Source organism: Monomorium pharaonis, chromosome 5 (genome assembly GCF_013373865.1).
Source record: "Monomorium pharaonis isolate MP-MQ-018 chromosome 5, ASM1337386v2, whole genome shotgun sequence".
Taxonomy (NCBI): domain Eukaryota; kingdom Metazoa; phylum Arthropoda; class Insecta; order Hymenoptera; family Formicidae; genus Monomorium; species Monomorium pharaonis.
In genome coordinates this window covers 18,165,216-18,237,304 of record NC_050471.1, presented here as the reverse complement: position 1 = coordinate 18,237,304, position 72,089 = coordinate 18,165,216, and the positions used below count along the sequence as shown (strand labels likewise).

The 72,089-nt window shown below is 40.8% G+C and overlaps 5 protein-coding genes and 1 pseudogene across 7 annotated transcripts; 2 read left to right on the top strand and 4 right to left on the bottom strand.

The window, feature by feature from the left end:
* Positions 1-34,551: 34,551 nt before the first annotated feature.
* LOC118645780 lies at positions 34,552-35,256 on the top strand. Its single transcript, XM_036287487.1, has one exon. The coding sequence runs from the start codon at positions 34,552-34,554 to the stop codon at positions 35,254-35,256; it is 705 nt and encodes a 234-aa protein (XP_036143380.1).
* A 4,858-nt stretch (positions 35,257-40,114) lies between these two features.
* Positions 40,115-54,354, top strand: LOC114254334. 3 transcript variants are annotated; one of them, XM_036287054.1, is made up of 4 exons: positions 40,115-40,686; positions 43,390-43,590; positions 52,793-52,957; positions 53,232-54,354. In XM_036287054.1, exons 1-3 carry the CDS (start codon positions 40,672-40,674, stop codon positions 52,880-52,882), a joined length of 306 nt encoding a protein of 101 aa, XP_036142947.1. In that variant the 5' UTR covers positions 40,115-40,671; the 3' UTR covers positions 52,883-52,957; positions 53,232-54,354. The 3 variants fall into 3 exon arrangements, with proteins under 3 accessions (XP_036142947.1, XP_036142946.1, XP_036142948.1); XM_036287053.1 differs by lacking the exons at positions 52,793-52,957; positions 53,232-54,354 and adding exons at positions 45,998-46,162; positions 46,437-47,559; XM_036287055.1 differs by lacking the exons at positions 52,793-52,957; positions 53,232-54,354 and adding an exon at positions 43,951-44,283 and having other exon boundaries at positions 40,116-40,686.
* On the bottom strand, positions 54,179-55,091 carry LOC118645779 (protein ALP1-like; the record flags this gene model as incomplete). The annotated part of the gene is made up of 1 exon (XM_036287486.1): positions 54,179-55,091. A coding segment is annotated over one exon (828 nt), but the record flags the coding sequence as incomplete, so codon positions are not given.
* On the bottom strand, positions 55,061-55,951 carry LOC118645621. The gene is made up of 2 exons (XM_036287052.1): positions 55,376-55,951; positions 55,061-55,242 (listed from the first exon to the last, which is right to left on the bottom strand). Exons 1-2 carry the CDS (start codon positions 55,702-55,704, stop codon positions 55,095-55,097), a joined length of 477 nt encoding a protein of 158 aa, XP_036142945.1. The 5' UTR covers positions 55,705-55,951; the 3' UTR covers positions 55,061-55,094.
* Positions 55,952-59,441: 3,490 nt separating this feature from the next.
* Positions 59,442-61,184, bottom strand: LOC118645620 (zinc finger BED domain-containing protein 4-like). The gene is made up of 2 exons (XM_036287051.1): positions 61,100-61,184; positions 59,442-61,016 (listed from the first exon to the last, which is right to left on the bottom strand). Exons 1-2 carry the CDS (start codon positions 61,110-61,112, stop codon positions 59,470-59,472), a joined length of 1,560 nt encoding a protein of 519 aa, XP_036142944.1. The 5' UTR covers positions 61,113-61,184; the 3' UTR covers positions 59,442-59,469.
* Positions 61,185-61,322: 138 nt separating this feature from the next.
* LOC118645622 lies at positions 61,323-66,148 on the bottom strand (annotated as a pseudogene).
* Positions 66,149-72,089: the final 5,941 nt, after the last annotated feature.

Sequence of the window (72,089 nt, the reverse complement as noted above, 5' to 3'; positions counted from 1 at the left end):
GTTTATTACTGGGGAGTAATCGTATTATAAAACTTTGCTTTAGAGATGTGATTGGATCTTTCTTCACAACAGTAAAACTAAATGAAAACCGTAAAATATGCGATTTTTTATGTAATTTTTGAACGCGATTTGTTGTTAGAAAAAGTAACTCCGTGAAAAAATTGATAACAGCATTCAAAAGTGCAAACTTTCAGCTTTCCAACGCTTTTTTGCTGAGCGCTGTACGTTGATTTGTTCATGAGTAACAAGCGATGAAAGTCAAAATTTTTTATTAAAATCTCAATAATTCGGTCAAAAAAAAAACGTATAGCAATGAACAACCACTCAAATTAAAGGAGAAAGTTCCCGCTCTAAGATGCAAGTAACAAAAATGCTCTGATTTTTTTTACGCGAGAGGCAGCGCAGCAAATTCGCATAAAAAATTTTCATTTTAACGGGTCAAGCTTCATCATTGTGCCACGTTAGTAAAAAAAAAGATAATTAAAATCACCAAAAAGCATTTGAAAGAAGAAGTTTCAAGCTTTAAAACGCGTTTTGGATTTTGTTTCTGCGATGATTTTTCGCTGAGTTGCAGCAGTTTGAAAATAGCCTAAATTTTCGCTATACAAAAAGTGTTCCCTATTTTTTTTTAGTAGTGTATGTACAATATTATCATATATGCATAAACATGTTATACAATATCCTTGATATTCCCCCTAAACGACCTAGCTATTGGGCCGCCTTACATCTCACACCATCCTCCCCTCTTCGCCCTTCTATCATCACTCACCTTATTTCTCCTCTCACCATACACTTGTAACCGTGAATTTTTAATTATGATGGGCTACGGATAGCCGCGGGCAATTCAGGGTTCGGGCGGCGGGCTGGTTGAATGAATAACGGAGGCAAGCGGTATATATTTACAACTATGAATTATTCTAATATATGCCTATCTAATATATACAGGTTCCCTACTCTAATGACTTACAACTAAGATCTCGCTATGCGAGTCGCGGGCGATTGGTTATGGCGACGTGTGTCGCGTAGCGCATGTGCGCGTTGGGTATTCGGTGCCGGATTGGCTGCGGCGGGCGTACGGCCCGTGTATCGGTCGGTGCGTCGATCGGCGGTAGCGGTCGGTCTTACAGACTACAATGCTCGTGGCGGTGTAATCGCGGCGGTGTAATGTGTGGCGGCGTTCGTGTCGGTCGCGGCGGTAGTCGGATTGGCTGCGGTGTTACGGTCGCGGCTGCGCGGTACGGTGCGGCGTTCGCATTCGCCGAGTCGGTCGGTGCGGCGTTATGACTGGTCGCGGCGGTGCGCGACTGCGCGGTGCGGCGCGGAGCTCGGCTCGACAGCCACGGTGATCAGCTGTTCGACGATCAGCTGTTGTTATCGTCGAGGATCATCCCGCGTGGATGATCCTCCGCGTCGGCGGTTTCCCCTCAGTGCGGGGTCTCCGTGTGCGGTCGGGATCGGTAGCTCAATACGCGTACCAGGATCCGGATGACGAGTGTGACGGTGGTATGCCACTCACTGCGTGGCACGAGGAAGCGCTCAGTGCGCGCTGACAAGGAGAACCGGGTTTGCGGTTAAGTTCGGCACTCAGTGCGTGCTCTGGATGCTCAGCTCAGTTCGCTGAGAGGATCGGTCGGCTCAGTTCGCTAGACCGGGGAGATCTGATTCCTTATCACCAGCGGAGGGCTTTTATAGCCCCCGTTTGGTGACAAGAGGAGCGGAGATGTGCGGAGAGACCGAGATAAGCGGAGGGGACTACACGAGGTAGGAAGGTAACGGCCTCGTATCTATATGCCTTAACGTGGCGGAGGAACGGCTCGTTACACACTATCCCTTCTCGCTCCCCTTTCCACTCTCCTCCTTCCTCCCCATTCCACCTCCCATATATACCCCTGATCCTCCCTCTCTCCCCAATTCCCCCAGCCCTCCATTCAAAGCTCCCTGTTAAAAACCACTACCCTCTTCCTTTTTATCCTCTCCGTTCCAGCCCTCTTCATCATTTCCCACCTAAACCTTCTTTCCGCCATGCACAAATCATTGTCTACCCAAACTCCTCATGCTATCCCCATTTCCCTCTTCCTCCAAAATATCTCCTTAGCCGTTATGTCTTCTATTTCCGTAATTATCACGCATCTTCCTGCCTCTCCCCGCCTCTCTTCAATCCCCTTTATTCTTTCCCCTCTTGATCTTGCTCTCCACTCTCATCTCCTTTCTTTCATGTCATCCCCTTCCATGCCTCCATACCAGCCTCCTCTCCCTTTTTTTCCTTTCCTCCTCCAGTCTCTTTGCTCTCTCCTCTGCTTCCGCCTTTCTCTTTCCTTCTCTTCCCTTCTCATCTCTTCCTTCTCTAATCTTCTGGATTTTTCCTCTATCTCCTTCTGCCCTCGTGTTGCCCCCCTCTTCTTCTCCTGCTGTCCACATTTTTCTCTCTCTGGCAAATACCACCATTCTTCTCTCTTCTTTTTCTCCTCTTCTTTCTTCTTTTCCGGTACTTTCTCTGCTTGCCTCTTCCTCTCGTTCTCTTCCTCCATCCACCCCTCTTGTCTCGCCTCCCTCTCCATTTTCCCGCTTCGCTGGCACCCGTCATCTTTGTTCCCCCTTTTTCTGTTTTTTCTTTGTCTCTTCTTTCCTCCTCCTCTCTCCCCCTCATCACTCCCCACTCTCCGCTCCTTTTGGGATATCCTTCTGCCTTTTGATTCTCCCTTCCTTTCGCTCACTTTCGCCCGCTCCACTGCCAACTCTCGTCGATGCTTCGGGAGTGGTTCACTTGGACACAGTACAATTGGACACGGTGCAAATAGACACAAAATAATGTACACTTTTCAAATGTACACGGTTCATTTTGACACAGGAATTTTGGATACAGTAATTTTGTACACAGGAAAAATAAATTCTGGACAAATTACAATTTGGACACGATAAAAATGTACACTGTGCAATTGGACACGTAAAATTTGTACACCGCAAAGTTGTACATCGCAAACTTGTACATCGCAAACTTTTACACCGCAAACTTGTACACCGCAAACTTGTACACCGCAAACTTGTACACCGCAAACTTGTACACCGCAAAGTTGTACACCGTGCATATTGTATTGGAAATCCGCTAATACATATAAACTTTACTTTGTTTGCAATGTACAACATGGGTTAGCGACTTCGGGGTGGGTGCGGGGAGGGGCAAAGCCGCCCTCCCCTTTTGCACCTCCCCTGTGTGTGTGTGTGTGTGTGTGTGTGTGTGTGTGTGTGTGTGTGTGTGTGTGGGTGGGTGGGTGTGTGTGTGTGGGTGGGTGGGTGGGTGTGTGTGTGTGGGTGCGCGCGCGCGCGCAAAGCATTCTCTTGCACCACATTGGTTTGCAACTTTCCATGAAAAATAAGAAAAAAATCATTCCAAACATGGCCGTTTCGAACGTCGCCATTCCGAACGTGGCCATTTCAGACGTGGCCGTTTCGGACGTGGTCGTTTCGAAAGTGGGCAAATTGAACTCCGTGCAATATTTCCTGTGGCCATTCCGAATGTGGCCATTTCGAACGTGGCCGTTTCGGACGTGGCCGTTTCGAACGTGGACAAATTGAACTCCGTGCAATATTTCCCGTGGCCATTCCAAACGTGGTCATTTCAAACGTGGTCAAATTTACGTGTGACCATTTCGAACGTGGGCAAGTTATGTCCACTCCGGTGTAATTAATATTGATTCACATTTTGCCGCAGTATCTTCAATTTTTTTACCCACCTAAAAACTGTTTTGTAAATACGTGCGAAAATGGCCAACGTCCGCGCCGACCCACGTACGAACTACGGGCGTTGTGCGCTCGATGCAGTTGCTTGCGATGACGTCACCCATGACCTTTGTAACACGACCATAGCGACCGTGGTCATTATGTGGAACGAGTTTGTGGACGTTGCGCAAGATTTTTAAATCTATACAGGTTGCCTCATGGAAGATCTTTTATAGCGTTTTCGATTTGCTGTATCGACCCGACTCCGAGTCAATGGTTTGTTTTTTTCCATTGTAAAAAAAGTGTGACCTGTGCAAGAAATAAAGATAAAAAGAACAGACCATTGACCCGGAGTCGGGTCGAGTCAACAAATCGAAAACGCTATTAGACGCGGGTCTCGTAGCAAGAAGGGATATTGTGACGTCATTGGAGGTCAATTGTCTCACTTACATTTAGAAAGTGTAAGTTTTTCTTTCTTTTCAAATGATTCCAGGTGTAGCTAATACAAGTGCAGCTACATAAGTGTAGTTGAGCAGAGTTTTACACACAAAGTGACACAAAGGGAGACAGCAGTTGTGTGTTATAAAATAGAAAAGTTATAATATTTTAAAATAAATTTAATTTTACCATTAAGAAAAGTACGTTTCATTATGTTCTATTGCTTACAATTTATAATATGATTATTTGCTTTTTTTTGCAGAAGTCTTAGATTAAGTTTTTAAGATTTGTTTGGATTAAAAAAAATTTTTATTATAATCATTTTATTTCGTAAAATTAGTTGTAAAACAATAAACAAATAAACTTCTTTACTTATACAAAAATTTAAAATAATTTAGCTGTTTCCAAATCCAAAATACATTGTAAAATTAATGTAAATCTTTAACATTAATTAACCCTAAGAGCACAGTTGACGGAAAGTCAGCAGAAAGTCGACTTTTAGAAGTCAACTTTCAGTCGACTTTTAAAAATGACGAAAAGTCAACGAAAAGTCGACTTTTATAAGTCAATTTTACCACTTTCAATCAATCATTCAATAATGTACTATCCAGTGCTATTGCTCTATCTGCGTCATTCATTAGACGTAAAAGATTTCGTGTTTGGGCCGACAAGAAAAAGAGGATCGACATCGTTACTAATCCATTGGAAAACGAAACGTGTGCCAAATTATAATATTTATTGAGTTATCGTAAATCGCAGATAATTTAGGAAAAAGAATATTACCACTATAATAATTTGTTTGAAACAGGAGGTTCAGAATCGCGATGATAAAGCAACAAAGTACGTCTATTTCTCTGATCAAAAAGTTTCGATAATTCCCGAAAACTTTTCCTCATATTTGACAAAACGAGATAAACATCTACTCATAACCTTAAAAATATACTTCCATCCAAAATTTCTGCGTTTTTGATCTGGGGCTCTATTCTGTACCGGCTACCGACAACGGGAGCGTCCCAGATGCGCACAGTAATAAACGGACACAGCAAGCTGAGTGAAACGGACACAGTAACAAACGGACACATACCAAACGGACACAGTAATAAACGGACACAGTAACAAACGGACACAGTAACAAACGGACACAGACCAAATGCGCACAGAGCGAAACGGACACGGACCAAATGCGCACGGACCAAATGCACACGGACCAAATGCGCACACTGCACATGCGCATACTGCACGTGCGCACGGACCAAATGCAATCCATGTACATTGCAAGCAGAGTAAAGTCCACTGTAACGTCCTGGACGACGGACCTTCCTTTATTCCACTTACCTCGGCAGTAGATAAAGGGGCGCTCTCTCTCTTTTTGGGCTACCTGCTGGGCCGGCAATACCCTGGGATATGAGAGCTAGGGTTGATTCAATTATTAGCTGTTGTAAGACATTTGGACAAAATAACTGAGTTTACTCCTCTATGCGGAGTTCTTATTCAAAGGTCTTGGGTAAGCTTACTCTATAGTAGCAAGAGTGACAATGACTTACGAGTAACAAGAGTGGTAATAAGGGCGATAAAATCAGAATAGTAGTAAGGTAGTAGCAACTATGGATAATTCTGGCAACAATATGATAACCCTTTAATAAAGATTATAAAATAGTCATGACAATAAACTGATGATTGAGTAATAATAATAATAATAATAATAATAATAATAATAATAATTTAGCAATTACAAGGTCTTAGTGAAATTATAAATGATAATATCAATAGGATAACTGTTTAATAGTTGAATAATAATAATGATAATTGAAAATTGGCAACTCCAACGGTATGGGTTATAAGGCAATAATAGTAATAAGATAACAGTTGAATAACGATAATAATAATAATAAAATAGGTGAAGTTGGCAATGACGAGAGCTCAATAAAATTGTAACTAGTAATGACGACGAGATAAATTGATTGGTGGTTGGATAATAATAAAGATAGTCGCAACGAAATTATCAGTTACAAGAGTTTAGTAAAGTTGCACACATAATAATGACAATTGAATAATTAGTTGATAGTTGAATAATAATCGTAATAATAGTTGAAAGTTGATAACTTAAATAATATGGATAGTAAATCAATGGTAATAATAAGATGATAATTAAATAATAATAATGATCGCGACAAAATTAGCGACCACAAGAGTTCCATAAAATCATAAATAATAGTGGCAGTAAAATAGCTGGTTGGTAGTCGAACAATAATGGTTGTAACTAAAAGTCGACAACTATAGTAATAAAGATTATAAATCAACAATAGTAATAAGATAATAATCAAATAGCAATAATAATAATAATAACTGAAAATTGGTAACTTCAATAATAATAACTCAATAATAATAATGTAAATCAATAATAATAATAATAATATTGCAATTAAATGGTAATGATAATACTTGCAACAGAACTAGCAATAATATAGTGGTAAAGATTATAAATCAACAATAGTAAGGAGATAATAATCAAATAGCAATGATAGTAATAATTACTGAAGGTTGGTAACTTCAATAATAGTAATTTAATAATAATAATGTAAATCAATAATAATAATAATATTGCAATTACATGGTAATGATAATACTTGCAACAGAACTAGCGATAATAATGTCAATAAGATAACTGTTTGATAATATAATAATAATAATGGTAACCGCAAGTTAGTATTTATAATGAAAAAATTGTAAATCTATAATAATAATAAGATAATAATTGAACAGCAGTAATGATAATAGTAACGAAGTTAGCAATAGCAAGAACTTAGAAAAATAGTAAATAGTGATGATGACAAGAGAGTTCATTAGGAAAAAGAAACAATAATAGTAATAATAATAATGACAATCGTAACAAAATCAGCAATTATGGTGGCTTTAGTAGAGAATCATAGATACCAATAATTAGGAGGTAACGATTGGATAACAATAATTATAACAGAAGATTGACAATTATGTAACTCTAATAAGGCCAGATTATGAATTGATAATATGGGTTTTAATATAATAGCGGTGCTAGGAGTTGCAACAGAAAATGACGAATAACGATTATCTGAATATAAATTTTCCTGGAGGAGGCGCGTTCTTCAAGATGTTCTCCACTTCTTCGTCGAGCAGTTGTTCCTCGATGTACTCATCTATTTCCTCCAAGGTAAAAATTTGCGGATTGAAGGGATACGTTAGTGTTCGGGGTTTGGTAGGGTTAGCTGGAAGTGAATCGTCTAATGGTCGGGAATGATTGTCTATAGGGGATATCAAAAAGTTTATAGGAATGGTCGGATCTTCTATATCAGGGATTTCATCTAAATTTGGGAAAAAACTGTCTTCAAAACTGTAAATGTCCGTGGGTATGAATTCGGGCGTGTTAGCAAGTTTCAATCGTTTAGTAGGAGGGGGCGGGGTGTGGGATTCTTCCACCTCTTCGTTTGGCGGAGGAAGCAATTCCAAATTAAGGAACTCTTGGATTTCGCGGTCGAAATCTTTAAGCTCCTCCTTTGTTAAGGACCTTGACGATACGCGGTTTGCTGCGCGCCTACTGAGGGGAATGAATTTCATCAACCCTTTTTGTTGAAGGAGGAAAGAAAATATTTGGATGTTCTCGGAACTTAATTAATTAAGTCCTTACTTGGCGACGCTTCGCGTCAATGGCCCGGACGAATTAAAGGATGTTGTAGCCATTCGATCTACATTGATAAGGAAAAGAGGGAAACAATTATGAGTATTGGCTCAAAAATTAAATCTGGGGGAAACGGTGTTTGCAACTATCTTATTTTATTTTTATTTATTTGGGCAAAGAGGAGATAAAGACAGAAGGAAGCGGGAGAAAGAAAGTTATGACCTTAGGATCAATATTGAGCGGCTTGACTGGTAATTTCTTAAAGTTAATGTGGAACAACGACATTCATGCTTGGTAGAACCTCGCAGTTGGTAAACGAACGTTTGCTCATTTACTATCGCACCAAAGATAGGATATGAAATCTTAAAATAATTCTTAAAACGAGAAAGGAAGCGGCGATATGCGGGCGCGGCTGAGCCTTGCCGTCGGCAGATGAGCGCTTGCTCACCCACTATCGCACCAGAAAGAGAAAATGAAACCTTAAAATAATTCTTAAAATAAAAAGGAAGCGGCGATATACATGCGTGGCAGGGCCTCGCAATTGGCAGATGAACGCTTGCTCACCTACACTATCGCACCAGAAAGAGAAAATGAAATCTTAAAGATAATCCTTAAAATTAGAAAGGAAGCGGCGATATTCGGGCGCGGCTGAGCCTCGCCGTCGGCAGATGAGCGCTTGCTCACCCACTATCGCACCAGAAAGAGAAAATGAATCCTTAAAATAATTCTTAAAATAAAAAGGAAGTGGCGATATACATGCGTGGCAGAGCCTCGCAATTGGCAGATGAACGCTTGCTCACCTACACTATCGCGCCAGAGATAGAGTATAAAATCTTAAAATAATCCTTAAAATTAGAAAGGAAGCGGCGATATTCGGGCGCGGCTGAGCCTCGCCGTCGGCAGATGAGCGCTTGCTCACCCACTATCGCACCAGAAAGAGAAAATGAAACCTTAAAATAATTCTTAAAATTAAAAAGGAAGCGGCGATATACATTGTCACGACTTTTCCTGACCGGGAAAGCCGCGAGCAAAAAGCAGCGAGACCGATAGGGTAACCGGTACCCTCGATGCCGTGTTTGTCGCGCTCGAATCTCGGCCACGCGTTATCACGAAAATTGTTGGGCGCCAGACGCGCTCGACGACGCGTCAATTCGCGAAAATCGTTACGCCAAGGTGTCCTCGATCCTCGCGCGACAATCTCGACCAGCTCTGCCTAACGGTAGAGGGGCGGGGTGAATCGTGAGGGAGCAGGCGAATGCGGTAACACGAAGTGGCGGACGACACACCAAAAAATTAGGCTCGGAATTTAACAGATAACGATCTTTATTAAAAATTAATGATCAGGCGAAACAATAATATCGCGGGACGCGGCATGCGGCGTTCCGACAATGCGGCGCCCCGGCGCGAGGCAAACCAAACAGAAACGCGAACGATACGCGGGAAGCTCCCGCGGTAGGCACGCGGCCGACAAGGACAGACGATGGAATCTTCCGCGCACATGAATTCCGGACGTTCGAACGTGCCGACACTCCCGGCAACTAGAGAACGCGACCACGTGTTTCGCGGAGGTCACACAATAATCGCCGGCCGCTGCCGCACTGCACACCGTCGCGAAACCGGAAGTCCCGTCCACCCGCTACTCGCGACGCGATACTCGCTCGCGCGAGGGCTTTGCGGCGCGCACAGTCGAGGGGAATCTCCGACGGAACCCACGCGTCTTCACGATCGTCCTCCCCGTGGCTCGGCGCTTCGGCGTCCCGCCCGCTTGCATCCGATATTTTCCCAATTAATGACACGAACGTATGACCGCCCTGCGGTCCACGCGAGTCACGCACCAACACAAAAGCGGATGCAGAACGGGCCCGGGAACACCTCGCCGGCCGGCAACCGCTCACAGTAACTTATCTGGACAGGCCACCTCACCGATAATGTCCTGGCGACGTCCTCCCTCGTCTCCAGGCTCGTCCCTTTTCCCGGATTGAGGCCTCGCACCAGCCACACCGATAATTTGGTTAAGGGACACGACACGCGACTTTACGGTAGGGCCGCTCGCACGCAAAAGCGGGGTGGATCGCGGTCGATCCCGGATCGACGCCGCGACCCCCCGTCCAGTCATGCGCATTGTTTCCGCGCCGCGACCCAATTGCTGCAAAGCACGCAGTCCTGCGTACGCAGGGACGTGCGCGCCGTAATCCTTCCGGGGGCCTCGCAGGCCCCCGCAAAATATTCTTTCTCCCGCTGGGCCATTTCCCGAGCCGGGGCAGCGCACGCGGAGACCTCCGTTCCTCGTGAGAGGACTCGACGCCTCCCTCGACGCGTTCGGTCCCATCCGGGCTCCTCCACAGCCCTCCGGGACGTTCCGTTGTGGTGTCGGCGGGCACCGCCGCTTTAGGCTCCGGCCGTGGCCCTCCCAGGGCCACGCCGAATCCCCGTGCGGGCCGCGTGCTCATCTCTCCCGGGCACCGGTGGCGTCCTTCCTCCTTCCCCGCATCGTCGTCGCTCTCTCTCCTCCTCTCTCTCTCTCTCTCTCGTCGCATTCCATCGGAAGACGGCCGCCGCGCAAAGAAATCAAAAATATAAGAAATTAATGCTACGCTCGCTAGGTCTGTCGCGGTTCCCCATGGAGATCCCCTCTCGCCTCTCGCCTATTTTCCCCGTACGGCGCGAAATCGCAGCCTGTGACGGGGGAGGAACGCTGCTACTCGTGGCAGCTGAGCTACCACGTCACAACTCCCCCACGCCAAGAGGATCCCTACCAGCTCGGCGGCCCGCCCTGCGGCCACCGGCCAGCGCGAGCGCATCCGAGATCTCCACGGGTCACCCGACAGTCGAGGTCACGCCAAGGACGAAACACCAAAAAAAAACTTTAATTCACCTTGCGGCAACTTGAATCCTGTTGCCAATCAAACAACCAAAACAAAAGAAAAATAACCACAATCCGCAATTTAACTCTCGCGATTCCGTCGACATTCCCCACACGCACGGCTTGATCCCGGGGCGCGCCGCGGCGCTACCCCGTTCCCGCCCCTCTCGCGGCCGCACGACAGGCTACGACTGCCCGGGTGAGGGCACGGGGAAATCAGGAGGGTCTCGCCAAAAAAAAAAGTCATAGGCTTATTGTCGTATCCCATCCTCTTTATTTGGTGTCCCCTCTGAGGACCTACAAAGGCTTTACCAGTCCGACACCGATATTAGGCCCCTGGCCCAGACCGAGAAAAAAAAATGATGAGAGTGAGGGAAAACAAAAAGAAAAGCCAACAAAAACAAAAAAATGGATACCATAAAACAAAACAAAAAAAAATTAAATAAAACGAAAAGAAGAAAAACACGACAACACAAAAAAAAAACGATAAGAGAAAAACAACACAAACAAACAAACAAAAAAAACAAAAAAAAACGGGGCCCCCCACCAGGGCGGGGTCCTATTTCTTCGGAGGGGCTCCGCCCTCCGCGGGTCGTCCCTCTGTCTTGCTCCCCCCGCGTCCTCTTCCGATACTCTCGGGGGGGTCTCGGAGGCTCCCCGGTGGTCCTCCTCTCCGCCGTTCGGGCTCCGGGCCCTCCCGTCCTCGTCCCGGGAGGTACGGCCCCTGGGCTTCGTACCCTTCCCGGCAATCCGGGCATGCACCCACCGTGGTACCCCGCCGCCCGCACCGATAACAATGGTCCTCCTTGCGCGGGCGGGGGCACCGCTTGGTGAAATGGTAGAGGGACCCGCAGTTCCAACAGCGCTCCCTCTCCACTGCCTTGCGTGGCTCTTCTCCACCCGGTGCGGGGCGCGGAGGTTCCCTCGTCGCGGCTGCCTCTTTCCTTTCCCCTTGGCCAACGGGATATCGGGGCTCTTCTCTCCCCTGCGCGGGTGCCGGGCCCTCCCGCGGGCTCCCGCTGGACGAGCCCCGGTCCTCGGTCTCTGCCCTCGGCCGCTCCTCCGGAGGCCACGGGAGACTATCCAGGAGCCGCGCGATCGCGCCCAGTCCTGTCCGGGCAAACATGCGCGGATCCTCCACCGTCATCCAGGTCTGCGTTCCCTGGTCCTTTCTCTCGGTCTCCTCCCTGTCCGTCTGAGTCCCGACCGTCCTTTGTGTGGGGCTGGCTTGCGTCCCCACGGAGCAAGTCGCCCCCGACATCGGCTCGGTTTGGGTCGCCACGGTGCGGGACAGCGGCACCTCCAACACGACGGCCCCCTGCGTCGTCCTTCTCCGCCGCCTCTCGTCCTCCCGGGTTTGGGTCAAGTCTACCCAAAACCCCGGGTACTCCGCGTCGACCCTCCGGAACAGGGCCGCCCACCGGGCCATAAAATTATCCATGGGCCCTCTGTTCCCCTGGTTCGTGGACCCACTCTTCCTCTTGTCAGACACCACCACGGTCCGGTCTTCGCGGACCCCGATAAATTCCTGTAGGACGACGTTAACAATATAGCTACCATCACCAGACAAAACAATACATAGAAATCAAGGCGCCGGGCACTCATTTTTTTCTCTTCCCGTCGCGCCCCAACGTAACGGTCAGTCCCGGGAGGGATTCTACACATCCAGGGGTTCCTGGTAGGGCTTCAGGTCCTTTATGTGGACTTTCCCAATACTTCCCCCCGTCAAATCGGCGAGCTCGTAGACCACCGGCGACAGAATCCTTCTTATTACGAAAGGGCCGTGAAACTTTCGCGCCAACTTTGCCGAAAAGTGCCGCGCTCCCGACGATAATACGTGGTGCCTCTTTAGCACCTGTTCGCCCACCTCAAATTGGCGGTCGCGATGTCGGCGATTATAATATTTCGCCTGTTTCTCCTGGGCCGCCTCGAGGTTCTCAACCACCCACTCCTGCAGCGCCTCGAGGCGCTCCATACGTTCTCGCCACTCAGCCGGTTCGGTTCGCTCGACCTCGACGGCCGCTTCGTCCCGATACAGTCCCACCGGCGGTGGCTCCCGTCCCAAATTCAGAAAGGCCGGTGTCGCCTAACACAAACCTTGTAAAGACGTATGGTGTGCCGAATTATACGCGAATCGAAATTCATGCACGTGCACGTCCCACTCACGGTGATCCCTATCCACGAACGCGGTGATCATCGTCTTTAATACGCGGTTCACGCGCTCGACCGGGTTGGCCTGCGGGTGGTAGGGCGGAACCGTCGCGTGGTGAATACCGCACCTCCGCGTCAAAGCCTGTATGTCTCTGTTAACGAACTCCGTTCCGTTATCGGTTAGAAGCACGCGCGGCGTACCCCACCGATAAATGACCAATTCTTCTATCGCTTCGCGGATTCTCTTTCCGGTAGCTTTTCGAAGTGGGCAGCACTCCACCCACTTTGTGAAGAGATCCTGAAGGACGAGTAAATACGAATGTCCCGCTTTACTGGTTGGGAGAGGACCCATTATATCTGCTGCGACTACCGTCCACGGTGACTCTATCACTCTTTGTCCCATCAAACCGGCTGGAGCGTCCTGCTCCACCTTTGTTCTCTGACACGTGTCACACCGACGCACGTACTCCGCCACGTCCCGATACATGCGCGGCCAGTGATACCGCAAAGCAATTCGCTGGTACGTCTTATCGACCCCCAAATGTCCGGCGTGAGGAGGATCGTGGTTCTCGCGGATCACTTCCCGTCGCGTCTCCCTTGGTACTACCCTTTTCCATTGGTCCCTGTCGCCGACAACCCTCGCGATGCCGCGCGTCTTTCTCACATATAGCTCGTCGCCCTCCAATTTCCAGTCAGGGTACCGCCGCGGATTTCTCGTTATTTCTTCCGCTCGCCCGACGTACCACTGGTCGTCCGTCGGGATCGCGGCGCAGAGTTCCTCGCCCCCTTCGTACATTCGCGAGAGGGCGTCAGGTACGTGATGCATGGCCCCCTTCCGATATTCGATTACGTAATCGTATTCCAGGAGCTCCAGCGCCCACCTCGCTAGCCGGCCCGTAGGGTTTCTTAAATTGTGCAGCCACCGCAGGCTGTTGTGGTCTGTTACCACCGTGAAACGATAGCCCTCGAGGTAGGGCCTAAATTTCCGAATTGCCCAAACAACCGCTAAACACTCCTGTTCCGTCGTGGAGTATTTCTTTTCCGCATCCGTTAACGAGCGACTCGCGTACGCGATGACGTGTTCGGCTCCCCCGATCTCCTGCGATAGTACCGCGCCTAAGCCCACCGAACTAGCGTCTGTCTGCACTACAAACGGCTTCTCAAAGTCCGGACACGATAATGTGGGAGAATTCACGAGACACGATTTTATCACCTCAAAAGCTTGCTTTTGAGTGTCCCCCCACTCCCAAGAGCGGTTCTTCCTTAAAAGGCTCGTCAATGGCTCCAATCGGGCCGCACACTGTGGTATAAAACGTCGATACCACGACGCCATACCGATAAAACGACGCAATTGACGAATGTTACGCGGCGGCGGGTACTCTAGAATAGCGACCGTCTTCTCCGGGTCTACCGTTAGCCCTTCGTGTTGCACCAAAAATCCGAGATATTTAACTTGCGAGCGACAGAACTTGCTCTTGTCCGGGTTAATAGTGAGGCCCGCTTCTCCGATACGATTGAACACGCGCCCGAGCCAGTGGAGGTGTTCCTTGAAAGTTCTTGTTACGATAACGATATCGTCAAGATAAGCGAACGCGTGCGGTTCCATCTCGGGCCCTATCAATCTATCTAACAGTCTCTGAAACGTTGCGGGGGCTCCCGTGAGCCCATACGGCATGCGTGTAAATTGAAAGAGCCCCTTCCCTGGGACTGTAAAGGCGGTATATTCCTTACTATTCTTTTCCAGAGGGATTTGGAAGTAGGCCTGGCTCAAGTCTATCGTCGATATGTATCGCGCCGCTCGCAGCTTGTCTAATATCGAGTTCATGTACGGCAGTGGGTACGCGTCCTTTTTCGATACGTCATTTAACTTCCGGAAGTCCAGGCAAAACCGATACGTGCCGTTCGGCTTCTTTATCATTACTATTGGCGTGGACCACTCGCTATTCGAGGGTTCTATAATGCCGGCCTCCAACATTTTATCTACCTCCTCGTAGATAGCCTGTTGTATTTTCGGCGACACGGGGTAGTACCGCTGCTTTATCGGCGCGTGCCCCCCGACGTCGATACGATGTTCCGTTAGGGTGGTCGTTCCTGGTCTCTTAGGGTCACCGATAACCTCAGTTCTCAGAAATTCAGCTAATTCGCGATTTTCCGCGGCCGATAGCTCGCTCAATCCCCCTTGTGAGGTGTCGGGCGTTAGACTCGCGTTCGCCTCCTCGCGTTGTACCGCCCCTTCTCCCCGCGTCTCTCTAGAATCGTTTTCGCTGTCCGTCCGCTGACCGCCGGTCGCCCCCCCCGTTAACGCGGCCGATAACGACCGGGTGGTCTCGGTCTCCAGAGAGAACTGCCTCGTCGGGTCGTCCCCGAAAGCCCATGTCTTCGCCGAAAAATTCACGACTATCCCGAAAGCCGACAAAAAATCCATACCCAGAATGCACGATAAGCCGACCGTAGGTAGTGCGTACGCCCTCACCGTTCGTTTCCGATTACCCAGCTCGAACGGGATCTCTACCTCCCCCCTCACTCTTGTCGTTTGTCCGGTCGCGGTGGTCACTCGCCGATCCGCGGCCGGACCGAACCGAAAACCTAAACGTTTCACTAAATCAATCGTCTCCGCCCCCAGTATTGTGCGGCTCGATCCGGAATCCAACAGCGCGCGAACGCTATGGCCCGATATCTCGACGTTAAGAAAGGAGAGATAGGAGTCCCTCAACCCAAACGAATTGCAGACATAGTCGGTCTGAATCGTCGCAACCGCACCCTCGGGTCCGATAGGTGCAGGAGTCGGACCGCCCCCGGGTCGCGACCCCCCTACGCGTTTCCCGAACACGTGGGACAAGAGCGCGTCGTGACCCCGGCCCTCCCGCACCGATAGCAGTGCATCCGCGGGGCCTCCTTACAATCGCGCGCGTAATGTCCCGTTCCCTCGCAATTCCAGCACTTTCCAGTAAGTGCCCGTGCCCCGCTCGGGCCTGGCGTCGCCGTAGACGTACTCGGGGCGGCCGGCGTGGCTTGCGCGCTCGCATCGCCACCCGCGGCCGGTCTCTTTTCCTTCTTGTTTTTCGCCATTCCGCTCCCCCCCCCGGGGGTCGACACTCCCAACGCGGCAATCGTATCCGTCGTCCGTCCGTGACGGTTCCCTTCTCTCGGCGGCCGATACGCGAGATCCGGAAATAATGACCTCTCCGGGGGTGGTGGGGCCCGGTAACTTTGCGCGGCGCGGTGACAGCTCTCCGCGCGCGCCGCCAGCAATTCTAAGGCGTCTAAATCCGTCACCGCTTCCCGCGGCACCATCGCTTGCAGGCGCGGTAGCATGTGGCGGTGCGCGTACCCGATCTTCTCTGCTTCGCCCCACGGCGGCGTTAAACGGTCAAACATTGTGCCCAAACACGTCAAATAGTCGACGACGGACTCCCGCTCCCCCTGGGTACGGTGCATTATCTCGTCCCGTAGCGCGAATTGGAAGTCCGGGTCTCCAAAGCGCACCCGCCACGCGGCCTTAAACGCCGCCCAGGTCGTCAAGCGCGCCTTCTTACCCCGGAACCAGTGCAGCGCGATCCCCGACAAAAAGAACGGCAGACAACGCAAAATATCCGCATCGTCCAACGGAATAAACTCGCGGCCCTCCTCGATCCGTATCAAGAACGTCTCGGCGTCCTCTCCGCGCGTTCCCGAAAACTTCAAGTTCCATTTTCGCATAATATTGTATGCGTTGCCCATGGAGCCGCCCCCCCACTCCCGGGGGTAGTGACCCCCGCTTTCTCTCGACGGCCTCGCGTGAACGTGGCCGATCGGCCCCCTCGCAACTTCATATGGGCTATCCGGTCGGTCCCCCTCCCCCTCGGGTAGGGCTAGATGGTCCGAGTCCGACATCTTACGGCTCTCGGCCCCTTCCGCAGACTCGCACGTGAACGCGGCCCGTCCTCGGCGCAGTAATCGAAGCGCTAATACGGAGTCCGATCCGTCCGTAGATAACCGGCGCCGCTCTAATTCCGCGATCAGCTGTTCGCGGTCGGCGGTGAAGATCCACGAGTCGTCCCCCTCCCGCCGGTTCATGCGGTCTCCCCGGGGACGCTGCCCGCGTCCCTATTATTTCGGGCCGCCCCGCGATGCCCGGTGTCTGCACAACCCGACACCGGTCTCGAACGCGAAGGTACACTCGTCGTGGATTGCGCGAGAAGGACCAAATCGCCAGTGGTAAACGCGACTCTCGCACGAAAGTATCCCGTCGAATTATTACACTAACTCATACACAAAAAGGAAACAGAGCACAATACCAAAAACATTGGAAGTCAATAGCAAAGATTAGTTATAAAGACGATGTTTCCACCAGCACAAAAAAAAAGTGTAGGTACGCGTGTGCAAATATTCGCCCCGTTCACGAAATTAATTGATCGGCCTGCGAAACAACACTACGTCACACGATAGAGATCCAAAGTTATTCCGAGAGAAAAAGAAAAAAAATTTTCAGATGCCCCGCTCTGAAAGATTAGTAGCAAAACAGCCTCTCCTCCCGAGGAGCGACCGACAATAATAACAGGACGACCAAAAAAAAATAATTCCTCTAGAGCTAGGCTCCCGCGGAGGTAATGTTTGTACACAAAATCGAGTATTAATTCATCGATCCGTCAATTACCGGTTAACACCGAATTGCTGGTGGAATGCCACGAAAAAAGAAATTAGTAAGGCTTCACACGATCGAAAGAAAAAAAATAAGTAATGAGAGAAAAAAAACAGAAACGAGAAAAAAAACATTAATTAATCGTAAAGCACTCCGACCGGTCTCGCAAAGCGGTAAATCACGAAAAAGAAAAAAAAGAAATTGATAAGTCAAATCTCTCACCGAAATGGCATAAGTCACATAAAGATAATAAGGCACACAATTCAAATATTCAGCAATTAAATCATCGAATTCAATAACTCAAATAAATCATATACAGCAGCGCACACCGAGGGACGAGAAATAAGTTCGAACAATATTTCGTATTTATGGCGATTTCCTTTCAATTCTCTGCGTGCTCGCAACAACGCTCTTTTCGTAAATCATAACATCTCCGTCCTTGGTAATTTAACTCTAAGCTCAACGTTACGGCCTCTCTTCCCAAAGTTTTACTAGCGGCCTTTCGGCCGGGAAGTATTTACGTACGAGCAACCCCGTAATAGCAAAAAGAAATTAATAATTAGGAGCACGACGTGATCTACTCGTGATATTGTTATCGTTTGCTCTTTACTTTGGCCGTTGGCAATGGGCCTTTCGATACTCGAGTTCTCTCTCCGGTATTTAATTCGTCGTGGAAAGAAGTCCCACGGCTCGTATCCGGTGCTCCCTTCAAAGACTCGATAATACTATGAGAGAAAGAAATGGAAAACTTTCGGACGTTTCTCACTACTCTACTTGCACGCTCTTTCGCCACTTATTTTCTCCTCCTCCCTCGGTACCAGCCGACAAACACAAGAAATAGCAATATATCACACAATAAAATAAAATATCAATATCAAAACACAATATAGTAAATAACAGTAGTCAAAAAAAATATCACATCATATGTCAATCGCAAATAATATTCACAATATCATTGGAGCGTACGCCGCGAGACGAGAAATAAGTGCGAACAATACTTCGTGTTTACAGCGATCTCGGGGCATTCCTTCCGTTTCTTTCCTTCTTCAACACAATAGACTTGACGATAGCTATCTTACTCGCTCGTCAACAAGATCTCAAGATCACCAAAATCTTCCTTGAGCCATTCAACAACACAGCGAACGGTACGAACTCGAGCGCGCTTCGGAATTCCAATCGTTGTTTTCGTCCTCTCGCAAAGTCTTGCGCGCCTCGAAATTTACTTGTACTTTCGTATTCTAGCTCACAAAAAAAAACTTCGCTCGTACCGACAAAAAAAAATCTACAGAGCCTCTCCTGGCTCGTTTAATTTTCTTAGGGAATTGCCCTCGCCACTTATTCCTCTCTCGTCTCCCGACGTAAACCCGACAATCAACATAAACTTTCAATAATATTAATTCAATATAATTCACAAAATATCAAACACAATATATGCAAAATATCACCAAAAGAAAAGTTCGCCTGTGTAAGCGGGAAAAGGGGAGACCAAAAAAAATGTAACTTGGAGCCCCCCTCCTTCTCCCCGCGCCAGCCGCTCGACCCGATAGTGCGCGATAACCGCTTTGCCCCCCCTCAACTTGAGGGCCCCACGTTGGGCGCCAAATTTTTGTCACGACTTTTCCTGACCGGGAAAGCCGCGAGCAAAAAGCAGCGAGACCGATAGGGTAACCGGTACCCTCGATGCCGTGTTTGTCGCGCTCGAATCTCGGCCACGCGTTATCACGAAAATTGTTGGGCGCCAGACGCGCTCGACGACGCGTCAATTCGCGAAAATCGTTACGCCAAGGTGTCCTCGATCCTCGCGCGACAATCTCGACCAGCTCTGCCTAACGGTAGAGGGGCGGGGTGAATCGTGAGGGAGCAGGCGAATGCGGTAACACGAAGTGGCGGACGACACACCAAAAAATTAGGCTCGGAATTTAACAGATAACGATCTTTATTAAAAATTAATGATCAGGCGAAACAATAATATCGCGGGACGCGGCATGCGGCGTTCCGACAATGCGGCGCCCCGGCGCGAGGCAAACCAAACAGAAACGCGAACGATACGCGGGAAGCTCCCGCGGTAGGCACGCGGCCGACAAGGACAGACGATGGAATCTTCCGCGCACATGAATTCCGGACGTTCGAACGTGCCGACACTCCCGGCAACTAGAGAACGCGACCACGTGTTTCGCGGAGGTCACACAATAATCGCCGGCCGCTGCCGCACTGCACACCGTCGCGAAACCGGAAGTCCCGTCCACCCGCTACTCGCGACGCGATACTCGCTCGCGCGAGGGCTTTGCGGCGCGCACAGTCGAGGGGAATCTCCGACGGAACCCACGCGTCTTCACGATCGTCCTCCCCGTGGCTCGGCGCTTCGGCGTCCCGCCCGCTTGCATCCGATATTTTCCCAATTAATGACACGAACGTATGACCGCCCTGCGGTCCACGCGAGTCACGCACCAACACAAAAGCGGATGCAGAACGGGCCCGGGAACACCTCGCCGGCCGGCAACCGCTCACAGTAACTTATCTGGACAGGCCACCTCACCGATAATGTCCTGGCGACGTCCTCCCTCGTCTCCAGGCTCGTCCCTTTTCCCGGATTGAGGCCTCGCACCAGCCACACCGATAATTTGGTTAAGGGACACGACACGCGACTTTACGGTAGGGCCGCTCGCACGCAAAAGCGGGGTGGATCGCGGTCGATCCCGGATCGACGCCGCGACCCCCCGTCCAGTCATGCGCATTGTTTCCGCGCCGCGACCCAATTGCTGCAAAGCACGCAGTCCTGCGTACGCAGGGACGTGCGCGCCGTAATCCTTCCGGGGGCCTCGCAGGCCCCCGCAAAATATTCTTTCTCCCGCTGGGCCATTTCCCGAGCCGGGGCAGCGCACGCGGAGACCTCCGTTCCTCGTGAGAGGACTCGACGCCTCCCTCGACGCGTTCGGTCCCATCCGGGCTCCTCCACAGCCCTCCGGGACGTTCCGTTGTGGTGTCGGCGGGCACCGCCGCTTTAGGCTCCGGCCGTGGCCCTCCCAGGGCCACGCCGAATCCCCGTGCGGGCCGCGTGCTCATCTCTCCCGGGCACCGGTGGCGTCCTTCCTCCTTCCCCGCATCGTCGTCGCTCTCTCTCCTCCTCTCTCTCTCTCTCTCTCGTCGCATTCCATCGGAAGACGGCCGCCGCGCAAAGAAATCAAAAATATAAGAAATTAATGCTACGCTCGCTAGGTCTGTCGCGGTTCCCCATGGAGATCCCCTCTCGCCTCTCGCCTATTTTCCCCGTACGGCGCGAAATCGCAGCCTGTGACGGGGGAGGAACGCTGCTACTCGTGGCAGCTGAGCTACCACGTCACAACATGCGTGGCAGGGCCTCGCAATTGGCAGATGAACGCTTGCTCACCTACACTATCGCACCAGAAAGAGAAAATGAAATCTTAAAGATAATTCTTAAAATTAAGGATTTAAATGCAAGAATGTCGATAGTGAGCTTTAAAAAAGGGGAGAGGGAAAGGGAGACAGAGAAAGGGAGAGATCTATTGGCCTAGTGAAAGAGGGTTCGACAGAAAAACCTGGCTGAGTTGCAAACACGCGGAATTATGATGGTAACTCAAAAGGACTACTTTATAGTTTGACTCTGCGCGTCGCTTAGTATACGGTTTAGGGACACTGTGTAGGCTTCTCGGAACAATAAATAATTATCATTAATTATAGGTTCAAGATTTATTTATTGTATTAATAATTATACTTTTATATGTATAAAATAGGGTTATAGGGTATTATAATAAGGCTACTTGAACAAAAGCAGAAGAGAGGTGTAGTACAATAATTCGGTGTTAACGGACTTACCAAGATAGCAGTGAGGAACAGGGGTGGTTCAAGATCGAAGTTGTTCTTTCAGGTTCGCTCTAAGACTCTGTTCTGCAAGACGACTATGCACACGAAGTACACGCACGAATCAAAACGGCATAAAAGCGTGTCGGTCTTAATTGCAGGGTTTATATACCCTTAGATGCACATAGATCGAGCCTCCCTTACCCCTCCATGGCTATCTTAGCTAGTCGGATGCATAATGCGGCTTTTCTTTGAAGTGTACGTGACAACTGACCTCGTCGCATGGTGTAAAAATAGGTTGTCCCTGATGGTGATCCAACAGGATTCGCGATCTAAGTCGATCGAAAATTTACATGGTGTAATTTAAACGGTAAAAATCTTAATTTTAGGGATTCATAATCTAAATTTATAATTAAATTTAGTTATTAAACTATCGATTAATTTTCGGTTATATATTTTATGTGAATTACATTTTGGATTTTGTATAAGGGTGGTTCCAATTCGGTTAACAATTGGCGCCCAGGATGCTCGGGTAGCTCCAACGAGTTATCGCCTTACGCGCCGCAAGGATACATCAGTGAGCGTGATTATCGGTGTGAATGAACATACATGTGGTAGGTACGCACGCTACTCACGGTGTAGGTCGGCCGCAAGTTAATCAATCGAGTTAATCAATTTCGATTATTCCGTTTTCTTGAATGAATCATAGTTATCGGTGGATTGGCGCAATGGCATAGAATTATTTAAGAATTTTAAAATACTTATTATTGTTTACTAGTTATCGCTAAGAATAAAATAAGAATAGCAATAAAGTGAAACAAAACGATCGATCGTATTAGAGCATGAGCGAATATGTGTAGTGGTCGATTGATTAACCTGTTTACAAAATTGATTTTAAATTATTGTTTGTCGATTAGTTTAATTTGTCGTCGTAAATATTCAGTGTTTATAAGTCTACGTATTAGTGACTATTGTTTGTTTATTCGCAATTTTAAATCTTACTACAAGCTTTGCGCTTACATATCCTTACTCTACTCGAGCTGATAGAGATATTTCAAACAAGAATATTTACTTCACCTGATATCTGGTTTGCTTATTATCTGGGGTCAGTTTCTCCCCAACAAGGTTTCATAATAACTCTGAAATAATATATTTGGTTTTATAAAGCCAAAATTTCTAAAGTTTGTCCAAATATATGTTAAATTATTACAAATAAAAGGAGTAGTAAAAAAAAAGAAAAAGAAAGAAAAAAAAAGGAAAAAAAAATATATATATATTCTTGTTTGAAGAAGGTTATTAAACAAAATATGTAAATATTTTCTTAATTATAGGACAATATTCTTTTGCGTGAAGCAAAAGCCTTAAATTTAATTTTCAGGTGATCGGAGATTGGAATGTGTATACATATATATATGTGTCAGTGTGCCAGCATATATCATATGTCGCATCTCCCGAGACGTGACTCTCGGCAAAGCCTTCACAACATCGGTTTCTGATGCTACGATTCTACTTGCAGTCAAAGTTATTAATTTATCGAGATATTACGTTATAATTTCTGGCTACTTCCTATTTGTTTATAAATTATTTTTGGGGAATTAAAATTTTCAGATAGTTTATTTAATAGTTCGTTAATTTTCAGTATGCCGATAGACATATATTTATATGTACACATTCAGGTGCGAGCGCGACGGAGTTTCATTCCTTCCTTATCAGTTTATAAGGTGGTTCTCTAGAGTACGTGTTACTGGTAGTTGTATTACATTGGGCGTGCATATTATAAGCGAGTCGATAAGAATAATATAAAACGACATAATATATCATCGACACCATATAATAATTGGTAATATATAAAGTTGACAATATATAAGAACTGATAATATAATAAGTAATATAGTGTTCATAAAAATCGGTAACGTATTGATAATAGGAATGATAATATAAGGTTGTAATAATGATTAACAATAGTATTATTTAATATTTGTTAGTAATGATTAGTAGTGCTATCCATTGACAGTACACAAAAGGTGAATGTAGATCAATTCTTATAATTATATTATTATTTGCACATGCAATGATGCTTAATTTTCTTGGAAATCTTGAATTCTGCGGATGATTACAGTTTTGTTATTGCAATAGTCTCGAAATATAATTTTAGTAATTTTATTATAAGAGTTATGATCTTTAATTTTTGAATATTCTTATTTCAAGATTCTTTCCGAGGACAATATTCCCTTTTATGTAATTAATAATAGTATGTTAATAACCATGGATTAATCTGGGATGACCTTTTATATTTCATTAGGTTTATTCATTATCAGAATCATGTTGATAATTATGCTAATATAATAATCAATGTTCGTAACAAAATTACAATGATATCTATAATTTATAAATTTGTATTTGCAATTTGTTGTCCTCGTTAATGAGACGTTTTAAGGAATAGGAATTGGTGGGGGTACTGTCAAGGGTAGAGTATGGTATGATTGGAGAATGTATTGCCTCGAGAATTTCGAGATATTACGGTCTTGAGTTTGGGCTGCAATCTACTCTTCTGAGCGCTTTCTTCCCAGAAGGATTTTTGAGCTTCTGAATTCATATTTTTAAGTTCGAGGTCGTATAATATCTACATAACGACGTATGCAGTTCCTTACAACAGACCCTCAGCATGCTAGCGACTTTGTATATTTTCAGGTCATTTTATAATGACTTTGGCGTATTTCAAAGTCGTTCAAGATTGCTATGAGTGCTTGGTCTCGATATGTCGAAAGTATAACTATTATACTTTTCGTTATATTGGGATATCGTCTTGGATTGCAGATTTATTATTGGGTCATAAGGATTTGGAAAGGTAATGGAGAAGGAGGAATAGTCGTTTGTCGGGAGGTTTAGGATGAGTCATCAAGGGAGTGGTTCTAGTGAGAATCTGTATAGTTCCGAAATAGTAAGTTCCAATGGATTCTCTTTGATGGAGAAGTCCCTCCTTATGTTATTATAAGAGCGAGATCCAATAATATTTAATAGTTTGAATTAGGTCCAAAATTATAGTATCTAGGGATTTATTATTTTGGCCTTCTGAACGTGGTCATCCGAGTTTGATCGTATTTCTTAGGTTTGTTCTTTTAGATAGAAGACATTAACGTGCGTTACTTATAAGAAAGGTTAGTTCTGTTAGTAAAATAGTTTATATAGGGGAGAAGTGACGTTCTTGTGAGAATCTGACTCCTTTAGTCCTGAAACAGAGGAACATAGCTGAGTTTTTAAAGAAAAGGAAAAAGAAAAAAAAAGAAAATTTTAAGACGACGTCACACCACATAGGTTAGCGACTTGGACGGGGTGGGTGCAGGAGGGGGGCCGAAGGCCCCCCTTGCACCCCCCCCCCGTGTGTGTGTGTGTGTGTGTGTGTGTGTGTGTGTGCGTGCAAAGCATTCACTGCATCACATAGGTTTGCGACTTTCCGTGTATGCATTTGGTCTGTGCGCATGTGCAGTGTGCGCATTTGATCTGTGTCCGTTTCGCTCTGTGCGCATTTGGTCTGTGTCCGTTTGTTACTGTGTCCGTTTCGCACTGTGTCCGTTTGTTACTGTGTCCGTTTCGCACTGTGTCCGTTTATTACTGTGTCCGTTTGGTCTGTGTCCGTTTGTTACTGTGTCCGTTTCACTCAGCTTGCTGTGTCCGTTTATTACTGTGCGCATCTGGGACTCACTCCCGACAACTATATCGGTGTCGTTGTGCAGGCTTTTTGCCATATAAAATATCTACGCAACGATACCGATAGTTGTCGGTAGGCAGTACAGAATAGATCCCCTGCATAAAAAGTTGACTGAAATCTGACGTTTAAAGTTGACGGAAAGTCAACTTTTCGTTATGACGGGAAGTCGACGTTTTTTGGGTCATTCGCCGACTATAAGTCGACTAAAAGTCGACTTTCGTCCTTAAAAAAGTCGACTTCAGGCCAGTCAAGTTTCGATAAAGTCGACTTTTTGCTCTTAGGGTAATTAATATTATTTTTTTAGCAATTATGCTTGGCTATTCGTGCAGCGTTGCTGGTTGTAAAAACTCGTATGAAAAAGCAAAAATGTCTTTAATACCTGATATTCACTATCACCGTTTTCCAAAAAATTCAGTCATACGAGATGTTTGAATTACACGATGTGGTACAGATCTAAATGTGGCAAAAGAATGTGTAGTATACACTTCTAAGATGAGGACTATGAATCTGATTTGCGAGCTAAATTGATGAATGCACCATTAAAAAAGAAGTTAAAAGAAAATACTGTACCAACGCTACATCTGCCAATTTGTGTAGATGATATACAAAGTTCAAAGACCTTGAATGATTCTGTATTTCAAGACTACTCGAATCAGAAAGTATTGACCTGTTGTGATGCCTCAGTTCAGACGGAAATTAATTTTAATATGGAAACGTTAGACAGATTAAACGTTACTATAAAAGATTTAGAAAAACAGCTGCAGCAAAGTTACAATATACATCAAGATTTAAGGAATCAATTATAATCTCTTATGTCCCAGTTGCAGAAAAAGAAAAAGCTGCTATCACAAAGGAATCATGAATTTCAAGAATTAAAAAAAGGCATTGGAACAATCCTTTCTAAGAACCAATTGGCACTGATAATGCAAAAAAGGGTCATTTGGACAAAAGATGAAATATCAAAGCATTAACAATACAATATATGAAAGATGTTACTTGTATTTACGTAATACACTCAATTATAAGCTGCCAGGTATTTCAACTCTCCAAAGATAGGCATCTAGAATTAATATGCGACAAGGGGTATTATATGATGTTTTACGAATCATGGAAATACCTGGATTAAACAGGTATGGAACAAACGACTATTCTGGCATTCGAAGAAATAAAAATACATTCTGTATATGAATATGATAAGCAGCAATGAAGTTTTGGGACCACATAGGTATATGCAAGTCATTATGGCCAGAGGACTCTTTAATAATTGGAACCAACCCATTTATATGAATTTTGATACGAAAATGACTAAAAGCATATTAAGGAATATTATCGAAGAACTACATAAAATTAAGTATTCTGTAGTTGGGTGCGTTTCTGATTGTGGTGGTGGCAATGTCGGGCTATGGAAAGAACTTGGAATTACTATTGAGCAAATAAGTTTTCCTTACCCAACAACTAACGAAGCTATATACTTCTTAGTAGACCCTTCTCAGCTTTTTAAACTTATAAGAAATTGGTTTATTGACACTGGTTTCATTATGGAAAACGGAGCATGTATAACCAAACAATCGTTACAAACACTGATACAGCAGGCGATAGGAAACGAAGTGAGTTCTTGCTACAAACTCACAACTACTCACTTGGAATGTTAGAAGACTAATAGACAAATTGTTACACTTGCTGCACAACTTCTATTTCATACAACAGCAACGGCGTTAATACATTATAAATCAGGATGTGACAAGGATCTAGCACAGAATACTGGTGATTTTATTGAACTCTTAAAGTAATTGGTTTGACATTATAAATTCATATGCTCCTAAAACCAAGATGCCATCAAAAAAACCTTTTGGTTTTGATTGGAAATTCCAGATAAATGTTCTTGATTCAATGTATCATAAGATTTCTACTATGCGATGTAAAACAAAAACTATACTCTTTAAACTTTCCAAAAAGGAATACTGATATCAATATAACCATTAAAACACCTTTTTGCCACGCTTAAAACGAAATACGACATCAAGTATATTCTCACTCACCGGCTAAATCAGGATGCATTGGAAAACTTTTTCTCTCAAATACAAATAAGGGGAAATTTGTATGATCATTCAACGCCATTAAATGCATTATACAGAATTCGCATGATAATTCTAGACAAAAATTCTGGAGTTGTACAACAAATGTTGTAGAAGCCATTATTACATGTGCTATGGAAAGCGACGGATTAAAGTATTTGGCAAGATGGATCGCAAGAAAATTTAAACAAAAATATCTCGAAGCATACTTATATAAATTAAGCAACGAACATAATTATCAATTTTCGGAGTGGATATAGCATCTTTTGGTTGGTGGTTTGACTGTTCCAACAGATGATTTTGCTAAACAGCTTGAAATATTGGAAAAATCTTTTAATAAATTTCACAAAAAAACTATGTTTTGCAAAGGACCCAAAGTAACGAAAAAATTAATTAACATATGCATTCGAAAACATCCTGAGGTAGAAAAAGATCTAATTGCCACATTTATAAAACAAAGAACATTTATACGAATAAAATTTCAAAATTATCAATTAAAAGAGAAGCAAACACAAAAGCGTAAAACTGAAACCAAAGACAGAAAGACTGTAAAAAGAACTACGAAAAACTATGACTTAAGACTACTATATTTAATGGAAATGTAATAATAAATGATATATAAATATAAGCTTGTAAATTAATATATGCTTGTTATTAATATATGCTTGCAAATTAATATATGCATACTTTTGTTAGAATATAACTTGACTTGTTATTTTTTGCTATAAATATAAACTACAAAACAAAATTAAAGGAACAAAAGTTTGAAGTAGCGCCATGTTCGTAAAAGTTGAGCAAAAAAATCTGAATTTCTTATATAATATAGCCCAAAGTGTCGACTTGATCCCTGCAAAATCTCCCCGCTATGGGTCCAGTAGTTTCAGAGTTATGTCCTTCGAAGTAACTCCCAGTCAAAAACAAAAGTTGCAAGGTTGTAATTTGGAAAGTACAAAACAATCTGATGTGTAAAACGAATCAGAAAAATTCGGAAATGGGCTAACCCGGTTCTGTAAGTGTCGCTCAGAGTATTCCTGGTGCGCCCTGATACCCCCATTCCTTTTCAACCCTTATTCGCGACCCCTTAGGACTGATAACGTTTTACGTTGCGTCCGTCCAACCGAGAACACTTCTCTAGTATCGCTTGGCTTTAAAACCGTTAAATGTCGAAAGTTTCACTTTTCTATGACCTTTACCACCCTACGAGAATGGGTTGGGTAACCACCCCCAATACTAATCAACACCCGGAGGTGTCCATGCGTCCGGAAAATTCGGAAATGGGCCGAACCGCACCCGTAGAGGTCTCTGGCTCTCCTCCCTAACCGCACGAAATCCATCCCTTTTAATCTTTACCTGATACTCCTTCAGTCGGAATACGAGTCGCGGTTGTGCTAAACAGGAGCGGTGCACTTGCACACGGTTCAAATGGACACAGTGCTTTTGGACACGATATCTTGCGCACGGTTCAAATGACCACGGTGCATTTGCACACTGTGCATTTGAACACAAAGAAATTTTATTAAAAATTTACACCAGTTACACGCACACGTAAAATCTGGCCACCAGATATTTGCACACTGTTACGTTCGATGAAAATTTTTCACTTATTTCATCTCACGTTCGCGCACCGCGCTCTCGCGTGCTCCGCCGGAGCACCCGTCTCACCGAGCGCTCCCCTCTCCACGAAATCAGACGCGCGGGGTATCAGCGCGTACACCCTACGCTTACATTCTTTATTAATTTTATTATTATTACGTGCGTAATTATTACTCCAATTGTCAAAGCTCAAATCCATCGAATCATGCCGCGTATAGTTAAAAATTTTGTTAAAAGAGTGATATTCTTTCGTCACCTTTCTATTTGCTATTAACGACAGGGTGCACCCGCCACCCCTTAACTCCTTTGTTAATTAATATTACTGCAATCCGTCGCAGTCATGCTATAGCTCTTTCACATTATTAACAACCTGGAATAATGTGAATATTTTTCAACCATGCGGTTCACGCGTGACACCCTCGCGCTGCCGAAGAGTCGGTCCAGCCGCGGAGCGCGTGTACCAAGTGGGATAGCAATGGCTCGAGCATTATTCCAACCGGGAAGTATGAGTGAGATAACATGAGTAAAGTAATTACGAAAGTATGCGGTTTAATTACTCCGCTCACAGAGGTGATAGGAGGAAGGCGGAGGAAGCATTCGAACGCTAACCACCCTGGCTACCTCTTGACCGAAGTTTATAATGATCCGAATAAAAATTAGAAACTATGAAATTTCAAAAATAATCGCTATTTGTCGCGGAATTTTCCATGGATTTGAGCTTCCCTACACCCGCGTACCCCTAGGACCCCCTAGTTTTGGGGTATATAAGGAGCGCGAGAGCCTCAGAAATCAGCATTTTCGCTCGTATAGCAAGTCGCGCTGCCTGTAAGCATACTCGCTCTGGCAAGACGTTACTCTGCCCAAAAGTAGTACTATCAGTGGAATTGTTATTAGCCATCGCGCTCTTAGGAAGAAGTCGATTACTAGTATACTACGCTGTGCCTATTGAATTCTTGATACAAGAAACAAACGCTACAGTGCGTAAGTAACATCTCTTTTATCTACAACGCCGTAAATTCACTCTTATAAAAATCGTTATAGAAAATCGATTAAGTATAAACTCACTCTACTTTATTTAAAATAAAGTTTACTTATTATAAAGTTCTGTTCAATATGACTATCTAATGAAACTATAATAAAACTTATACCTAGTGACTAAAAGAAAAATTTCTTACTTTTGTTGTATCCCTGGTCTCGGGATACAGTGCGGGACCGCTGCCGATGACTCCTCGGGATCAGGTTTCCAAGAGATAACGCCGAGAGTTAATAACAAGAGATATATATTTGTTCTTCCTGTACAGTTTTCGTTAGCGAACCCGAAAGATGTGTTACTACGTTTAGTTTGTAGTTTCGACGAGCGACATATACTCGTCGCTATTATTATTGATTATGAGCCCACTCGTTCTCTTTCCGTGGTCTTTATATACTCAGCCTTTCGGCTTGTTACCAAGGGGTGTCACTCGCGGTCACGGGCCTTTGGCCCGTGCACTAGCTTAGCCAGTAATTGCTAGCTAGGCGCATTCCACCGGAAATCAGGAGATTTCGGGTGGCAAAATGAGTAACCGGATATGTAGCTCGGTGTGATGTCCGGTGTGAAGGCCGGTGCGATGCCCGGTAGCAAGGCCGGACGGTGTCGTCGCGCGAGGTGTCACTCGACACCCTTATCGTTATTACAAGTAAAGTTTGTGTGAGTGTCGCGCACTCACAACACTTTGTATTACCCTATTGTGCGCGAGAATTATTAAATTAAGAGGGGCAAAATACGGGGCAAACCATTCTCGGTGCTCCCAAAAATATTCCAAAGCGAAAAAGCGACTTCCCTGAATCCTCATCCTGGAGGCAGGGCGCTACGACTCAGGCGCCTGCTTCCTCCCTGAACTTCAGGCCAGGGGCGCCTACCGGGGCACTTAAGTTAGAAGGTGTCCAGGGGACAACGGGCGCCTATTAAGGCGCTTTTCACCCCCTACGTCGTCCCTCCACCTAACGGTGTACCACAGGGCAGCCCATAGGGCGCTCTCAGTCACAAACGCCCTATCTTTCCTTGGCGTGGGATTTGTTGCGCCCTCCCTGGGCGCTCCCCCTCACGCTCTCTACACCTTGTCGCAAATTGTACGCTCTTCCTCTCACTAGCATCCGAAAAGTACCCATAAAAGAAAAGAGGTACTTCCCCCCCTTTTTTTATTATTTTTCTGTTTGGTCTAAACTCTTTCCCTGAAGCACCACTAAGAACCGCGTCATTCACGTAACAGGCAGTAAGTACGCGAATAGTGACAATAGCTACCACTGATCTTTCTTTCTCTCTCTCTCTCTCTCTCTCTCTCTAATCGTCCGTGGGCCTTCCATCTTCCACGGCTGTCTTGTCTGCGCACGCGCCTGCTTCGAAGACTTGTGTGCGCTCGCTTTGCCGTTGAACCCGCGTGCGGGCGCTGGATGTGTGTGTGTATCGGTGAGTCTGTTTTCTAAACAGAAATTGTCATCTCGCTGCCACGTGCTCCTGTCAGTGAACATTCGCGCGCTATGACGCTCGCCTGCGGACACTGCAGAAAGTTCATCGCTTCTGCCCGTGCACTCTTATGCACCTGCGAGGCCAGGCATGCATTTCACGAGGCGTGTCTCCTTTCCATCGGCGGCTCTGGGGCTCTCGTGGTCCGGGGTGGCGCCTCGGGCTATGACTGCCCCATTTGCGACTGCCAGGGGACTTCTGCACGGTCGCCGGATTCTTTGCCTTCCTCGCAGTCGGCCGCTCCCGCCCGTGACTCCTCGGTGGATCCGAGCGCGCTCGGGGAGCTGGTCTCCACACTTCTGCAGAAGATGATCAATATAGAGACTAAGCTGGAGGACCTTGCTGCTATCAGCGCGAAGCTATCTGCCATCGAGTCTGCGATTCTTGCATGCGTTTCTGCCAACGAGAAACTCACCGCGAGAGTGGATTCACTAACATCTTCCACTCACGAGATGGATAAGCGTATTTCTGCGCTCGAGAAGTCTCGCCCGCCTAACTCACCCGGGGGCGTTACTCGGATCGAGGCACGTCTTGCGGCCCTCGAGCGTTCGCGGTTCAGCAGCGAGCTGATTATGTTTGGAGTGAGGGAGCATCCCTCGGAGGACCTGAGGGCTGTCGCCGCCGATATCGCCACTGCGATTCGCGTCGCGGCCCCTCTTGATGACATCAGCGCCTGCTTCCGTATTCCGGCTTCGGGGGGCCTCCCTCGCCCGGTGATTGTTCGCCTGACTTCCTGCGAGGCCCGGAATCGCTGGATCGAGTGCAAGCGTGTCAGGGGCGCCCTGGATGGTTCGGAGGTGTCGGCCTCTCTGGCTGGTACGCGGATTGAGGTAACCGAGAGGCTTCCTGCGTCGACGCGTCGGATTCTTGCTGAAGCCCGGCGAGCCCTAAACAATGGCCTCTTGCATCGTGTCTGGACGCGGAACGGCCGCATTCATGTAATGAGGCATGCTAGCGCCTCGCCCGTCAAACTGCAAGACGTAGACCATCTAAACGCGGTAGTTTCCGGGGCCGCCCCCCCGACGCCCGCCGTGCCGCCCGTCCCGCGGCCTCCCTCGAACGTGGGCCGATGCGCCGGCCCCCCCGTTCCCCAAATCGTTGTTCGCCCAGCTCTCGGTGACGCTTGTGGGCCCGACGCTCCCTGCGCTCTTGTTGCCCCACCGTCTCCCCCTGCACAGGCTCATGCGCTGCCTGTCGCCGGGGGCGCGACGGCCGCGCGTAGCACTCATCGTGGTGCCATCCCGAAGAGAGCATCCCAGCGCAAAGGTTGACGGCCGCCGCGTGCCGCCCGCGAATCCGCCGTGCCGCTTCGTCTGTGTCACGTGAACTGCCAGTCCCTCCTCCCCCACTTCTCTGAATTCAGCGATTATTTTTCGCGGCGCGACTATGATCTGATCGCTTTGTCGGAAACGTGGCTAAAGCCACATTGTCCAGATATACTGGTCGACCTCGCTGAGTATCAGCTCTTCAGACTTGATAGATGTGGGAGAGGGGGGGGCGGCATCGGCCTGTACGTGCGGCGCGGCATCGGTGCGTCTGTTCTCGCTTCTTCGTCCGAGATGTATTCTGCTCAGCCTGAGTATCTGTTCCTGCGTATTTCTGTCTCTTCCGCGCGGCCTTTCCTGCTCGCCGTTGTATATCGCCCGCCTAAGACGGGACACATAGAGCGCTTCATGACCGACTTCGAGAGTCTCCACACATCCTACTCCACTGCGGTTATCATAGGCGACTTCAACACCGATCTGAATCGGTCCACCTTCGATTCTAATCCCCTGCTGGAGTTTTGTACGAGCAATAGTCTGTATATCGTACCCTTCGACAATACTCATCATACCTCCTCATCACATACTCGCATTGACCATTGTTTCCTCAGCGACAGTTCCTTACTCCTATCCTATCACCAAGAACTCCTCTCCTTCCTCTCTATGCATGACCTTATAGAGGTCACCCTCGATTTTTTCGTGCATCGCTTGCCGCCTCGCACCATCGAAGTGCGTGACTACTCCAACTTTAGCATCGAGGGCTTCCTCAACTCCCTCTCCACACTCTACTGGGCTCCCGAGTACTCTCCGCTTCCTCTCGACGACAGGATTACCCTGCTCAACTCCAACCTTACCATTACCCGGGACCTCCACGCTCCTCTCCGCCTGATTAAAGCCAAGCGGCCCCCCGCCCCTTGGCTAACTTCCTCTATCCGCCAATTGATGAGGCGTAGAGATGCGACACGTCGTGCGTATCAACGTCATCCCTCCCGGGCGCTGCGCGATTCTTTCACCTTCCTGCGCAATGAGGTGAAGTGCCTCATAGATGCGGCTCGGGATGCCTATCTAGGGAACCGTCTCGGATCCATTTCGTGCTCCGCACGATTATGGACAGAGCTCAGATCACTTGGCCTTGCTAAGGCTAGATCTTCCTCTCTCCCAGCAGTTCCACTGGACCAGCTCAACCGCTACTTTACTTCCGTACACTCCTCCTCTCCTCATTCTTCCCCTTCACCCACCTTCCCCTCTATCCCCCCTCCCCCCACTTCTACACTAGACCCTCATACCTTTCATTTTCTCCACATCACACCCGACATTTTGCTAAAAGCTTTTGCTAAATGCTCTTCAAATTCCACTGGTCCAGACGGCGTTAACCGTCGCCTCATCCTAGACAGTCTACCCGTTACCTTTCCTTTTATCCTTGATCTCCTAAACCTCTCCCTGAACTCTTCCACGTTCCCTACTTCCTGGAAATCATCGTATATCATTCCTCTCCCTAAAACCAGAAATCCTGCCACATCATCTGACTATCGCCCAATCTCAATCCTCTCCTATCTCTCAAAAATCCTAGAGCGTATAGTATTTGACCAACTCTCCTCGCACCTAAACTATTCCCATCTCTTAGACCCTCTCCAAGCCGGCTTTCGGAGGGGCAACAGCACCCAGACTGCTCTCGTCAAGGTCATCGATGACATCAGGCTGGCTGTCGACAAACGCATGGTTACCTTGCTCATCCTCTTTGACTTCTCAAAAGCATTCGACAGTGTTCGGCATGATCTGCTTCTCCGCAAGCTGGCTCTCCTCTCGGTCTCCTCTCCTGTCCTTTCCTGGTTCAACTCCTACCTCTCTGGCAGGCATCAGCGTGTGCGCGGACCAGACGGTTCCCTCTCCTCGTGGGCATCCGTCACTGCTGGTGTCCCCCAGGGCTCCGTCTTGGGCCCTCTGCTCTTCGCCGTTTTTATAAACGATCTGCGACATTCTCTGTGTAACTCGAACTACATCTTATATGCTGATGACCTGCAAATTTATATTCACTTTAAACCCAGTGACCTTGAGTCGGCCCTGGGGGGGATCAGGGGGGACATTGCTGCCGTCGAGCGCTGGGCCGAGCGGAACCATCTATTTCTTAACGCCCGAAAAACAAAGGCTATGCTTTTGGGCAGCGTCAAATACATTAACGGTTTAACAACCTCCCACAACATCGTGCTTGAACTAAGCGGCAAGCCCATTGAGCTGGTCAATCAGGCAACCGACCTTGGAGTCACGCTAACTAGCACCCTCAATTGGTCAGAACACATTAAAGTCTCTGCCAACAAGATCAACTGTATTCTCTGGCGACTAAAGCAATTCAAAAACAGCCTTGCTACTCCGCTCCGCGTGCAGATGGTGTCCTCCATGATCTTCCCCATCTTCGATTATTGCGCTGCTGTCTTCACCGACCTAACAGGTCAACAGAGGCTCAGGCTGAGGCGACTCTTGAACGCGTGCGTGCGCTTTATTTTTAACTTGCGCTGGGACGATCATGTCTCGTCTTACTACGACCTACTGGGCTGGCTGTCCGCGGATGATCGAAGAACATATCTGACTGGCTGCTTCCTCTTCTCTATCATTCACTCCGGCACCCCATCTTACCTTGCTTCCTTGTTCCGTCCCTACATTCCCCCCCGCTCCCTCTCCCGCTCTCCTCCGTGCCTCATCGTTCCCTCCTGTCGTACCACTACCTACCAGCAATCTTTCTGCAGCGTCGGTTCCTCGCTCTGGAATTCCCTCCCATCTACCATCCGTGACTCGGACTCGCAGGGATCCTTCAAGCGCAAATTCTTCGATCATCTGCGACGGCGTGAGTCCGTATGAGTTGCGGCCATTGCCGTTTGCATTGTGCTACTTTTCCCCCTGCCTGAACTATACCGTATTAATTTTTCTATAATTTTTCTTTAACGTTTCTGACTCGAACTTTTATGCGCCTTCTGTTCTGTGTTGCACCTCCGCCCCGGTTCTGCGTCTCATATGCTGACTATTTTAATCTTAATTTAATTTAATTTAATTTAATTTAATTTAATTAATTTATTTTATTTTTTATCATATTATTTCTACGCGCCGATATATTTTGCTCTGTCCATGCGTTTATACCTATAAATCTATTTACTATTGATATGTCTTTTCGAACGTCTCCGTATAATCCGTATAAACATTGTTCTCATTGTTCTCGTTATTTCTTTATTTGTTATCTCATTATTTTGTTAGTCTGTCTGCACTATTTGTCACAGCTCAACTATTACTTTGTATTCTCTGTCTGGTACGTTCTTAGAGGGCTTGCCCTAGAACGCCTAATAAACGCTTTTCTCTCTCTCTCTCTCTCTCTCTCTCTCTCTCTCTCTCTCTCTCTCTCTCTCTCTCTCTCTCTCTTTCTCTCTCTGTTCACGTGCTCTCGGTCCGCGTCCGTGTAAAACGGAATAAGACGGGTAAAAGTAGAATCCGAGTCGATCTCTCACTTATACTCCGTGGGATGGTACGGGCTGCCCACTAGGGCGCTTATCCCCCACGCTCCGCTCCTTATTCCATGGGCAATGGGCTCGCCTATTTGGGCGCTTTATCCCCACGGACTCATGCAATTATAATCTTGGCAGATTGACTCGATTTCTCGTCTAACCCAGCAAAGTTAGGCCGATTAAAACATTTCGTAAAAACTAAAAAAGGGAAATAAATATTAACAGAGATAAAGAGAGGGATTCGAATAGGAGAAACGTTACAGCCTCTATCACGAATTAAATGATTTTTACCACACTCGTTTATTAAATTACCTGCCTGACACGTGTCTTTTGTATAATCATGGGTTCTCTTAATAAATTCGGTTTACAACCTAACTGTAGGACATCATGCTGCGGTCTCGCCGAGGGGGAAGGAAGCGGCAGATCAAGCGGTTGAAGTGGCGCCTTATTCAGGAGGCCGGAACCTTCGATCCACGCGTCTTCGATCGACCTCCGCCCCCCGACGCCTCCCCGATACGGCACGGATCTCCGGGACCGTTTGAGTTACTACCTCCACAGCCGCCCTCCTGCCCCCAACTAGTGCCCCCGGCACCGCCCTGCCGTATCACACCACCACCGATCCCCGCTCCCTTCAGGCGCCCGCCACCCCGGCTGCCCCCGGGGACTGATACTGCCCCTATCCGGGCTCCCACACGGCCCGTAAAGGTGGACCGCCAAGTCCGTCCACCCTCGCGGCAGATGCCCCGCATAACGAGCGACGAGGCCTTCGTCGGGTCGCTCCCTAAATTAACACTGTCCGGCAAGGCGACCCCTCGATCAATTGAGATTTATTGGAGGCTCCTCAAGCTTCTCGAAGGAGCACCACCTCCAAAACGAGGAAAGCAGGCGGAAGAACATTTGTAAAAAAAAATAAAGGGAAGGAAAAACATATATATGTAATTCCATAAGCAGATGCATTCTTTCCTTACCCACAACTCGCACTCAGTAAATTACACTCCTGGGGAACCACAGTTCACGCTCGGCCCCGGTTACTCCCCCCAGGACGTAACACACACAAAAAAATGCTTACCGTTCACTTGGACATGTAAAAGTTGCACACCATTCATTTGCACACCGCTCACTTGCACACTGCTCACTTGCGCACCATTCACTTGCACATCGTTCACTTGCCCACCACTCATTTGCACGTGAAAAGATGCACACCGATCATTTGCATACGGAAAGATGCGCACTGATCATTTGCACACAGAAAGATGCGCACTGATCATTTGCACACGGAAAGATGTACACTGATCATTTGCACACGGAAAGATGCGCACTGATCATTTGCACACTGAAAGATGTGCTCCAATCATTTGCACACCGTTCAGTTGCATACCGTTCAATTACACACCGTTCAATCAAACGCATATTAAATATTCATACATTATGGCTGCGTTTGCAATGTGTTTGCAAGGTTCCCTTTTCACCTCCCCCCCCCGTGTGTGTGTGTGTATGTGTGTGTGTGTGTGTGTGTGTGTGTGCGTGCGTGTGTGTGTGCGTGTGTGTGTAAAGCATTTACTGCATCACATGGGTTTGCGACTTAAATGTGCAATTGAACGGTGTGCAACTGAGCAGTGTGCAACTTTTACGTGTCCAAGTAAACGGTGGGCATTTTTTCGTGTGCAAATATCCGGTGACCAAATTTTACGTGTGCATATAACTACTGTACATTTTTAATAAAATTTCTTTTGTGTCCAAATGCACAGTGTCCAAATGCACCGTGTCCAAATGCATCGTGGCCATTTGAACCGTATCCAAGTGAGTGCCACCCTGCTAAACTACAGGTGATCACTTCAGGGCACGACTTGCATTCGAGACCAAAAAGTCTCATTCTTCAGTTTTCTCATTTCCTTGTTTTGTGAGTCATGTTTTGTTTCTTATTTGCTTTGTTTTTTGTACAGACGTATTAGAGCAATAAATTTGTGTTCACAATTTTTTTGTTTTGCTTTAACAATGTTTTGCTGTCCCACAAGCAAAATAAGAAACAAAAAATATGGAAGTAATGTGAGAGATTACACGGAAAAGTAATGCGTTTTTCAAGGGAAACGAAAATAGCAATCGGGAACGAAAACGCAGACGAAGTGTCAGCTGATAGAGGCATGAAAGCAAAGAAAGGTGCATATACGGATCTAGGAAAATCTAGGAAGAGAAGGAAACCTAACACAAAAGAGGGGACGAAAAGAAAATGGCTGGAGAGAACAATGATTTTTTTTATCTCGAATGCAAGTTGTGCCCTGAAGCGATCACCTGTAGCCTAGCGCAACCGCGACTCTCTGTTCGACTGAAGGAGTAGCAGGTAGAGATTAAAAGGGATGGATTTCGTGCGTGGTTAGAGAAGAGTACCAAAGATCTCTACGGGTGCGATTCGGCCCATTTCTGAATTTCCCGGACGCATGGAGGTACCTGCGGGTGCTGATTAGTGTTAGGGGTGGTTGCTCAACCCACCCTTGCGAGATGGTAAGAGTCATAGAAATGTGAGACATTCGACATTTAACGGTTTTAAAGCCAAGCGATATTAAAAAGGTGTTCTCGGTCAGACGGACGCAACGCAAAACACTGTCAGTCCTAAGGAATCGCGAATAAGAGTTGAAAAGGGATGGGGGTATCAGGGCGCACTAGGGACACTCTGAGCGACACCTACAGAACCGGCTTAGCCTATTTCCAAATTTTTCTGATTTGTTTTTCAACAGATCCCAGATAGCACAGGACGTCCTCAGGATCATCCTGAATATGTCCCGGGATGTCCTGGGATCTTGTCAAGATATAGTAGTCAGAATAGTCAGGATATAATAGTTGTATTATTGTAAATATTTTATGTATGAATTTGACTTTTAAAGTAAGTTTAGAATGTTAAATTTTGTAATAGTATTAATATAAATTGAAATTTTACTCATGTCTTGAGGACATCCTGAGGATGTCCTGAGGATATATGTATTCTAGCTGAAAACGTTATTCTTAAAATATTGTATAAAGAGTTTCATTAGCTACAAAATGTCTGAAAATAAACTAAATATAATGACTGTATAATATAAATACCAGACATTTTAGATAACCCAGAATGTTCTAAGAATATGATATTCTGAAAGTCCTCAGAACATCCTAAGACAGTCCTCAGGACATTCTAAAACAATCCTCAGGACATTTCAAGACAGTCCTTAGGACGTCCTAAGAGAGTCCTCAGGACATCCTACGAAAGTCCTCAGGATATCTTAAAATAGTATTCAGGGACATCCTGAACGTATAGTAATTTTTAAAAAAGACGGGTAATTAATATAGCAAGAGAAATCTTTGAATATCGTACGTATTTCTAGAATGTATTGCAAAATCAAATGTGTAAAAATGTTGACTTCAAAGTCAGATTGAATGTCTACATTTATTGAAACAATATGGCATATTAGCAATACTAAAAAATTATAAAAGATGACATTAAATAATTTTTTTATTTTATTTTATACAAACAGCGCAAAAACAGTTTTTTTAATAAGTTATTCCACATGCTATTTCGCGCGCATATGTAAAAATGATTTAAAAAAACTGTAAAACTTTATATTTATTTATAAAAATATAAGTTAACTATATATGTTTCATCCTTCTGACAACATCTACTGTAATGATCTATAACAAATATGTATGCATAAACAAGAAATACTCATAGATCATCACGAAGCGTTAGGAAGCGTATGGTCTTCGAAGTCAAGCATCGTCGGCGATGGTTGATACTTGGATGGGTGACCGTTTTCTCGGGTACAGAGATTAAACATGCTTTAACAGGTACAACTGTCGCTGAAACATGTATAGTCTCTTCTTCCTCTTACAAAATTATCGTAGAGATAATTTGAACTTTTAATTTTTTGTTAGTTTTTTTTCAATTCTCAAAAAGTGTTAAAAATACTTAGAAATATTTAAAACATTTTTTAAATTAATCGGAATTTTGTATTTTTTAAATTTTTCTGAGAAACGTTTCAATTCTTATAAAAAATCTGACAAAAAGTGGTCATTGTTTGCTATTCCTGAGGATGTCCTGAGGAAATCCTATGGTATCCTCAGAACATCCGATGGACTGTCCTCAGGATGTTCGATGGACTGTCCTCAGGATGTCCTGAGGACTAAAAAGTGGCGCTCGTTTGCTATTCCTCAGGATGTCCTGAGGACGTCCCGGGATAAAATCAGGACGTCCTCAGGATATCCACGAAGTCCGTCCTGGACGTCCTGAGGACGTCCGTGTGCTATCTGGGATAGTCCTGTACTTTACAAATTATAACCTTGCAACTTTTGTTTTTGACCGGGAGTTGCTTTGAGGGGCATAACTCTGAAACTACTGGACCCACAGCGGGGAGATTTTGCAGGGATCAACTCGATACTTTGGGCTATATCATATAAAAAATTCAGATTTTTTGCTCAATTTTTACGAACGTGGCGGTACTTCAAACTTTTGTTCCTTTAATTTTGTCCTGTAGTTTATAAATAAATCCTTAATAATGGTAATACGTAGTCTGCTATAGATAGCTTGAAGATCCATTATAGTCTACACATAAGACTAAGCCATTGTCTACAATAAGATTTTAAGCTTTAAACCGTAAGAAATTAACCAAACATATCGATTATTGGTCAATTCCTTACGACTTTAAGCTTAAATTTCATTGTAAACGTTGGTAAAGCAGAAAGGAATAGCAATGAGTGTGATAAAGAGAAATAACATCACCAGTGACGTCATGACCAATCAGCGTTATGTATCCGGATGAGACAACCGGAGGTACGTTTCAAATGAAAATTTTTTACCTAGATGAGAATGTCCATGGGTAATGTGACGTCACATGGACGTTTTTATTCTGGGCCCCGATTCTCACTCGCAATTTTGCGTATATGTAACTTACGAGTGGTTGAAATGCGCATACGTTCATTATCCAGTCACCGATACGTTTTCTTTAAGACAATATGCGAACGTTCGTATTTAGATGCATACACATATCTTTAGTGCGAATATAATATATGGCAACACTGGATTATTTACTGCCTGCGTTAAAAACATCTCTGCGTTAGTAAACATTGATATCTTGTAGAAATCGAAAAGACATCTTATTCAAGATATCTTCAAGACATTTCTAAAAGATATCTAAAAGATATCTAAAAAGATTTTGTCTAAGATATTTTTATAGAATTTCTAAAAGATATCTAAAAGACATCTAAAAGACATCTTAAAAGATGTCTTAAAAATTTTCAAATTAGACATGTCAAAGATATCTAAATGAAAGATCTATACAAGATATCTTAACCTCTTCCTGGCCAGAAGCCTTATATTAGGCTTATAATTAAATTTACCGAAAACACTGTATATTCATTTAGCTAAAATTACTTTTTTTAACATAATATATGCATTTATTTCGAAATAATTTGATATGTTACTTTAATGACACTTTATATACTGTCTCATACTTCATAAAGTGCTACATAATCATATTTTTATATACATATTTTTCAACATTTTTTATTGCAAATGACGCTTTTTAACAATAAATAGTAATATAAAGTTCAAATACAACAAAAAAAATCACTTTTTTCGAACTAAAAGCCTAATAATATTAGGCATTAGAATGATGTTATCTTCTTCGTAGTTTATTTCACTGACAAGGACAAAAATGTTTTAGTATTAAAATTAAAAAAGTCGGCCAAAAAAGGGTTGATCTTCTAGAGGTTAAAGATGTACGTCTTTTATACATATACCTTGTAGACCAATTCTAGAATTACTTTAAGATATCTATAAACGTCTTTATATATTTATTACTCAACATTAAAAAAAAAACATTTTAAATCATAATTTAGTTAGTTCATGTAGCGGTGAAACATCCGCCACAATACAATGTGCACACGCGTGCAGCATCCGCAGTCGTGATGTAGTTCGCGGAATCGCCGCTATAGGCGACGACGCGATGCTGCCTTTCTCGTGATGAAATTTACATTCTGAGAGCTATATAAGAAGATCACTTACGGTGATGAATTAACTTATGATAGCAATCGTAGTAAGCCCTCTTAAAGCCTACGTAATAAATTTTTTGTATCCTGATGGAGAGAATTCCACAGGTCTTCGCACCTCTTCTCGGAGAAAGCTCTCTGAGCCTCCGCATAAATGTATAAACCTTTATAAATGTCTAAAAAGAATTCTAGAAAAGGTCTCCAAGACGTATAAAAGACATCTTTAAGATGTCTCATATAGATTTTTTGGATTTCTAAAAGACATCTTTTAGATATCTTTAAAATATCTTTTAGATTTCTTCAAGATGTCTTTTAGACATCGCCAGATATCTAAAAGATATCTCAAACTGTTGCATAAGACATCTTTTAGATCGCGAAAAGATATCTTTTCGTAAAAAATGCGAGATATCGCAAGAAATCGCAAGATGTCTTTTAGATTTCTAAAAGACATCTTTTTGTCTATATGGGATGGTCACATTTGGTTACATTTTGGCTATATAAGAAGTTATATTTAAGAGCTGTTTTTCGAATATTTGTGACTATTTGTATAATTGGCAAAAATGGATATTAAAAAACGTAGTGCAAATGTAACAGAAGAACAAAAGACTCTATTACTATAATTTATGGAAAAAAATTCACGATTGATATCCGGTAAATTTTTTGCCGATTTTACGTATAAAGCCGGGTTTACAATGAGTCGCTAGTCGGTAATCTGTAGTCTTAAGTCACAATCTTAAGTCGGTTCGAGGTTGGAAAGGCTATCGGTGAGTCTGAATCGGTGAATCGGTAAAGTTGGCCAACAGCCAACTTCTAAGGGTGCTTTTTCACGTTAACGCTTGACGCTCATTTTCAGCGTCAAAAGACATCACGTAACTAAAAATAAAGATACCCATTCGTTATTTTTAGTCACGTGGTGTCCTTTGATGCTGAAAATGAGCGTCAAGCGTCAGCGTGAAAAGGCACCTTTAGACTACAGACACCGAATTTCGTACGACTGGCCAACCATATGCTTTGCCAGTATCGGCTCATTGCCAGTATTGCTCTTTGCAAAGCGACTCATTGTGGATGTGAAAAATTATAGAATCACCGACTTAAGTTAAGTCTTATGACTTCCGACTACCGACTACCGACTACTGACTCATTGTAGACCCGGCTTAAAGATGCAACTATTTTGTGGGGAAAAACTCGCACATATCTTAAATAGTTGTAATGGTGTAACCACAATGATTGGAAATCCTGGCGAAAGGTAAGTGTACGCTAGCATACAAAGAAAAATGAAATAATTTTTTTACTTTTGTAGTAAAGAAATTATTCGTGATTAGGTTAAAATAACGTTGGCTGCAGTCGACTTAGTGTTACAAATGTTTTGAAGCAATTTTTTCTCCTTTTATCTTTATTTTTTCTTTTTCTTTTTTTTTTTTTAAATGGGCCACAATCTATTGTAATTTATTTCTTATTAATTTAATTTATAATGCTAATGTTTTAGTGCTGGCAAGATTTACGGTCACGCAGCAAATTAAAGCAAAGCAAAATAAATGCAGAACGGAGGAAAACTGGTGGAGGAAGTGAATCTCAAATAAAATTAAGTCAAACAGAAGAAGCAACATTGAATTTAATTTCTCCAGTATGTATCGATGGACACATGGAGGTACAAGAAAGTGTAGTAGAAATACAACCAGAGACTGAGGTAAAATTTTAGATAAACTTTATAATTTAGTTTTTTCTTATGTAGTATAATGTCTATAATGTTTGAACTATAATCTCTTTAAAGAAAGTTGTTTAGAGAAAGAAACTTCTTATTCTTTTACATAAATCTTTTTTATTTTTATTTACTTTGTTTTTTGTTATTACATAATAGTATATATTTTGTAACCGTGAATCGTGCTTTCAAATTACCAGCGCGGATAGCCGCGGGATTCATGGTCCGGGCGGTGGACTCAATGAGTAAAGAGACGAGTGTTATGTTCGGTTAATAATGTAATTTATTATACTAGTGAGAATGTCCTATATGCTACTATAATACAATGCCCTATTCTAATATATACAGATGTTGCCGCGAGGTGCGGGCGCGTACGGCGCTCTAATTGGCCGTGGTGGCGCACGGGTAGTGTATCAGGGCCATGGCACACGATAAAACTTAAGCAGTAAACAGTAAGCAGTAAGCAGTTGAACCAATCACAGCCGAGAACTTAAGCAGCCATTTTGAAACTTAAAATTTAAGAACGTAAGGTGAAAAATTCCATAAGGATGAAATTCTTAGGGCCACCGCACAAACTCTTCCATAACGCGTTACGTTACGTTAAGTACTCCATACGAACCTAAGTTGTACTTAAAATTTAACTTAAATCAACGCACAAAGAAATCCTTAACGTAAGAACTTAAGAACTTACGTTAAAAGTTTCTTTGTGCGTTGATGTAAGTTTAATTTTAAGTACAAACTTAGGTTTATGGAGCACTTAACGTAACGTAACGTGTTACGAAAAAGCTTGTGCGGTGGCCCTTACGTGTTATCTTACGTTTTATCTTACGATTGCTTACGGTCAGCCAATAACAGACAAGCTGTCAAGTTCAAAGTAACAGAGAATAGTGAATTATTAGTAAAAATAATTGTATTACAAAATGGGTCACGAATACTTTACGAGCAATTCAGAATGTTTAATAGAAGATTCAGAAAACCAAAATACTTCAGTGGAGACAAGTCTGAAAGAAAACGATGAAATCTTAATTAACGCAGTAAGAAATTATCCTCATTTATATAATTCGTCTTTGAAAGAATACAAAGATACACAATTAAAAGAAAATTCATGGATTGAAATAGCCTTACTCATGAACATGTCAGATAAAATTTAATGAATAACAATCATCACAATATTGATATAACCTAATCTAACCTATACTTGGATTACGTTCCAAAACGTTCTTTCCAAGGAAAATTTTACTAAAAAGCTATAGTTTTTGTAATGTAAACCTATATATAGTTGTTATATTGAGTGAGTCCCAGATGCGCACAGTAATAAACGGACACAGCAAGCTGAGTGAAACGGACACAGTAACAAACGGACACAGTAATAAACGGTCACAGTAACAAACGGACACAGTGCGAAACGGACACAGTAACAAACGGACACAGACCAAATGCGCACAGAGCGAAACGAACACAGTGCGAAACGGACACAGACCAAATGCGCACACTGCACATGCGCACAGACCAAATGCATACACGGAAAGTCGCAAACCCATGTGATGCAGTGAATGCTTTGCACGCACACACACACACACGGGGGGGTGCAAGGGGGGCCTTTTGCCCCCCTCCCGCACTCACCCCGTCCAAGTCGCTAACCTATGTAGACTTTACTCTGCTTGCAATGTACATGGATTGCATTCGGTCCGTGCGCACGTGCAGTGTGCGCATGTGCAGTGTGCGCATCTGCAGTGTGCGCATTTGGTCCGTGTGCATTTGGTCCGTGCGCATTTGGTCTGTGTCCGTTTGTTACTGTGTCCGTTTCGCACTGTGTCCGTTTCGTTCTGTGCGCATTTGGTCTGTGTCCGTTTGTTACTGTGTCCGTTTATTATTGTGTCCGTTTGGTCTGTGTCCGTTTGTTACTGTGTCCGTTTCACTCAGCCTGTTGTGTCCGTTTATTACTGTGCGCATCTGGGACGCTCCCGTTATATTTTAATAAAATTTTCTCCCGAGAAGGACGATGTGGAATATAACCTTAGATTGTATAATAATTATTTTAGATTGTATAATCTTTTTTGTGAACTTGTATAGTTGTATGGCATAAAGCTAAAGTAACATCTGATTGTAATTGTCAAAAGAATTTATTAAAAGTAAAATATTCAATAAATAATTGTAATACAAATGACTATATATATGACATGGTTAATTATATATATATATATATATATATATATATATATATATATAAGTATTTTATATATATACATATATGTATAAGTATTATATATATATATAATATTTAGATGTTTAAAAAAACTTTAGCTCCATATACTGTAGACCTATAAGTTCACTGGGAGGGTTAAATATATAGAAATGAAACAAAGGTTAATTAAAATTTTATGCGATATTACAGTTGCAAATTGTCAGAATCGGTGGTTACGATTACGTGAGCGCTTTTCAAAAGAACTACAAGGTTACAAGAAGTAGACAGCCGCAGTGGTAGTGGAGCTAGTCATCGCTCTCAATTTCATTTATATAGCAATATGTTGTTTTTAAAAAATCATATCAAACGAAGGAAGTAAGTTTGTATAGATTATATTTCGATTATATTATTTTATTATTATATTAAATTTTCTGTAGTGGGGATTGATTATGAATCTTTCCTTATGGCTAAAACGTGAAAAGTGAGAAAATTTCGTTAACGTGACGATTTCATTTGTTAAATTATCGAATTTATGTAAAACTTAAAAGAAAATGATTTATATTAGCATATATTAAAACATATCTATTGTATTACATAAAAAATTATATAAAAAGTATATTATAATATAAAAATTAATTTTATTTTTTAGATCATTTACCAATGTTAATGTGCCTATAAAAAGAATTGCAACTGTATCTACTGTCTCTTCAAATAATTTTTCTTCTGCAAGAAACAGCCCTTCATTGGACAATACTAATTACGATACAGATGATACCATGTCAGAGTCAAATAGATCATCATCTTCTATATCTTGGCATAAGAATTCAATGGAAACAACAAATTTTTCTTGCATTTTGCAAGAAGTTGACAGGAGTCAGTTACAACAACGTCAGATTGATCACACAAATTCCAACAGTTTCAAGCTGAACAAGAGCAAACAAGAAACCATACTTGCATTTCACAAGTGAACAATACATGTGACAAAATGCAACAAAATATGCATGGCATTTTACAAGAAAACGATATGAATGTAAATTACGTAGAAAGGTCAAATATAACGCCACCTCCTCGATATGAATCTCGCAACTCGTTACGAGTTCCGAAAAATCAAACGATTCTGTTCCATCGCCTGTAATTTCGCCAAATAATTTCGCGAAAAAAATAGCGGTAAAATAAAAAATAGAAATAGTACATATTTGGAATCTTCACATCTTCAGTTTTAAGTGATTCTCTCAAAAATCGCATTTCAAATCAACCTTTATATCCTAGAAAACAACATTTTTACAATTTAAATACATTAACGTCAAAAAAAAGTTTTGGCATGTTGGTTGCAACGGAATTGGAACGAATTCCTGAACCAGAGAGAAGTAAAAGAAAACATGTAATAACAGAAATTTTATGGAAGCCTATTGAATAATATTTTAATATATTTCTATCCTAATATATCTCTAATAACTTTATCTTACTACATATATTTTTCAATTATATCAATTGTTTTTAATATTTCACGTTTTTTATATTAAACATGAAACACATACATATTATAAATGTGATATTATTAATAATGACGTTGTAAAGAATAATGAGATATAAAGATAAAAATGAGAAATTATAATTTTTATTTCAAATTACAATGACAGTTTATAATGGCACATTATAATGATATACCAATACTTTATATTTAGAAATCAGTATTATTGAAACCTCTACGAATATAATCGTCCTGCCATGGAACTGAACCAGCTGGGGTCAATAAATATTCTGCTATCGCATTTCGTTGTTTATATGCATCATTCATTGCTCTATGAGCAGTGGTTTGTCTGATGTGTTCTAAACAATTGGAACGTTCATTCCTCCACATTCCAGGAATAATATTTCCATCTGCTTGTTCAATATCAATAAAATTGGGAGGACAATACATTCTATTTTCAATTGGCCGTAAATCATTTTTTGTTTTTAAGTAGTTGTGGAGACATATTGTAGCCATTATTATTTTATCAACACTTTTTGGATGCATAAGAATGGGTTTTCTGAAAACTCGCCATCGAGATGCAAGGATGCCAAAAGTATTTTCTATAAGCCTTCTCGCTCGTGACAATCTGTAATTAAATATTGCCTTTTTTTTCTCCAACTGACGACCAGAATATGGTCTCATCATATGTTTTGATAATGGGAATGCTTCATCACCAATGAAAAAGCAAGGTGTGGCTATATTACTTGCAGGTAAATTGGCTTCTCCTCGTGGTAAATTTAAAATGCTATTTTGTACAGCGTTTCCAAATTCGGATCTTGCAAATATTCCTGCATCATTGTTGCTGCCATATGCTCCACAATCTACTAACGTGAACTTATAATTATGGTCACAAGCTGCTAATAATACTATACTGTATGTTTTTTTATAATTATAATATAGACTGCCAGAGTTCGGTGGCGCTTGTATTTGAACATGTTTACCATCCACTGCTCCACAACAATTTGGAAAATTCCAGTCTGTCCAAAATCCCTGACATATTTAAATCCATTCTTGTTCAGTTGGATATAGTGGTGCTAATAGGTTTATAATGATATCACAAATTTCCTTAATTATATTCCTTGCTGTTGATTCACCAATTCGATAAGCAAGTGCAATTGACAAAACTTGATCTCCAGTGGCAAGATATCTAGATAAATAAAAATCAAAGTTAATTGCGTCTTCTTAATATGTATAAAAGTTAGTAATGTACATATGTATGTGTGCGTGTATGTGTGTGAATGTGTGTATATGTATGTGTGTAAATCTATATATATATGTACCTTAAAGTTATAGCAAGACGTTCAGGCACTAATGCTCGATAATTTCTTTTTATTAAAAATGGTTTTATTATTTCCAAAAGTTCATCAAAAATAGACAAACTCATTCTTGTATATCTAAAAAACATATCAGGATCGTCTTTCAATTCTTGGAATAATTGATAAAAATCTCCTTGATTAGGTCTTCTTATATTAATTGGACGCACCCAATAATTTCTATTTGTCCAACGAAAAGATTGTCGTTTTTTAATTATATACATATGCCCATATATGTATATGCCCATAATTAATACGAATAATGTATATATTAATAATTCTTCTTTATTATCCATTTTCTGTAAAACAAATTTATATACTGTTAAAAAAAATTGCTACTCTTGCAAATCTCAATTCAGATGTTATACATATACAGTGGCGTGCAAAAGTTTCCGGCCAGTAACATTTTGTACTCTAATTTATTCTAAAAAAAGACTAACGATTTTTAATTATTATGAGATATGATTATGAGATATAGGAAACAAAATAATATTGTAAAACAATATTATTTATGTTTGTAAATACATTTATTATTATAATTGTTATATTTGCATGTGCAAAAGTTTCCGACCACATAATATATTTGACATAGTAGGACTTCAAAAATTTATTTACGAATAGAGTATAGCGTTGAATATTTACATTTAGTTCATAGAAGGTCGTGGAAGCATAAACATGGCTCGGCATATGCAAATTCAAATTCGTGAAAGAATAATAAAATTTTCAAAAGAAGGAAAATCTTCTCGTGAGATTGCTTCATTATTATCGATAGGTAAATCAACCGTGAATGATATTATTGTAAAATACAGTTGTGGGTATGGTTTAAAAGATCGTCCGCGTAGTGAAAGACCAAGAAAGACATCTAAAAAGGTAGATCGTATCATTAAACGCAAATCAACTGCGGATGTTAAGAAAACTGCTGCCGAAATTGCACGCGAGCTAAAGGATGAAAACTTAGCTAATGTTAGTCGTAGTACTGTGACACGAAGACTACATGATGTGGGACTTTTTGGCCATATAGGTATTAAAAAACCATTAATCAGTAAAAAGAATAAGAAGGGCCGATTACAATTTGCCAAAGATCATCTAAATTGGACAGTCGAAGATTGGAAAAAAGTAGCTTTCTAAGACGAATCTGAATTTAATCTTTTTGGAAGCGATGGTAGACAACATATACGACGTCCTGTTGGTACCAGAAATGACGTTCGGTATCAAATTCCTACTGTGAAGCACGGTGGAGGAAGTGTGATGGTTTGGGGAATTTTTTCTGCACAAGGAGTTGGTCCATTGGTCGAGATCAATGGAAATATGAACGCTGCTATTTACAAAGACATTTTAGAAAAAAATTTATTAACATATGCTAAAGAAACAATACCGCAGAATTGGATATTTCAGCAGGATAATGATCCCAAACACACATCCAAGTTATTAAAACAGTGGTTTTCCTCTTCAAATGTGAGAGTTTTAAATTGGCTATCTCAATCACCGGACTTGAACCCCATAGAACATTTATGGGAAACGTTAGACCGTCAAGTTCGAAAGCATACATATTCAAATAAAGCCGCATTATTCAAATCGTTGAAGGAAGAATGAGCTAAAATTTCACCTGTTTGTATTAATCGATTAATTGAGTCGATGCCACATCGTTGTGCGGCTGTTATCGCTGCAAATGGTATGGCTACAAAATATTAATACTAAAATATAATTTAAGTGTATTACAGAACATGTAGACTAATAATTTTTCTCGTAATACAAAGTGGCCGGAAACTTTTGCACATCCAAAAATAACAATTATAATAATAAATATATTTACAAACATAAATAATATTGTTTTACTATATTATTTTGTTTCCTATATCTCATACTCACATCTCATAATAATTAAAAATCATTAATCTTTTTTTAAAATAAATTAGAGTACAAAATGTCACTGGCCGGAAACTTTTGCACGCCACTGTATAATTTATCGATTTGCTATTATAATTATTTTATTAATAAGTTTAAATTATACATTATTTATTTTTATTATCTTTACATTTATATTATTATCTTTACATATCTACTAAATTATATATTATATATATTAATACATATTAATTATAATATTTATATATATACACACACAGAACTATTAAAACATTTATTTATTTAATATGCCCTTGATCAATGATCAATTTTCACTTACATTTTCATATGTATTCTCATATATTTATTGTAAATTAAACAATTTTAGGTTAAGTAGCATATATTCCGGAGTGTTTTCATACGCAACGCACTGTGTTTGATTGGTTAACGTAGCATCTTAAGTTTTTCGTGTGTCATGGCTCTACTGCTTACGGACAAAGGGCCACCGCACAAACTCTTCCATAACGCGTTACGTTACGTTAAGTACTCCATACAAACTTAAGTTGTACTTAAAATTTAACTTAAATCAACGCACAAAGAAATCCTTAACGTAAGAACTTAAGAACTTACGTTAAAAGTTTCTTTGTGCGTTGATGTAAGTTTAATTTTAAGTACAAACTTAGGTTTATGGAGCACTTAACGTAACGTAACGTGTTACGAAAAAGCTTGTGCGGTGGCCCTTACGTGTTATCTTACGTTTTATCTTACGATTGCTTACGGTCAGCCAATAACAGACAAGCTGTCAAGTTCAAAGTAACAGAGAATAGTGAATTATTAGTAAAAATAATTGTATTACAAAATGGGTCACGAATACTTTACGAGCAATTCAGAATGTTTAATAGAAGATTCAGAAAACCAAAATACTTCAGTGGAGACAAGTCTGAAAGAAAACGATGAAATCTTAATTAACGCAGTAAGAAATTATCCTCATTTATATAATTCGTCTTTGAAAGAATACAAAGATACACAATTAAAAGAAAATTCATGGATTGAAATAGCCTTACTCATGAACATGTCAGATAAAATTTAATGAATAACAATCATCACAATATTGATATAACCTAATCTAACCTATACTTGGATTACGTTCCAAAACGTTCTTTCCAAGGAAAATTTTACTAAAAAGCTATAGTTTTTGTAATGTAAACCTATATATAGTTGTTATATTGAGTGAGTCCCAGATGCGCACAGTAATAAACGGACACAGCAAGCTGAGTGAAACGGACACAGTAACAAACGGACACAGTAATAAACGGTCACAGTAACAAACGGACACAGTGCGAAACGGACACAGTAACAAACGGACACAGACCAAATGCGCACAGAGCGAAACGAACACAGTGCGAAACGGACACAGACCAAATGCGCACACTGCACATGCGCACAGACCAAATGCATACACGGAAAGTCGCAAACCCATGTGATGCAGTGAATGCTTTGCACGCACACACACACACACGGGGGGGTGCAAGGGGGGCCTTTTGCCCCCCTCCCGCACTCACCCCGTCCAAGTCGCTAACCTATGTAGACTTTACTCTGCTTGCAATGTACATGGATTGCATTCGGTCCGTGCGCACGTGCAGTGTGCGCATGTGCAGTGTGCGCATCTGCAGTGTGCGCATTTGGTCCGTGTGCATTTGGTCCGTGCGCATTTGGTCTGTGTCCGTTTGTTACTGTGTCCGTTTCGCACTGTGTCCGTTTCGTTCTGTGCGCATTTGGTCTGTGTCCGTTTGTTACTGTGTCCGTTTATTATTGTGTCCGTTTGGTCTGTGTCCGTTTGTTACTGTGTCCGTTTCACTCAGCCTGTTGTGTCCGTTTATTACTGTGCGCATCTGGGACGCTCCCGTTATATTTTAATAAAATTTTCTCCCGAGAAGGACGATGTGGAATATAACCTTAGATTGTATAATAATTATTTTAGATTGTATAATCTTTTTTGTGAACTTGTATAGTTGTATGGCATAAAGCTAAAGTAACATCTGATTGTAATTGTCAAAAGAATTTATTAAAAGTAAAATATTCAATAAATAATTGTAATACAAATGACTATATATATGACATGGTTAATTATATATATATATATATATATATATATATATATATATATAAGTATTTTATATATATACATATATGTATAAGTATTATATATATATATAATATTTAGATGTTTAAAAAAACTTTAGCTCCATATACTGTAGACCTATAAGTTCACTGGGAGGGTTAAATATATAGAAATGAAACAAAGGTTAATTAAAATTTTATGCGATATTACAGTTGCACATTGTCAGAATCGGTGGTTACGATTACGTGAGCGCTTTTCAAAAGAACTACAAGGTTACAAGAAGTAGACAGCCGCAGTGGTAGTGGAGCTAGTCATCGCTCTCAATTTCATTTATATAGCAATATGTTGTTTTTAAAAAATCATATCAAACGAAGGAAGTAAGTTTGTATAGATTATATTTCGATTATATTATTTTATTATTATATTAAATTTTCTGTAGTGGGGATTGATTATGAATCTTTCCTTATGGCTAAAACGTGAAAAGTGAGAAAATTTCGTTAACGTGACGATTTCATTTGTTAAATTATCGAATTTATGTAAAACTTAAAAGAAAATGATTTATATTAGCATATATTAAAACATATCTATTGTATTACATAAAAAATTATATAAAAAGTATATTATAATATAAAAATTAATTTTATTTTTTAGATCATTTACCAATGTTAATGTGCCTATAAAAAGAATTGCAACTGTATCTACTGTCTCTTCAAATAATTTTTCTTCTGCAAGAAACAGCCCTTCATTGGACAATACTAATTACGATACAGATGATACCATGTCAGAGTCAAATAGATCATCATCTTCTATATCTTGGCATAAGAATTCAATGGAAACAACAAATTTTTCTTGCATTTTGCAAGAAGTTGACAGGAGTCAGTTACAACAACGTCAGATTGATCACACAAATTCCAACAGTTTCAAGCTGAACAAGAGCAAACAAGAAACCATACTTGCATTTCACAAGTGAACAATACATGTGACAAAATGCAACAAAATATGCATGGCATTTTACAAGAAAACGATATGAATGTAAATTACGTAGAAAGGTCAAATATAACGCCACCTCCTCGATATGAATCTCGCAACTCGTTACGAGTTCCGAAAAATCAAACGATTCTGTTCCATCGCCTGTAATTTCGCCAAATAATTTCGCGAAAAAAATAGCGGTAAAATAAAAAATAGAAATAGTACATATTTGGAATCTTCACATCTTCAGTTTTAAGTGATTCTCTCAAAAATCGCATTTCAAATCAACCTTTATATCCTAGAAAACAACATTTTTACAATTTAAATACATTAACGTCAAAAAAAAGTTTTGGCATGTTGGTTGCAACGGAATTGGAACGAATTCCTGAACCAGAGAGAAGTAAAAGAAAACATGTAATAACAGAAATTTTATGGAAGCCTATTGAATAATATTTTAATATATTTCTATCCTAATATATCTCTAATAACTTTATCTTACTACATATATTTTTCAATTATATCAATTGTTTTTAATATTTCACGTTTTTTATATTAAACATGAAACACATACATATTATAAATGTGATATTATTAATAATGACGTTGTAAAGAATAATGAGATATAAAGATAAAAATGAGAAATTATAATTTTTATTTCAAATTACAATGACAGTTTATAATGGCACATTATAATGATATACCAATACTTTATATTTAGAAATCAGTATTATTGAAACCTCTACGAATATAATCGTCCTGCCATGGAACTGAACCAGCTGGGGTCAATAAATATTCTGCTATCGCATTTCGTTGTTTATATGCATCATTCATTGCTCTATGAGCAGTGGTTTGTCTGATGTGTTCTAAACAATTGGAACGTTCATTCCTCCACATTCCAGGAATAATATTTCCATCTGCTTGTTCAATATCAATAAAATTGGGAGGACAATACATTCTATTTTCAATTGGCCGTAAATCATTTTTTGTTTTTAAGTAGTTGTGGAGACATATTGTAGCCATTATTATTTTATCAACACTTTTTGGATGCATAAGAATGGGTTTTCTGAAAACTCGCCATCGAGATGCAAGGATGCCAAAAGTATTTTCTATAAGCCTTCTCGCTCGTGACAATCTGTAATTAAATATTGCCTTTTTTTTCTCCAACTGACGACCAGAATATGGTCTCATCATATGTTTTGATAATGGGAATGCTTCATCACCAATGAAAAAGCAAGGTGTGGCTATATTACTTGCAGGTAAATTGGCTTCTCCTCGTGGTAAATTTAAAATGCTATTTTGTACAGCGTTTCCAAATTCGGATCTTGCAAATATTCCTGCATCATTGTTGCTGCCATATGCTCCACAATCTACTAACGTGAACTTATAATTATGGTCACAAGCTGCTAATAATACTATACTGTATGTTTTTTTATAATTATAATATAGACTGCCAGAGTTCGGTGGCGCTTGTATTTGAACATGTTTACCATCCACTGCTCCACAACAATTTGGAAAATTCCAGTCTGTCCAAAATCCCTGACATATTTAAATCCATTCTTGTTCAGTTGGATATAGTGGTGCTAATAGGTTTATAATGATATCACAAATTTCCTTAATTATATTCCTTGCTGTTGATTCACCAATTCGATAAGCAAGTGCAATTGACAAAACTTGATCTCCAGTGGCAAGATATCTAGATAAATAAAAATCAAAGTTAATTGCGTCTTCTTAATATGTATAAAAGTTAGTAATGTACATATGTATGTGTGCGTGTATGTGTGTGAATGTGTGTATATGTATGTGTGTAAATCTATATATATATGTACCTTAAAGTTATAGCAAGACGTTCAGGCACTAATGCTCGATAATTTCTTTTTATTAAAAATGGTTTTATTATTTCCAAAAGTTCATCAAAAATAGACAAACTCATTCTTGTATATCTAAAAAACATATCAGGATCGTCTTTCAATTCTTGGAATAATTGATAAAAATCTCCTTGATTAGGTCTTCTTATATTAATTGGACGCACCCAATAATTTCTATTTGTCCAACGAAAAGATTGTCGTTTTTTAATTATATACATATGCCCATATATGTATATGCCCATAATTAATACGAATAATGTATATATTAATAATTCTTCTTTATTATCCATTTTCTGTAAAACAAATTTATATACTGTTAAAAAAAATTGCTACTCTTGCAAATCTCAATTCAGATGTTATACATATACAGTGGCGTGCAAAAGTTTCCGGCCAGTAACATTTTGTACTCTAATTTATTCTAAAAAAAGACTAACGATTTTTAATTATTATGAGATATGATTATGAGATATAGGAAACAAAATAATATTGTAAAACAATATTATTTATGTTTGTAAATACATTTATTATTATAATTGTTATATTTGCATGTGCAAAAGTTTCCGACCACATAATATATTTGACATAGTAGGACTTCAAAAATTTATTTACGAATAGAGTATAGCGTTGAATATTTACATTTAGTTCATAGAAGGTCGTGGAAGCATAAACATGGCTCGGCATATGCAAATTCAAATTCGTGAAAGAATAATAAAATTTTCAAAAGAAGGAAAATCTTCTCGTGAGATTGCTTCATTATTATCGATAGGTAAATCAACCGTGAATGATATTATTGTAAAATACAGTTGTGGGTATGGTTTAAAAGATCGTCCGCGTAGTGAAAGACCAAGAAAGACATCTAAAAAGGTAGATCGTATCATTAAACGCAAATCAACTGCGGATGTTAAGAAAACTGCTGCCGAAATTGCACGCGAGCTAAAGGATGAAAACTTAGCTAATGTTAGTCGTAGTACTGTGACACGAAGACTACATGATGTGGGACTTTTTGGCCATATAGGTATTAAAAAACCATTAATCAGTAAAAAGAATAAGAAGGGCCGATTACAATTTGCCAAAGATCATCTAAATTGGACAGTCGAAGATTGGAAAAAAGTAGCTTTCTAAGACGAATCTGAATTTAATCTTTTTGGAAGCGATGGTAGACAACATATACGACGTCCTGTTGGTACCAGAAATGACGTTCGGTATCAAATTCCTACTGTGAAGCACGGTGGAGGAAGTGTGATGGTTTGGGGAATTTTTTCTGCACAAGGAGTTGGTCCATTGGTCGAGATCAATGGAAATATGAACGCTGCTATTTACAAAGACATTTTAGAAAAAAATTTATTAACATATGCTAAAGAAACAATACCGCAGAATTGGATATTTCAGCAGGATAATGATCCCAAACACACATCCAAGTTATTAAAACAGTGGTTTTCCTCTTCAAATGTGAGAGTTTTAAATTGGCTATCTCAATCACCGGACTTGAACCCCATAGAACATTTATGGGAAACGTTAGACCGTCAAGTTCGAAAGCATACATATTCAAATAAAGCCGCATTATTCAAATCGTTGAAGGAAGAATGAGCTAAAATTTCACCTGTTTGTATTAATCGATTAATTGAGTCGATGCCACATCGTTGTGCGGCTGTTATCGCTGCAAATGGTATGGCTACAAAATATTAATACTAAAATATAATTTAAGTGTATTACAGAACATGTAGACTAATAATTTTTCTCGTAATACAAAGTGGCCGGAAACTTTTGCACATCCAAAAATAACAATTATAATAATAAATATATTTACAAACATAAATAATATTGTTTTACTATATTATTTTGTTTCCTATATCTCATACTCACATCTCATAATAATTAAAAATCATTAATCTTTTTTTAAAATAAATTAGAGTACAAAATGTCACTGGCCGGAAACTTTTGCACGCCACTGTATAATTTATCGATTTGCTATTATAATTATTTTATTAATAAGTTTAAATTATACATTATTTATTTTTATTATCTTTACATTTATATTATTATCTTTACATATCTACTAAATTATATATTATATATATTAATACATATTAATTATAATATTTATATATATACACACACAGAACTATTAAAACATTTATTTATTTAATATGCCCTTGATCAATGATCAATTTTCACTTACATTTTCATATGTATTCTCATATATTTATTGTAAATTAAACAATTTTAGGTTAAGTAGCATATATTCCGGAGTGTTTTCATACGCAACGCACTGTGTTTGATTGGTTAACGTAGCATCTTAAGTTTTTCGTGTGTCATGGCTCTACTGCTTACGGACAAAGGGCCACCGCACAAACTCTTCCATAACGCGTTACGTTACGTTAAGTACTCCATACAAACTTAAGTTGTACTTAAAATTTAACTTAAATCAACGCACAAAGAAATCCTTAACGTAAGAACTTAAGAACTTACGTTAAAAGTTTCTTTGTGCGTTGATGTAAGTTTAATTTTAAGTACGAACTTAGATTTATGGAGCACTTAACGTAACGTAACGTGTTACGAAAAAGCTTGTGCGGTGGCCCTAAGTCTAAGTTCTTAAGTTTTTTCGTGTGCCATCCGCTTCAGAGCCACCGCACAAGCTTTTTCGTAACACGTTACGTTACGTTAAGTGCTCCATAAATCTAAGTTCGTACTTAAAATTAAACTTACATCAACGCACAAAGAAACTTTTAACGTAAGTTTTTAAGTTCTTACGTTAAGGATTTCTTTGTGCGTTGATTTAAGTTAAATTTTAAGTACAACTTAAGTTCATATGGAGTACTTAATGTAACGTAACGCGTTACGGAAGAGTTTGTGCTGTGGCCCTCAGTCGGTCGACGCTGTGATTGGCGGTCGCGGCCGGTCTCGGAAATCGTGGCGCTCGTGGCAGTACAGTTGCTGCGGTGCGGTGCGAGGCGGCGCTCGTGTCGATGGCGGCGGTGCCGAGATTGGTCCTTCGCTTCAGTCGCGACGGCGCGGTACGGTGCGTCGCTGTTACTGGCTGCGTCGAGCGATCTCGGCGTCGCGATTGGTTACGGCGGTGCGCGGCTGCGCGGTGCTCGCAATACGGTAGACGGCGGAGTAGGGATGGGCGATGTTAAAAAATACATCGATGTTTAAAACATCGATTAAAGAAAAAAACATTGAAACGACATCGATTATATACGAAAAAAAAAATCGATTTATCGATTAATCGTTAAAATTTTTAAGAAAAACACATAAATTAGTTAACATTAATAATGATTATGTATTAAAAAAATAAAATAACAAAAATAACATAAATAATGTAGCAAAAATAAACAAAGGTTAGCAAATTTATTATATTTTGTAATTTTATTAATCAAAACCTTATAATTGTCTATTTTTATCATTTTCTTTTCATAGTCAGTTAACAAGCTTGAAAAATGTATTGTGTGACAAATGTGTATTAATTAGTCTTATGAGAAATTCACACTTACATTTAATATTTTACAAATGATATCCAATATTTAATAAAATATTTAATGTAATCTTACGATGTTTTTAGATTATTTGAAATAAATATGGAATTAATAAAAATTTAAGAATTAAAGAACAGATGCAATGTTTTAACAAGACATGTATTTTATACAGTATTTAATTAATGAAACAACAAATACATTAGAAATAATATATTTAAAATTATTTAATAGAACTATGTCATCGACAAAATATATTACTGAGATAAAAAAATTAAGATTATGTTTATTTTAATATTCAGTCTTTGATAATAAGCGACCTAAGAAATAATAACGGTATTAATATTTACGAGCTAATCTATATTTTGCTCAGTGTTTAAACAAACTTATGTATTATTTTAATCTTAAAACAATATAACACATATAATACGTTTAGCATAAATTGCACACAAGTTAAAAACTTATATTCTTAATATTAATTGCAAATGAGTTAAAAACTTATTCTTAAATCTTATGAATAACAAATTTTTACTCAATTAATGGAATTAGTTTTCCCCTCCAGTGGAAAATTTTATTATACTTTTATTCCAACGCCCAATCTTCGTCAGTAAGCGAACTGAGAAATAATAACATATTTAAATGTTCGCCGGTTAATCTACTTCGGTCATCATTTTTTATATCACCAGCTTGAGAGAAGATTCTTTCTGATGGAACTGAAGTACCCAATGTACTAATGTATCTCACTGCTTCATGATATAAAGATGGAAAAATATGATTCATGGATTTCCAATATTCAAATGGATCTTCTTTTCGATCAATAATGGGTTGCTTTAAATATTGTTTCACTTCATTTAATTCTTCTGTACAGTTATTATTTTTGGCTACTAAATTGTCGTGAAAATCCCATAAATTACTGTATTGCCTAACAGTCATTTCAGTATTTAACTCTCTATCTATTTGTGGATCCTTCAATGTTCTATATTTTTTTAAATCCGATTCAATATGCTGTACTGCAGTTGCAGCGGCTAAAGATTTTTCAAAGTGTAATTTTTTAAAACGAGGATCCAGTATGGTTGCAATGCTCATTATTTTATTATTTTCAAAATTTTTACATCGATTGTTGATTGCCGATTGTAATTTTTCTTTAAATGTAATTCCAATTTGTGTATCAGGTTTGTTAAAATAAATTGTAACATTCATACAACGCACTAGAGGGATAATAATACTACACGTTGGATATGCTTCTCCACTAATTTCTGTGATAGCACGTTCAATTGGTCTCATAATAGATATCATTTCTTTTAATGTTTTGATTTCGTCATGTCTTAACATATCCAAAGGTTTCTCACATTTTAGTATCACAGGGTAAACGTACTTTTCTAACTCAAGAAATCTGTCTAACATATATAGTGTAGAATTCCAACGCGTTGGAACGTCTCGTATGAATCTTAATACAGTTCCTTCTGTTTTTCCATCACGAAGCTGTAAGTTTTTTAGTTCATCTGATGCAACAATGCTTTTCCTTACAGTGGTGACAATCTTTTTTACTTTATGAATAATTTCTTGAGCATCAGACATGCTGGTTAATGCGTCCGGTACAAGATGCGACAAAATATGCGCAAAACAAGCTAAATGTTTATACTTTCCCACTGTTTTTTCTATCGCCAGTTTTATGTTTGCTGCACTGTCTGTGATAATCGCTGTAATTTTTGAACAATTTAATTTAAATTCTTTGATAATTGTATTTAAAGATTTTGCGAGATATTCAGCAGTATGATTTTTGTATAAAGGGAAAACACCAATACAGCCACTCTTCATTTTTAATTCATCTGTTAGATAGTGAATAGTCACACCAAGGTAACTTTGATTAGTAATGTCAGTCCAATTATCACAAGTAAGACTGTAACAAATAGCTCCGTCGATTTTAGCTATAAAATTATTTTTTAATGTCTTATATCGATCTTCAAGCAGTCTAGTTACTGTCCTCCTGCTTGGAACTTTATACAGAGGCACAATTGTTTTCATTAATTTTTTAAAACCTTTATTTTCGACTGCTGATAGTGGCATTTTATCAACTGCAAGCATGTATAAAATAGTATTTGTGATTCTATCAGATTTACAACCACTATCTAGAACAATAAAACAGAATTTTTAATTCTGAAATTTACAATAAAATGTGTAAATATATTTTAAGTAATAATTTAAGACATACCCATGAAAGACATTTCTCGGTCAAATGCATCTTTAATTTTTGTTTCTTTTGTCTACAAAATGTTTTAATTATGATGAAATTGATTATTTATTCTTTAATTGCCGTTTTAATTTATTACCTTATTATAGATTTTCTTTTCTTTAGTTTTGTCAAGTATATTAGTATCTGATTGAACACTATTAGTGTCATTTTTTCTATGATTAGCAGACCATAATATTTCATGTTTTCTAGTTAAATGTTGCTTCATGTTTGAGGTATTCCCACAATGTTTAATACTTTTATTGCACAAGATACAACGAGCAGTTAAATTCTTTAAATCTTTTTCAAAATATTTCCAAACAAGACTTACTTGTTTTAATCTGTAAATTAACAAAAAAATAAAAAAAAACAATTTTTATATAAAAAATAATTGAAGACATACCGTTTCGTTTCTTCTTTATTAAGTATTTTTGATTGATTATTAGTTGTTTTCTTAGATTGAATATCCACAGTGTGAAGCGCCGGGCGGAGCGCGTGTCTCGGCGGAATCAGCTGTTTACCGGTATCAGCTGTTCGCGCGGTCGGTGATCATCCCGCGAGGATGATCTTCGCGGTGCCAGTTATCCCCTCACTCCGGGGTCCCCAGCGGTGGTGCGGGACCACTCACCTCGTGGCCGGGACGAGGAACGTGCTGGTGTGTCGTCGCTCACTTCGCGACTCGGGAGACACTCAATGCGTGTCGACGGGAATTCGAGGTTAGGTTCGCACTCAATCCGTGCTCTAGGAGGCCAGGCTCAATCCACCCGGAGATACGATCAGTTCAGTCCGCTGATCGAGAAGATCTGTCTTTTCTCGATCAGTGGAGGATTTTTATACCCTCCACAGGGTGACGAGAGGGGCAGAAAAGTAAGGAGCAGGGTGCCTACACGAGGTAGAGCGTAACGGCCTCATATGTTTTTACCGGCTTATCCCGGTCGCGGATAACGGCTCGTTACAATTTTACTTGTAAACTTATTTTAATTTTTATTTTTAGATAGATTTTGAATTGAAGAGCAAAATGTTGGAGTAATATTTGATGAACATGATACAAATTTTGATACAAAAAACACAGAGACTGAAGACAACGAAAATATTAACAATTCTGTATACAATAAAAACAGTAATGAGAGTCGTTCAATTACACCAATAGCAAAAAAAGAAAAAGAAAGTCGCATGACGAAGTTTAACAATAGTCACCAAATTTAATAACTATAGCACAAAAAACATATAAAATGCAAAATTCTTATTACGAAAATAAGTTGATGTTAAAAAAAAAAACAAAAATTAGAACTTCAAGAAAGATTAGTTAGTGCAGCTGAAAAGTGCAATTCTTCATAATATTCACAAGTAGCATGGTAAACATATTATTTTCGGTTTTATGTTTTTATTTTTTTTAAATTAATATTATAGTTACTTCCAAAAATTTTATTACACTATTAAGTGTTTCGTTCAAAATAATATATATTGTACTAAATATTATGTCCAAAGTAAGTGATAAGTGTTAAGTCCAAAGTTCCACCTCCGCGTCCAATCGGGAAATACTACTGTGTCCAATCGCTTATGTGCGCAATCAGGACAGTCCCTTTGTCTAATGTACCTTTCTTCTGGACTATTTTCTTCTGCATTAGCGACTGGAGTTAATAACTAAGGACGTAAAGGATAACCCGAGTCACCTAGAAACATCTCTAGACATTTTCTATCCCGCAGTCAATCGCTACGTTCGACAATGTCAAATGTGTATAATCTCAGTCTTACAAAGATATATAAATAATTTGTTCGCGTTTAAAATTTTCAAAAATTTTACATTTAAAATAAGATAATATTTAAAATAAGATGTGTATTTTCGAGCATTAAAGAAAGAAAAACAAAGATGCTGAGTACAAAAGTGCAAACAACACATAGATACACACATATATACATAGATACTATACACACACATATACACACACATAGATACTAATGTATTTACCCAAAAGAAAAAATGTCATATTTGGCCATATTCGTTTCCATTCCCACTTTCAAATTAGAATTATTCTATATATAACTGTCATGTGTGCTTCCAGGATATCTAGCATTTATATTTGTTTAGTAAACAAGCACGCAAATGATGACAGAATCAATTAAAGATGGATTGAAATTTTAATGATTTCAAAGAAATATTGGCAGAATATAATATAATCAATGACAATTTCGATAGAGACGGACTATCGTAACAAATACATAACGAAACACATATATAAGATTACACAAAAATAAGAAATTATTTAAGTTAGTAGTTTACAATTATTAACACAATAAATTAAACGGTTAGTCGCATTAATGAACATGCATTTCACATAGTGAGCTTTATGCGATAAAATTATAATGATAAGATTAATACAAATGAATAAGTATTATTATTGCATAACAAACATAATTAAAATTATGGAACAATACAAAGAATTAGATTTTTACATAAACAACTTTTAATAAGAATGTGAATATTCTTTGTTGGACTTAAAGTCGCGATAGAATAAAATTGATATTACATAAACAGTATTTACAGAGAAATTGATGCATGTGCAAAGAAAGTTATATAGAAACTTTTGAATAATAACTGTTTAACATTTATGTAAAATGTCTCTCATCAATTGAATGAATCAGAAAGAAATACGTCTGATAGTAACGACGGCAAGAGAACGTATCTGAATAGTTGCTGGATAGAACAGCTGAATGGAAACTTCTGAGTTGAGTTCTGTCCTGTCGGTTAGCCGTCGTGCTAGTTCCGATGCAGGATGAAATCGCTCTCAAGAACTCAACTGAAATCACTCTATAGAGTGTACTTGGCACTTGATCTCTTTCTCTCTCTCAGCAGGCCGTAGAATCTGAGATCGAATATGTCCCTCTCTCTCACTCTCTCTCTCTCGGCAGGCCGTAGTATCTGGGATCGAGTATGTCTCTCTCTCTCTCTCTCACTCTTTCGGCTCGCCGTGGTGACTGCAGGAATTGAATACCAAACTCTGTCTTTCTGCAAACCGTAGGGTCTGCAGGAACTGAATATGCAGTGTACTAGGCAGATGAAATGTCTCTGCTTAGATGTGCAACAGATTTGCACGAGATACGTGGCACAAGAGCCTTTTACAATACGTTCTCAATGAGCGTCTTACTCCAACGCTTGTCTCAGAGAGAATGAATGAAATCTGATTGTCTGTGTGTATCGTCGTCAAGAGGATTGGGTCAAACAACGAAAGATCAGACGTGAGTCGCGACGAGGAGTCGGTCAATGTCCTCGGTATTCATCATGTACGAATGTACACAACTACATGGAAATTATTTTATGCATATGCATGTCTTTAAATTCCTGAACAATATTTAATATCCGTAAACGTCAATCACATACTTAAATTAAAAAATTGTAATAATATTAATAAAAAATTAAATCGACACAATTGTGCCGGACTTAATAACGTAGAACTACATCAATTGTTACTATTAACAAAGTTGCAATGCATTTATGCTTTCAATGCATTTATGCTTTTAAGATTCTTTTTTCCAATTTCCTTCCTAGGAAAGACGTAATTTTCGTCAAAAGAAACAAAATTATACTTACTAATTGTACATTTATCGAATGATAGCCTTTTCTGTTAACGTACAAGTGTTCAGGATTTACAGCATCACGAACTTGTGGTGGATAAATAGCCACGTGTGTGCAATCTATTGTTATGAGTGACATACTGATAACTATAAAAAGGTGTCAGTAGCACGATGATGTAAGTCGGTCAGCTGCAGCAGTCAACGAGGTTTCGCGCAATCCGCTCGACAATTAACGCAATGCTCCTTAGACAGCACTTGTTGTCTAAGCAATAATTTGGAATACTGACCGATTTACGCCCTCACGCAATCCTTCCCTTCTTTCGATCCAACTACCGAATTATCGGATATATAAACCGGCGAAAGAAGGTGAGGAACGGGTCAATCCAAAGTAGACAAACTAAGACTACACACGACACTCTGCTTTGCGGGGTCGTGTATCGCCGAGATAACTTATTGTAAATACACAACCACGACGCTCTGCTTTGCGGGGTCGTGGACAACGAGTTCATAGACGCGACACTCTGCCTTGCGGGGTCGCGATCTACTCACTGTAACGAATACAAAAATAAAAGTGTTCAATACAAATAACGGTGTAAGTGACGAAATACCTTCCTCGCGAGATCTCTGGCAGCGATCCCTAATCGTACTTACAACAAAGGGTACAACACTATGCATCCAATTACTTCTGAAAATGCATGTTTTTCGTGAAATCTGAAAATATAACATTACAATAATTTCGAATAATAATGCAGGTTAAATATAATATCATCGAGAAATTAAATTCACTAACTGTTTTAAATGCTTTAGCTCATTTAAAGTTCTAGGAAACTTTATCCATCGGTTCATTACATTGGCCTCATTTAATGCAGTCACAGCTTCTTTAATACATCTAAATATTGATGGTTGACTTATGGCAAGATATAAATTCTGTCCTACACTTGTTTGGTAACTATCATGTGCGAAAAAATGTAATGCTGCCAATACCTAACCAAAATTAACAATATAAAAAATATACGTATATATGCTAATAATAATTATATTATTGTACAATATATTGATATGTAATAAATTATGAAATACATAACTTATATACTATACATGTGTATATAAGTTTTGTATTTTTGTATGTATACAAGATTTCTCTCTCTCTCCTGTCTTTACTTACTTGTTTTATATCTAACTAGATTTTCGCTGCTTTTGTTTCATATATGATGTTATTTCCCTTATTAAATTACGCACTAATGGTTTTGATAAACGAAACAATTTCATAAATTTTTCATTACTCATATTAAATGCGTCAGCTGCTATATGTCTTATGCGATTTCTTCGTATGACGACATATACCTTCTTCGGCCTCTTGTGCTATTATAATATTATTTATAATATTCATTTTTATTTTGTATCTATTTTCTATTGTACTAAGCACAAGCATTCGTAAACGTGCTCGCAATGAGGATGCAAATGGATAAAACCACTCTTAGCATTGCATACGAAAATTTGCGCATACGTTTCAATGCGAGTACTTATATGACGTTAGAGAATAGGTTTTCCAAAACAAGCGTTCGTAACTCTGAGTTTGCGCATACGTTTCCCTTACGAGTAAGTTAAAGAATCGGGGCCCTGAACGAGTAGAGGTGTAATATGATTCATACGGTGCGAGTGGCTGAATTTTTCTGTTACGACACAAAGTAATACATTGTATTAATATAATGGCATTAATTACAATTGTTCAGATTATGAATTGGTTCTAACCGTTGATAATACTTTGATCCAAGATGACAAAGGAAACGTATTACTTCAAAATAAAAAAGGTATGTTTTGTATTGTAGATTAGTTTTTTATTTAGTGTTCGCGAGCGATCGAGTCCCGTTGTTTGGGGGATCACTGCACTTAACTGCTCGTTCGCGAGCTACCTCGTTGCACGCCAAAGGTCCGTGGGGAGAACGATGAAGGAAAGCTCCACTAACGGAGCGGACGAAAAGATGATTGAAAGCAAGTCCTTGCAGTTGCACTGAACGCACTCCCTTTATTGAAATAAACAGTAGCTGCAGTGAGAGCGCGATAGCGCGCGCTGAGCGAGTAGAGACGGCCCCGCAGAAAACAGCGTGCCGATGAAGCACTTCCGCGGCACAATCCGTCGCGGAACAGCGAAGTCGACCTCGCGAGTCTGGCGGTCCGAATTAATCGACGATAATGATCTCCGTAGTGCCACCGGATTACGCGACTGATTTTTTCGTATGTTGAGAGCCGACTCACCTCCGCGAAAATTGATAGCAACGGGCCTGCTCGTCGCCGCACAGTTCGACGAACCAATCAGATCGCGCGATGTCACGCCGCGCGATGCTGAACGATCCCGGACCCGGCCGCGCTCACCGAGTCGGCCCGGTCCTCGACCCAGCGATCACGCGCCCGCCTCGAAGAAAATCATCGAAGCCTCGAATGCTCGGACGAATATGTTGGCGGTTCAAAGCTTCGGTGAACATCAACTGCGACGAACACGGTCGATCGATCGCGAGTCCGCAACATTTAGTGATGTGATTTTTAATTACAGATCAATCAGTGACGTTTGTGGATTATTCAGTGGCTGTTAAAGCTTTTAATTGTTTATGAGAAGATACAGAAGTCGCACTGGAAACATCTGCATTACAAAATTTGATATATGATTCATGTTCAGCATCGTCGATGCCTGATAAAGAAAACTGCAATCCTTGGACCAAAAACGAAATCTTACATCTTTTGTCGCTTTACAAGACTCATAATCATTTGCTCAAAAGCACTACTATCAAAAACAATAAATTATGATCCATTATAAATGCAAATTTAAAAAGCCACTCTACTGAACAGTGCCAAAATAAATTTAAATATCTAAAACAAAAATATATTGAAAAAAAAATAATATGAGCACAACAACAAGTAGTGCCGCAAATATAAAATTTAAATATTTTGATGAAATGGACAAATTTTTATTTAAAGACGACGCAAACATAGTGCATGTAAGTGTGGCCTCTTCTTCTAAAGGTAAACACAATTTAGATGATATCAAGGAAATTGCCGAATCAAATGAAGAGTCTGATTCAACAGATAACAATAACATTGCAAAAGATGATCTATCCATAAAATTCCTGAAGAGAAAGAGACAAGATGATCTACTCCTGAAATCCGTAAAGAGAAAAAAGACTGAAATAGAAAACAAATTGAATAATTTTGAGCAAAATTTGCAACAAAGAGAAGAATTAAAACGGGAGGGTCCCGTTAGTACACGGTGCGATAGCGCACATCCCGATAGCACACGTCCCGATATTGCACAGTAAAAAGGGCATATTAGCCCGATAGCGCACAAAGTAAAAAGCGCATTATCCCGATAGCGCAAATCCCGATAGCGGACATTCCAATAGCACACATAAAGATTTAATAAATTCTCGATAGCGCACATCCCGATAGCGCGCATCCCAATAGCACACATAAATATTTAATAAATTCCCGGTAGCACACATAAAGATTTAATAAATTCTCGATAGCGCACATCCCAATAGCGCACATAAAGATTTAACAAATTCCCGATAGCGCACATCCCGATAGCACACATAAAGATTCAGTAAATTCCCGATAGCGCACATCCCGATAATGCATATCCCAATAGCACGAGTGAGTTCCAGATGCACACAGATCAAAATGGACACAGCAGGCTGAATAAAATAGACACAGCAAAAACACAGTGTCAATCAGACAAAAATAAATTTGTGCAAAATTTTCAATGAAATTTTATAGGCATGAAGTGTTTACTGAATGTAGTCGAATGTAAACAGGAATGAGGGGGGAGTGTGGGTGGACCTCGTTACGCGTAGAAAGTCGCAAATTCATGTGGTACATTACAAAGTGTGGCCATACACACACACACACACACACACACACACACATACGGCGGGTGCAAGGGGGGTTTTGCCCCCCTCCCGCACCCACCCCGTCGGTAGGGGTGCCCAGAAAAGTCGCAAATGTGGTAAGTCCGTTTGTTACTGTATCCGTTTCACTCAGCGTGTTGTGTCTATTTTGATTTGTGCGCCATCGGGATGTGCGCTATCGGGATGTGCACTATCGTGATGTTCGCTATCGGGAATTTATTAAATCTTTATGTGTGCTATTGGGATAGTGGTGCAAGTTATGGATCGCTAGCACCTCGGGTGCTCCGCCGAGCACCGCCGAGCACCCGAGTTGGTCGCGTTCGTACCTTGAGTCTCGGGCCGGCTCGGTCGCTCCCGCTACGCCTGCCGCTACTCGGTTATTAAAAAGAGAGAGACGTCCGTCTCTCTTCCTCTAAGGCTGCCACGACAGCGTGCGTTCAGCGGCCCGTGATTGACGATTGACAAAAGGCGCCTATGCTCCTCCCGTCCTCTCACATGTCCCCCGCTCATGTAAAGCATCGCGATCAACAAGCAGATCAATTGATATCAGTCATTGATAGCATTGATCATATTATTCATTATTATTAATTATTAAATTTTTTTCCATTAATGTAATTTATTATCTTATTTAAATTATAATAAATTAATTATAATAAAACCAATAATAAATGTATCGTAAGTAATAATAAAATTTTTAAATAAATTATTAAATACAACTAAAAATAGAAAGAGCTGACAAAGAGTTAGTAAAAGATCTTTATATCCAAATTCTTTATTCTATAATAGTTAATAGACATTTTGTTATTCAATCATTTTTAATGTATATAGTTTCCCCAGATGTACTATAATTATTAAATAAATACGCCACATGTTGTAACGACCTTATTTCCGTGCGGATTAGCTAATCGAGATATGGAAAGAAAAGGTCCGAGACAATAGACAGTGCGACTTGTGATGCGAAACAGTAAGATATATTTAATTATTTACACTATTTACAATATGTACCGCGTGTTGTATACGTGCACGCGCCGACCATGTGTTTCGCGTAAGTCGCGTGATGTTCGAAGGCGGGCGCGGGGTTCGCGGTGAGACGGCGGCGGGCGCCTTGCGGTGCAGATTTTCGGAATCGGTGGGCGCGGGAATTAGCGCGGTGCGGTGGGCGGCATCTTCGCCGTGCTGGTAGTTTGGTGCGGCGGGGTTTGCGCGGCGCGGTGGGCGGTCGCGAGTTTTAAATTTGGATGAGGCGATGATTCATAGATCGGCTTAGATCTAGATCCGAGAACGCTCGGAGGAGACCAAGAACACTTGACCCCCTTTTTGCCTAGATTGTTGCGACTAGGAGCGGAGCGGGCCACTGGCCGAGAGATCTCGGCAAAGGCGGAGAACTTTCCACCCTTAGTGCACTGGCCCCAGGAAAAGGAAAAGGTTCGAACAGAGCCGAAGAACACTCGGCTAAAGCGGAGAATTCTCCACTCTAATCTCTGGTCGCAGTTTTAGGAAGCCTCTTGTTTTGTCGTGTCTCGCTGAGATCGTTTCAAAAGAAGAAGTAAAGCTGCCTCCACCGGGACGGCCTTTTATACCCGACCGGGTGGAGGTCGGTGACTCTCGGGAACCTTCGGCTTCTCTCGTATTCGATCTCCGACGGTCGGGAGATCGGTGGGGAATCGCGCGACTTGCGGAGGTGATTTTCGCCTCGACGTGATGTGATATTTTATGACGAGCCGGTGCCTGTATCGAAAAATAAATTGAAATTTTATCGGTGAGAATAATTGCAACATTAGTTGTTAAATTCTGATTTAAACTACAGTATTTTCTTTTAATATCAACAGTAATTAATAATAAATACAATTTTGAAATGTATAAAATTAATATAACGTGTTCACGTTCTCGAAATTAATTCCAAACTAAATTAAACAAGAGAAGTATAAAAATAATTCGCAATTTAACAAAGTAAGTAATAAAAATATATACATACATAATAATAGAATACGTGATAAATTCAAGAGTTTTCTGTCTTACATTTATTCCTGAAATGTCGGTTGGATATGACTTAATTAAGTTTTAACAGTGACTAAATACTTTGTCGGAGATGAGTTTGTCACGAGTCTTGTTATTATACAGGGAGTCCCAGAGCATACTGGTCACTGTTCGTAAAAAGGTAGATGGGATCGAGATGAACATAAAAGTCCAATATTGTTATAGGTTTGGTCTGCTAATAATTGAGATATAAATTTTTTAAATTATGCGAATGAGAGTGCGCTTTGCGCGCCAAAGGAAAGGCTCGAGCCGCTCGAGCCACAGCACGGCCTACTGTCTCAAGCATTGGCTGCCAGCGGCGGCGGCGGGGGAAAGAAGGAGAAGCGTGGCGTCGTTGCCGTTCCTACGTCTCGCCGCACCGCGCCTAAGCTCGCGTCGATGGCTGCTACGCACACTCCCGATTACATGACAAGATTCTGAATTATTAATAAAAATAGAACAAATTTAAATCGTAATAAACTTCTGTAAATAAGAAAGTCGAAAGAGAGAAAGCGATGAAAACGTATGGAACCTGCAAATAATATAATATTTGTCGCATCAAATTCTCTCATCGTTTTTTATAGAATATTAAATTAACGAAGATTTATCACGATTGATCCTTTATACATTCTCCTTTCGTAACCATCTTATTAGAAAATTACAAAATGCACGAAATACTATCCCTAATATACACTCTTTGTAAAATAACACGATAGAAAAATATTCAGTTTGATCTAAGGACTTCAGGATAATCTATTCGATGCGACTTCTACGGTAATTATAGGTAATCAGAGATCAATGTTATGTCAAGTATCGTTAGTATGATTAACTACAAAGGATTTTCTCTTGTATATGATAGAGAACTTCGAATTTCTTCTATCGTTAATACATTATAAGTCACTGAAAATCTGTCGTAATTAATAATGCAATTAAAGGTAGAAGAAACTGTAAGTTTTCTATGATTATAAAAGAAAATCCTTTGTTGTATTAACAATACATGATATTGAACATTAATTTTTAAGCATAATTATTGTAGCATCGCGCCTAAACTGTCGTGAAATCGTTACATCAAGAGGGAATATTTTTCTGTGTTATTACAAAGAGTGTAACATACTATGGATAAATATTTCGCGCATTTTAGTATGACACCTTTCTCTCCCTCTTCCCCCCCCCCTCTCTCTCTCTTCCCCTCTCAAGTACTACGTAGTACACAAATACAATAAATATTATCACGTTTAACAACATCTTTAGTTTGTATTATTCTACTTTCATTATGTGTAATTTGAATAAAATTTTAACAATTATCATTTCTTTATATTTTTAGTGTTAAACACGATCAAAGAAAAAAATTATCAAAAATTATCACTAAAACTGCGATAAATAATCAGCACGATACTTTCTCTTTGAGTGTCGTATCGTGTTTAATGTTAAAAGTGTTAAAAATAGTAATCTTGTTAAAACAATTTTATGACATTTAATGAAAC

What these genes read in the sequence shown, in the direction of transcription:
- LOC118645621 (XM_036287052.1), bottom strand. Translation starts at nt 55,704, where the DNA reads ATGGATAATAAAGAAGAATTATTAATATATACATTATTCGTATTAATT. An exon ending in CGTCTTGCTATAACTTTAAG is followed by an intron (nt 55,243 to 55,375) that starts GTACATATATAT and finishes TTATTTATCTAG; the next exon opens with ATATCTTGCCACTGGAGATC.
- LOC114254334 (XM_036287054.1), top strand. An exon ending in AAATACAACCAGAGACTGAG is followed by an intron (nt 43,591 to 52,792) that starts GTAAAATTTTAG and finishes GCGATATTACAG; the next exon opens with TTGCACATTGTCAGAATCGG.
- LOC118645780 (XM_036287487.1), top strand. Translation starts at nt 34,552, where the DNA reads ATGCTTTTGGGCAGCGTCAAATACATTAACGGTTTAACAACCTCCCAC.